The sequence below is a fragment of the Camelus bactrianus genome, chromosome 34 (genome assembly GCF_048773025.1).
Source record: "Camelus bactrianus isolate YW-2024 breed Bactrian camel chromosome 34, ASM4877302v1, whole genome shotgun sequence".
Lineage (NCBI taxonomy): Eukaryota > Metazoa > Chordata > Mammalia > Artiodactyla > Camelidae > Camelus > Camelus bactrianus.
This window is the reverse complement of record NC_133572.1, coordinates 6,482,612-6,552,924: the sequence shown is the minus strand read 5'-3', so window position 1 is coordinate 6,552,924 and position 70,313 is coordinate 6,482,612. Positions and strand designations below refer to the sequence as shown.

The 70,313-nt window shown below is 40.3% G+C and overlaps 4 protein-coding genes across 13 annotated transcripts; 3 read left to right on the top strand and 1 right to left on the bottom strand.

Annotated features, from left to right (window-relative positions):
- Window positions 1-5,040: 5,040 nt before the first annotated feature.
- On the bottom strand, window positions 5,041-12,821 carry TMEM52B (transmembrane protein 52B). 4 transcript variants are annotated; one of them, XM_010946406.3, is made up of 6 exons: window positions 12,669-12,821; window positions 12,206-12,329; window positions 10,163-10,206; window positions 8,249-8,287; window positions 7,538-7,704; window positions 5,041-6,590 (listed from the first exon to the last, which is right to left on the bottom strand). In XM_010946406.3, the coding sequence occupies exons 2-6, from the start codon at window positions 12,257-12,259 to the stop codon at window positions 6,346-6,348; spliced, it is 549 nt and encodes a 182-aa protein (XP_010944708.1). In that variant the 5' UTR covers window positions 12,260-12,329; window positions 12,669-12,821; the 3' UTR covers window positions 5,041-6,345. The 4 variants fall into 4 exon arrangements, with proteins under 4 accessions (XP_010944708.1, XP_045366188.1, XP_074213572.1 ...); XM_045510232.2 differs by having other exon boundaries at window positions 12,636-12,809; XM_074357471.1 differs by having other exon boundaries at window positions 12,721-12,780.
- Window positions 12,822-19,286: 6,465 nt separating this feature from the next.
- Window positions 19,287-28,837, top strand: OLR1 (oxidized low density lipoprotein receptor 1). Its single transcript, XM_010946404.3, has 6 exons — window positions 19,287-19,442; window positions 21,589-21,690; window positions 23,128-23,373; window positions 26,789-26,928; window positions 27,239-27,354; window positions 27,620-28,837. Exons 1-6 carry the CDS (start codon window positions 19,367-19,369, stop codon window positions 27,762-27,764), a joined length of 825 nt encoding a protein of 274 aa, XP_010944706.1. The 5' UTR covers window positions 19,287-19,366; the 3' UTR covers window positions 27,765-28,837.
- Window positions 28,838-38,830: 9,993 nt separating this feature from the next.
- Window positions 38,831-48,874, top strand: CLEC7A (C-type lectin domain containing 7A). 4 transcript variants are annotated; one of them, XM_010946400.3, is made up of 6 exons: window positions 38,831-39,031; window positions 40,720-40,836; window positions 42,667-42,798; window positions 43,913-44,064; window positions 44,806-44,924; window positions 47,643-48,874. In XM_010946400.3, exons 1-6 carry the CDS (start codon window positions 38,926-38,928, stop codon window positions 47,773-47,775), a joined length of 759 nt encoding a protein of 252 aa, XP_010944702.2. In that variant the 5' UTR covers window positions 38,831-38,925; the 3' UTR covers window positions 47,776-48,874. The 4 variants fall into 4 exon arrangements, with proteins under 4 accessions (XP_010944702.2, XP_010944703.2, XP_074213627.1 ...); XM_010946401.3 differs by lacking the exon at window positions 42,667-42,798; XM_074357526.1 differs by lacking the exons at window positions 40,720-40,836; window positions 42,667-42,798.
- Window positions 48,875-52,032: 3,158 nt separating this feature from the next.
- Window positions 52,033-69,639, top strand: CLEC1A (C-type lectin domain family 1 member A). Of its 4 annotated transcripts, none has more exons than XR_834674.3 (7): window positions 52,033-52,583; window positions 60,763-60,858; window positions 61,821-61,997; window positions 65,407-65,558; window positions 67,596-67,714; window positions 68,664-69,014; window positions 69,279-69,639. XR_834674.3 is itself a non-coding variant. In XM_045510228.2 (7 exons), the coding sequence occupies exons 2-7, from the start codon at window positions 56,309-56,311 to the stop codon at window positions 68,821-68,823; spliced, it is 717 nt and encodes a 238-aa protein (XP_045366184.2). In that variant the 5' UTR covers window positions 54,844-54,982; window positions 56,210-56,308; the 3' UTR covers window positions 68,824-69,639. The 4 variants fall into 4 exon arrangements, 3 of the variants coding, with proteins under 3 accessions (XP_010944700.2, XP_045366184.2, XP_074213948.1); XM_045510228.2 differs by lacking the exon at window positions 52,033-52,583 and adding exons at window positions 54,844-54,982; window positions 56,210-56,321 and having other exon boundaries at window positions 68,664-69,639; XM_010946398.3 differs by having other exon boundaries at window positions 68,664-69,639.
- Window positions 69,640-70,313: the final 674 nt, after the last annotated feature.

Genomic DNA, 70,313 nt, shown 5'->3' with positions numbered 1-70,313 from the left:
AATAAAATTGACACAAGATGGATTAATGGGAGAAAAAGAAACAAATTTTAATTTGTGGGCACAGAGGTCTCAGAGATCTAAAAATGGCCAAAGCAGTCAGCTTTTATACTTTTTAGACAAAGAAACAGTACATTTGTGAGAAACTGACAAGTCAAAGAAACTTAGGTTTGGGGTATGCAATTAATGAAGAATCTAAACAGAGCTTGGGCTTGGGGTAGTGAATTAAAGAGGCGGCCAGGTTTGCTCACACAGGCTGCTTGTGCCTGAGTCTCCTGTCTCGGGGGAGGAGCGCCCTTCTTCCTCCTGATGCAGGGGGTGCACCTTTCACGTGGGAGATTCCTTTCCTCGCTCAGGCAGACGAGGATGAGGCTCATGGTGTCTCTCTTGCATCAGCTGTTTCTTAAGTTAACTTTAACTCAAAATAATATGTCATCGAGGCGTATTTTGGAGCTGCCTGTCCTGGCCCAACAACAGATAAAGAAGATAATCGTCAGAGAGGCAAGATAGATAGATGGGGATGAAGACAGATGTATAAAGAATTAGAGGCAATTATAATGGCATTTAAGCCCCTAGTTTGAGGCAGTCTCTCACATTAACTGTGGGATCTGGCACTATCTCTGCTTTCAGGAAGCAGCACCTAAATGAGGAGGTAAACCAAGAAAGGAAAAGGCATGGCGTGTAGAAAACAAGATTCAACACCGAAGGGATGAAGGTAAGCCACAACGTAGTAAAAGTGATTGATAGTTATTAACGTACTAATATACATGCTTTATATAGACTATGAGTATTTTTATTAACCTCCACAATCCTCACATAATAATGTAAGGCATGTGTCCTCATTTGATGATCATTTTACAGCTTAAGAAATTGAAGCATAAAACAGTCAAGTCACTGTACCGGGGCTGGACAAGGAGTAAGGAAAAGGACCAGGATTTAAACCCATACAGCCTGCTTTCACGATTGTAACCATTTAATAGGCTTTTCCCTGCCTCCCATTATACTCATCCAATCAAAATTCTGATACAAGTATATTTAGAAAATACGGGGCACAAGGAATGTTCGGATGTGTCGCAGTCACAAAGGTAAGGACGGTTGTGAAAAGGGCTACGTTTTTATCTTCCGTGATGACAAGTCCATAGATAGTGCTCCGACCTGAAAGTAAAAATCAAGAACAGCAGCACATGCACAGCATTTGGAGAATTACAGATTTTTAAAAAATCTGCTAAAATGTAGGGATTATGTGTGCGTGTGCATACATAAAAGATGCCACTTTTCTTCAGGAGCCTTGGAGAGCGATTTGACTTTTTCAGGTATGAATGTATGCATTTGATTTAAAGGAATACAGATTAAATTAAAAAAAATAAGAGCAGAAGATTTTTCAGTTTGGTGTTTGAAGTCTGAAGCTCAGTCACTCCACTCTCTGCTAATTACATCACTTCTCTGCAATTCGGCCTCCGGAGCTGACAAAAGGGAGCGCGTGGTTTGGAGAATTAAACAGTGCACTGTTGCGCTGCAGGCATCCACACGGCTATGATTGCTTACCGATTATTTGACGTCTGATGAGCTTTTGTCCCCTTTGAACTGGATTTGCATTTATTGACTTTGGGACTTACTGAGTTTCGATTTACAACCCTTGAGGGGAGGAGGGGCAGATAGCAATCAACTTCACCACCCTTGGTAATCAGTATTAACATTGGAGGGGAGAGCAGGTCCTAAATCCAGTGCCAGAGGGTGTGCCAGAGAGACTCAGCATAGGCAAGTTTGATATGCAAACTGGGGCTCAGGAAAGGTCCGGACACTCAGAACATCAATGTCATTTGTGAAACAAGGACACTGAGAGCCAAAGGGCAAATGAACAGTTGAAGGATGAGTGCTCTCCAGAGGCAGACACACAGGGAAGAGGCCTTACATTTAGTCTGCCGTATTTCCTAACTTTCCTATCACCATGCTGTTATGAAAGAAATTGGAATTTTGTCTTTGCGGTAGTAGTTAACAGCCTGCCTTCTACACCTCACTTCCTTATTCATCCTCCAGTGGCATCCAAGGCCTCTCACAAGTGATGTGGTCTCTCTTCCCGCTTCAAAAACTTTCAGTAGCTTTCACACAGTGCCGGAGAAAGACCAAACCACTCAAGCTCATGGGTAACGCTTTCCGTAAAAAGATGCAAACCTGTCTTTTCAAATTCACTTATTTTCTATCACTCTTGGAATTTTTAACATCCTCCACGATTCACATTCTCATCTCTCCTTTCTTTGCTCATAGACAGAAAACGCACTTACAATGTGCATTCGATGTTTAAAATGTTATGTCCCTTCAGACTTCAACTCAGACTCGACCCCTTTCAAGACACCCTTTACAAACTCTAAAGTTATGGGGAATTTGGAGGTGGGAAATACTGCAATTCTGGCTTCACCGAGGTGGAGGGGCCAACAGGACACCAGCCAACATTATTCAGACACAGCGTGTAAGATATTTTCCACAGTTGAAGGCTCGATGTATCTTGTGCAATCCATAAATCACTGAAATTGTTTTCCCAGTCAGCCTGTCTAAGGGCAGACTTCCCATCCTGGCGGGAACTGCCTTCCAGCCAATCTGCTCACCCAAAGAAAAGAAAACAAAACTTGCTGCTTCCAAGACTTTGCAGTTTTTCTCCCTTGGCTCATAAATGTGTTGTATAGATACCATCTTTGCTTTATTTCCAGGCTCTCATACACACATAAACTCCTCATGTGTTAACTGATCAGACCCACTGATAAAGCTCTGACCAGCCACCCCTACAAGGCCGGGTCAGCAAGGTTCTGTGCTCCAGCTCCTGACCTAGCCTTGGACCAGAAACAAGGCTCTACAAGGTATCCCATACTGTTCTCTTTGCCTCCAAATCAGAGACAGAAAGTCATCAGAGCCCAGTCTACCTTCTCTCAGACCCACTGTCCCCCAGAAAGGAGGGCCCGTATCATCCTTGTGTAAATTGGTAGATGCCCACCTCTCAGGACCAGGAGCTCTGTGCTGTCAGAGTCATGGCCTCCCGCTCTGGAGACATGGACACGTCCTTTCAGATGCTGACACCGCACTGGACACAGCCCTGATGGTAGGTTTCAGTTTGGGCAAGTAAAAAGTGATTTAAAAAAATGTGTCCCCCGGCAAGTACAATCACCCCAGGAAACCAAATGAAAGTGTAGCGAATGGATAGTGTGTACGTGACCTCCGGGCTGCAGGAGGTTTATATACACTTGTGTCATTTGGACTGAGAAGGAGGTGGGAGAGAGTCTTCACTGCTTAAAATAGACCTTCAAAGTCTAGAACAATGGTGCAAAAGTCGTATTTCCTTACCATTTGGTTATTTTTTTTCAGTTTGCGCCCAGCTTAGAGTTCTGCCGAAAAGAAGAAATAATTGTCGTCAAGTTCATTCCCATCACCCTCCACCTGGCCCCTGGTTCATTTTCAAGCTCTCATCACTTTTCACTAGGATTTTTACAATAGGCTCCTGGCTGCCAGGAAGACCCACCATCTTCATATTTCAGCTCACACCTCAGACTTTTCACCGGTGTCTTTATAAAATTTGGATCACGTTATGGAACTCTTCCGCTAAGAAGCTTGCATCACTTTGGTCTTCAATTCAGTGTCCGAATTACTCAGCACAAGGCTCAACAATGTGATACTTGTCTCGTTCAGCTTACACAATCCCTTCTTTTTTTTTGCAATACATAATTCATCCTAAACTACTGTATACTAAAGGGAAGAAACTAGTAGAAAGTGAACAATTAGGGAATAAGCAGGAGGAAGGAGGATGCAGAGTTGATGATCTCGTTTGTACCCATATATATAAATATACATTTTTACTTGATGGCTTCCAAACTCTTATCCTCCTGTCCAGACCCCGGAGTCCCAGATCGGCAAGTCCAACAATCTCTGTGCCATTTCCAGTGGCTTATTTTATAACCACTGCCAAGTACAAAGGTCCCATATGGATTTTTTCCCCCACACATTGAGACTTTTCTTCTTCAGTCTCAGGGACGATGATTTTCCTCCTCGGCACATCTGAACTTTGCTCGCTGTTTCCGTGTAGTAGACCTTGATCTCAGAGGAACTTGGTTTCTATTTTGCCACCAAATGCCTTTCCTCCATTTTAGAAATCGCTGAATTTAATTTCCCCCTAAATCGGGTCTCTGCAAGTCTTTCCCATCCTAAGAAACAGCTCCACCTTCCACAGATTGGCTCAGGTCACTTACTTAGGAATCATTTCTCACTCCCTTCCCTTCCTACAGCTCCCCACCCAGTACATCCACGGGTCCTGACCATCCCATCCCCCACGTTTCTTTCAGTCTGCAGCTCTGCTCCGGAGTGTAGACTTTGGAGTGCAATCAGTTAGCTTCACTGAACCAATGTTTAAAGTTTGAAGGGTCAATATGAGGAAAGTTAAAAGGGGTTTAAAAATTGGAGAAGAGTGGTGCGAGTGATCGAGCTGATGAACAGATGCCTTGGAGTAAAGAAGTCAAGCCAAGTGGCTGCCAATCATGACAAAATGGGAGGGTGACGGGAAGGGAAAGCTGGGTGGGACTGAGGAGAGGGCCAGGGTGGGAGAAAGTGTGGCAGAGAGAGCTCTTTAGAATAAGATCCTCACAGGCAGGATTCCTTGTAAGATCTTGTTATACCTGAGGACATTTTAACTTCTTACAAGACTGTAGTATCTTGAAAGATGAAAGGGCCTAGAATATTTTATGGAATATGTGATCACAGATTCACTTGGTAGTGGCAAAACCAAGCCCCCCTAGGGTGCTGTCAAAAATCCACGTATTTAACAATTTCCAGAGGCAGTTTCTTAAATGACGCAGGATAAATTCAGATCACCGGCAGGTTAGACTTAGAATGTGTTCCCTCTGGGCTGAGTGAGCATCCAAGAAGGAATGTACCGAGGTGGGGCCCTCACCAGCCATCCCCTGGGATGCACTGCTCCCCGAGTCTTGGAGCTGACTCCCTAACCAACGAATTTTCGCAAATATTCTTTACCTCCACAAAGAACATAGTAAGAGGAATCACGCCTTCAACTGTTTACCGCCATCAACACATATTTATTGATGAGATAAAGCTATGTTAGGTGTGACTTGGCAACAATGTAGCAGGCTGCCTGGCAAAAGGACAAATCAGACCGTGATTCTCAGCAGAATCACGGCAGGCAGGTGAGAATTAGTTGTCAGTGCTAAGAGTAACGAACACACGTGCATAATAATTTACAAATCGTGTCGTATACAGATAGAGTATTTGATGTGCACCACGGTCCTTGGCAGTGTTCGTTATCCTCTATTTTACAGGTGAGAAAACTGTGCTTGAAAGATTTCAGGGACTTTTCTAAGGTCACTGGTAAGTAGTCTTTCCCTAGATACGCTTCACTTCCTAAAGTTGCCAATAACAGTGCATTATGGAGGTGGGATGTTATGTGGACACCATGGTTCCTGCCATTTTCAGTTAGTGCTGGAAGAACTGGAGAGGGACCCGGATTCCAACAGGAGGGTGCACTTCTACCACGGCTCCACCAGGTGGCAGTGGAGGCTACCACTAGAGATGAGTGTCTGTCCCTGTAGACACGTGGCTTTAAGTGGCCAAAGCAGGAAAGAGGGAAGAGGCAAAGCAAAGCTGTCTGTGTGTGTGTGTATGCGTGCGTGCCTCTGTGTGTTTGCAGGGAAGAGGAACTAAAACCGGAATAGAACTGTGACTGCGCTCTGTGCCATCTCTCGTGCTGCGGGTGAGGAGAACCAGACTGAAAGAAAGACCTTGCTGTTTGATGCGTCCAGACCCTACCGTGTTCTCTTGGCCCCTGCCTGCAGCCCCACCCCTGGATTCTGGATGGTCAGTGAGGTATTATTACATGACGTCCAAAAATATCACTGCCACTCAGTGTAAGAGTGAATGTCCTCTCGAGAGGGAGGATGCATGAATTCAGGGCACCCCTGTCTCTGGCTGTGCCTACATGCTTGTCCTCCTCCGCCAGTGGACACCATCTATTCACGGAGCAAGCAGCAGGCAGTATCCCGTGGGCCAAGGAGCTCAGTAACGGGGGGAATCCGAGATACCTTTGATGCTTTCCTGCTCGGTACTAACAGCATTGCTGCAGGTGAATTGCAAATGTTTGCCACTGGGTAAAGAATGAGTGTCCCCGACTAAAGCATTCCATGTCAGGAAATATACATGTCTGGAAATGAGGAGCTGGAATCCATCTTTTCCACTGAATGATGTTTAGATGCTATCCTACTCTTTCTGAAAGTTAGGGGGGAAAAGTGTCCTATTTGTCTGTGAATCTCTACCAACTCTGGGGATACCCCCACCCCATTTATAAAACCAGAGCTCCCATCAGTTGGGAGAGTGTTGTGTTTGAGGAGATGCCTTCTCCAGTGGAGGCAGCTGCCCTTCTTCTGGTACTGGGGGTCGGTCAGTTGCTTTCTGCGCACTCCTTGAAACGGTGAAGCGACTCATGCGAAGAGCTTCTTCGTACCCCGGGAGGGTGTCCAGGCAGGAGGGCAGCTGGCCCAGGGAGCTGTGCGAGTGAGCCACAGCCAGGATTCGTCGAGCTGCAGGGCCAAACACTGACTGCAGGGCTGGCGAGGGAAGGAGGAACGGAGCCCAAGTAAGAGTGGCATCTTCCGAAACCAGAGACTTACGACACACTTCATTCCCCTTCATTCTTAACCCATGTCCAAACTCATTGTCACCCTTGGCCACGGATGTTATGAAAATCCCGTGAAACTGGTTTCTAAACCAGCTTCACTCTTTGCCAGCAGATCCCGGCTTCTCTGGCTCCCTCAAGTCATCTAGAGCGTGTTCCCCTGGCTCACAACCCCGTCCGCTCTCCTTTATGGGCTTAGAACCCTTTACGCCACCTGCTGAAGCTGCAGACTCCTTAGAAAGGGTCCTTTCTCCCCTACCGATCTTTTCTCCAAAATGACAGTGAGGAAGAACAGCAGGAGAGGTGAGCAGTGACATGCTGTAGCGGTGTCCTTTCAAAATACACATCACGGTGTCTTGCCACCTGCTCTTCTGCCTGGTACTTACCCTCTGATTTGAGGAAAGACTATAATCCAAAGACAAGAACCGAGGGAAATAAAGGAAAGTCATCAAGTGTCGTGGCTAATATTTAGTATATTAGGATTGAAAATGCACACGATGAATTTTTCTCTAAGAAAAAAATAGTCTAGATAATAGAAAATGTAGGTTTCCACAAAATCTAAGACATTTTTGAAAAAGGGATATGTTCAGAGCTTAAAAGAGGTTTATGAAAATATTTATAAGTTTGGTAATTCTTCCTCTACGACATTTCCAATATTGTCCCCAACATTTTGCGTCTTTCTTCACTCTGACATCAGACCAAAAACTGAGACTACAGCAGCCGTGAGAGGCCAGGTCACCGCACCCTCAGGCTTCTGGGAGTGAAGGCGACCCTGAGATTCAGAACCTTTATCCGACCGGTGTTTGCACACCGTTGTACCATGCGGATGGTTCTTTTAAACTTGGGTTCACCCCCTGTGTTCTGGGTCAGTGTACTCACAGGTGATGGTGCTCTGGAGTGTGCTGTCATGATCAAAGGCGATGACCGTGACTTCGTAAGGGGGCCGGCCCGCCTCCTCCCCGGTCTGCGGGTGAGCCAGGCAGCAGCGGAAGCACGCGGAAGTCAGGCCACACAGCAGGAGCAGCGCCCCGATGACCACCAGCAACCTGCGTGGGGTCCACGCAGCAGTGAGAGCTCTGGGTGCTGGTCTGTTTCCCAGCTCTGCCTCATCGGTCTCCAATGCCTGCATCTCGATTCTTGTTTGGATAGTCTACAGAATGGCTGTAAGATTTTAATTCCCAGGACTTCACTACACATATATATTTCCTTTATTTTGTCAGTAAGACCAAGTCAGCTCCCTGGAACAATTCCTGACAGATTGAATGTGGTTTGGGGGCTGCTTTTGACTGAAGTAATCTCTTTGTGGTTATTTCTAGAGCTGACCCTGAGAAAGTACACAATAATCCGTTGATGTTGGCCCAGGAGATGGTATTGAAATAGGAAATCCTGGCATATTGTCACATAGGTTGGTGATGAGGTAAAGAAACTTTACTCCATGAGATGCTAGGTAAGTAGGCTGGCTGGCTCAGACTTTTTCTCCCCCCTGCTGTCAATCGATCTAAACACTAAAAAAACTTAAGAAAAAAAATATCCCTGAGAAAAATAAAGTCCTTTCTAAATGTCTTTTTGGGTAATGTAGCTGAAACTTACCATATATACCAGAGATGCACCCAATCTGTGGTCAGGCAACTATGGAGAAAGAATAAGGTTTTTTGACAATAAAAATATAGTCAATGCCTATTGTAATTCCAGAATCAGAAACATGAGCTACGATACAATGATACTGTGTTATAATAAAAGAAACGCAGTGTATCCGAATCACTGTGCTGTACACCAGAAACGAGTACATTGTGAATTTAAAGAAAAAATCTAACATAAATAAATAAATAAAGTCACAAAATCCTGAAAAAAAAAAAAAAAAGCTTCGCAGATTACAGTAACTTCAGTGTAACCAGCTGAATCTGTTTGAAAATGGGATGATTTATACCACGGATTAAACTACTGATCATGAAAATAACGCCAATAGAAAGTGTAACCATGACCAAAACCGACCAGTTTTGATGACAATTACCAAGAAAGAACTTGCAATGCAACTTTACACAGAGTGAAAATGAATGTGAAAGTTAGGGTCTGGATATATTCGAGGTCACCCAAATGTAAATATAAAGAAAATTTCAGTTACAATCATGAAAGCAGTACAATGAAGCTTGTCGTTAACGTTTTGCAAGTTGTTGCATAAAGGACCACCGTAAAACCATAAAACCTCCCACCTTAAAAAAGAGCTTTAAATTTTCACATCCAGGATCGACACTGACAGGCTTATCCACTGAGGCCAAACGAGAAGGGGGACAAAGTGGAGAAACCAACTTCATCACGAGGAAAGCTAATCGAATATTCCGAATGAACCAGGGCAATGATCAATTTTCTCTATAGGATTAAAACGTATGGATTTTATGGGAGAAGGAGTGTGTGATGGTTCAGGAGTGTGAAGGGGAGAAGGGAAATATTTGTCTTTGAAGATGAGTACTTTTTTTAAACAATTCATCTTTTGAAAAATATTTATTTTTTAACAGAAGTCCTGGGGATTGAACCCAGGACCTCGTACATGCTAAGCACGCATTCTACCACTGAGCTACACCTTCCCTCTGAAGATGAGTGCATTGAATAATCCTTTCTGATATAATAATCTGGTGAAATCTACTGAAATCTTTGTTTGGACAGTTGTAGGCCGTGGAGTTAGCTTTTTGACTGAACAATGTCTTCTCTAGGTTTTCTCACATTCCCCGTTTGTTCAAGGCCCTTTCTAGTTCTCCAATGTTACGATTCTGACTCTATTAAAAATAACTCTTCCTGTGGTGGTAGGTGTCTAAAGCCTCAGAGAGCAGGTGACAGGTCACCCGGGCCATCACCGTTTCCCCTGGGTTTAGCAGACCTGCCTGCTGGGAAACTCCTCCCAGATGTGTTTTCCTCCACCCTAAACAAGTCTTTTTCTCCAACTGTCCCTGCTTTTTAAAAATAGCTTACCTCCAAGAGGAATGGGTCTCTTCTCTTTTTACCTTTATGTCTTCTGTGTCTACATAGGACCTAGTTGTGATAGCATTAGATTAAGGGGTAACCACTTCCAAGTGATAACTAAAAGCTAAATGAAGTCTGCAATAAATATTAACAGGCCCCCCAAATAGGAAGCACTTTTCAGATTTGAAGCAGTGGTGCCACCTTGGCAACCACCCAAATACATCTGCCTGTGGTGAGTGAATCCAATCTGTCTCGGTGAGTCACTGAGAAGCATGGGGAAGGAAATCTGCGAACCTCCTTGACCATATAAGCAGATGAAGCCTGCTGCTTTGATAGGAAGATTGGCTTTGGGGGGAAAATGCCGTCAGCGGTGTTATTTTGAGTACTCAGGGTGACACAGACGCATGTCTGTGAGGTGATGGGTTGATGCCCATTTCAGTAGAAAGAAGGGAAGTCACAGACCTCTGATGACATTTTGACCCTGTCTTGGGTGTTGATATTTTTTTGCCTGTCTGGCCTTTCCCCCCGTGTGGACTCCCAGATACTTACTGTTCAGGATTGACACAGTTCTCCTCACATGTTGCCCGAGGAAGCTGTGGGAAGGGAAACAGAATCAGACAGGGAAATCGGCTCAGCTGCTCTGCTCAGCAGCCTCTGAGTCGTCCCGCGTGACCGTGCTGTTAGGTTGGGGGTGACAGCAGGGCAAGGACACGGTCATGGGGTCAGTCGTGTTTAGGACGGTTTTCATCTCCCCCAAGCCTGTTCTTTGTTCTGTGTGAAGTGGGAGCACCTGGGAGAGCAAATATCTCACCTGGTTTTTGTTTTTTGTTTTGGTGGTGGGTGGGCGTCCCCGCCTTTGTGAGTGAGAGGCAATGTTTGTATCAAGGTGTTTGTCCTAGAAGTTTTCTGATCTATCCCTTAGGATATCGCTGTTGCCTTCCTAACCCTCCACCAGTTACAGACTGAATTCTACCCTCAGGACGTCAGTAACTCACTGTGCAAGAGAAGAAGGGGGAAAAGGGTGGGGAAAACTTATTTATTGAATAGCAACTCTGTGCCAGTCAGACTGCTAAGAGTTTTTAAGATTTCATAACATTTCATCATAATAACCTTGTAGGTAGGTATAGGTAACTTTATTTTGAGACGTTAAGGGACTAAGGCATAGAAGTTTAAATAACATGACCAACTGCCCACACCCATTGATTTGGGCAGAATTCAAATCACACTCTATTATATGTATATATACACACACACACACACACACACACATATGTATGTGAATGAATTAGCAGAACCAGGAATAAATCTGTTCTAACAACTCCTTGACATTCCTATCAAGTCCTTTCTACTCCTAGTAAAGGAAACTCTCACTGACTCTACTTTATATTTCAGTTGACTTTCTCCTTCAAAACCCACTCTAGGTAAACTTGTGTTCTAGAAACTGTTTCTCTCTCCTAATAACTTGAATGACTTGCTACTTCAGGAAATCAACAAAAAAGGCCACAAAGTTCCTCTAAAAAGAGACAGAGATGTGAATTTATTGGGAATGAGGGGTGGGGGGCAGGGGACACACCTACGCGCATGATACAGGCTGTGAAAAGACGCGTAAAAGGGCTAACGGGTGATCTCTGCAGGTGACATTTGCGAAACTCCTGGGTTTGGTTTTAATTTAACATCGTTGGCCACTAAGGATGACAAAGTGTGTGTTTCCTCAACCCGCCCCCTGGTACTTTGTTTTGCTTTCTTGACTAAAGATTTAAAAAAATAAAATAAAATAAAAAAAGGCCTAAAGGGCTCAGCAGATACAATGCCTCTTTTCAGGCCTGTTGTGAAAAGAGAAGAGATGAGAAAGGAAGGGAAGGGAAAGACAAGGAAGAGAAGAGGAAGCAAAAGGAAATTACAAGAAGAAGATATGTTTTCAGACACTCATGGAACTGGTTTACAGGAAGCCAAACAACACACTCCCTGGCAGGCGCTGTGCACGAATCTGAAACCAGCTCATTTCTTCATTTGCTTTCCTTCTTAGCAGATTTCAGAACTGTGTACATTTCTGCTGAAAATGATCCAGAGCCCCTCAGTCCCAGGACCGCTTCTCAGTTGATGAGTTACTCAGGATCTTCTGATCTTTAGTGGGGAGAAATAAAAGGCCCAACGTAGTTTTCAAGAGTTTTCTCTCTTAAGTTATCTCTGATCCAGAGGCACTGAAACCTCCAGAGCAGTATTAGGGCTGATGTGGGAAAAGCACTATGGAGGGGAATTATGCAGTCAGCTTTCCTAATACACTTGGGATTGGCAGGGGTAGGTGATAACGATGCTAAAAGACAGAAATGTACACGAGACATTTCTGAACTGCCATCGCTGCTCTGTTTGTGCATCTATCCCTGCTTCACTGATGTCACTGGTCACATATGCAGTGGGTAACCCTGGAACACTAAGGAGACATTCAAGCTACTCATTGCCCCACCACCCCTCCGGTTTTACATATATCTTTTCCCTTCATTCGTTTCCCCTCAGATTCTTCGAGAATTGATTTATGTGACAAACAAAGGAACAAACAAACAAAAGCCTTCTTCCTGCGTCTTCACGACTCACCTGGACGAGATACACCAGGGCAGAGGCCACCAGGCTGTGGGCTTGCCCTCCCATCGGGCTGGGCTCCTTCTGCTCCAGGTCACGCACGGGGCGTCCGTCGCCTCCTCTCCATGCTCTTCTTGACCTGGAGGATTGACGGAGAGAAGCGTTTCTCAGCAATAAATCAGTTTTTCTTTCTCTCTCCTTCTCACCTCTTACTGCCTTGGGCTTTTCTTTTCTGTGGTTTTTCCCTCCTCTGTCATCCTAGCTTCTTTCTCTCTCTCTATTTTTGGTTTTCAGGTCTCTTTGCCTTCTTTTTTTCCCCTCCTCCTTTTAATCCTTTCTACGAGCCCTTAACTCTCTTCCACTGCCCCCAAAAGGAGGATATTTAGAGAGGACACGTTAGTCCTGGGAACCAGGTATTTTTCTAGGTAAGGGTGAGAAACTTGACTTGAAGGAGGATCAAAGGCACATAGAGGGAGACCGAATAGGTTCTCTTCTCCATCAGAAAAGTGGTACTATTCTTGGTCCTTCACCAAAGCACTCCAGGGCGACTGCTGAAGTTTGAAAGTGACCCTGCCAATCTCCAGTTACTCCCCTCTCCATGTGATTAGCCTTCCTTTCTTGCTCTTTGAAACCCTCCCCTTCACCGTGTTGATAATCAACTCTCCTGGTTCTGGGTCATTTATTCCTAGACATTGGAGTAGGACTGAGAGGTTGCCAAATGAACTGGAAAGCTCTCCCATCTTTGGAGAGAGCAGATTTGAAGATTAGAATTTCTGGGTGCTGTCCATGAAATCCCCCTCCACCCTGACTTCAATTTCCATTGAAACAGTTAAATTAAACAGACATTTTTAAAAACTGAGTTTCAAGATCTATATGCCTCTCCCTCTGTCTTATAAAATCTAAAGTCAGAGCCAAAGTAAGCATACATGGAAAGGACATAGAATATTTGGAAAGGAACATCTCTCCAGGAGCAAATGAATGCTACAGAAAGGATCTATGCTTAAGCCAATACTCTTTGACTGAATACAAAGTATTAAAACATTTTTTAAAGTACAAAGTATTTCATAAGAAAATAAGACATTTGTTTACAGGGTGTATCTATCTCATAAGAATTCAATAAAACCACCTTTGAGGTCCTTTCTAACTCTGAAAGTCTCATTTTACTGAGTGTTCTTGAGGGGCAACTTGTTGAGTGGAGTTGATTCAAAAAGCCCTCACGTGGCATGGCATGCCTATGTGATATGAGAATGGAGAACATAAACTTAATTTTTTTTTTTAGCTCAGAAAATCAAATCGTGAGCGAACAGCCTGATATGATACTGCTGATTCAAAATCATTCAATTCCAAAGCTAAAGGGCCACCTCGTTACTCTTTTAGAAGTGAGTGTACTTTCCAAATTTCAGCAGAGAGCTTGGCCAGTTGGGAGGTATTTTGCTGGACCAGGGAGCAGAACTCTCATCTCGGCCCTCCACCACGCGCTTATGTAGCTTCCCTGCCCTCAGTTTACCATTTATGAAGGAGGAGTGGAATGCCCATTTGACCTGCCTGAGATGTTGTTCACAGAGGAAATGCAATCGGAGATGTGGAGGCATTTTGATGAGAACGTCTCTATTCAGCCAGTCTTTCCCACGGAGTCATTGACCTCGCCCTTCTCTGTCTCTTGTCAGCGAGGCACAAGGGCCTCACGGCTAAGAATCCAGCTGGGCTGTCGGTGACTAAACACTTACTTTGTCACTTACCAGTTGTGGGGTCTTGGGAGAGTTATTACATCTCTCTGTTGGTTCCGTTTCATCCTATATAAATTGGGGGAATAATAATAAGACTGTTTCTTCGTACCCTTACAGACGTTAAACATGTTAATGTGTATGAGTGCATTGGATAGTCCTGATATATTTGTGAGTGTTAACTAAGATTGTCTTGATTTCCACTCAATTTTTTTCCACTTTTTTTTTGTTTTTGGAGTGGGGAGGTAATTAGGTTTACTTACTTTTTAAACAGAGCTACTGGGGATGGAACCCATGACCTCACGCATGCTAAGTATGCGCCCTACCACTGAGCCATACCTTCCCCGCCTTCCACTCAGCTTTACCGATGACTTTTATCTTCAATATGCTGGGTGACTGATGTCCTCCCGCCTCTCATGTCTACTGTTACCATGACTGTGTTTCAGCAATCCTAGAATTCCAGGTCTTGAATATCCCCCTCATTGCTCTCCTGACCTCTCTTCCCCAAAGCACGCCAGCCTTCACCTGCATGAACAGGTTTGCCTGTGAACATGACTTTTTCTCCCCGGTGCACTTTCCTGCCATGTGATTACCATCTTTTTTGCCCTCTGGCTTCTTAGCAGGTTTGAACAAAATAGGATTCTGTTAATGACCTTCTTGTTACTTTTTCTTTCTTAGAATGACTACCGCCACTTCCCCTCCCCCCACCCCTGTCCCCACCGGATTATTCCCTGGAGAAACAGAACGTCTGGTTGATCCTAATGGAAGTGATTCTATGCCTTCTGGCAATTTTAACTCCGAGCTCAGTCCCTATCGAAGCCTCCGTGTGGAGATGGGTGTGAGCGGAAAGAGGATTCAGGTGGGAAGACGGAAGGAGGTGCACACTGGAAGGGCGGGGGGCCAAGGGAAAGGGGAATGATCTTGTTACAGCCCCGCGCGGTCCTGTTGGGGTTCCCGACGCTCGTGAATCATTAGCTTACACCAGGCTGTTCAGGCCGTGGAGCGGAACCAATGGAGGGTGCTGTACACAGGCCTTTCACCTGTGCTGCGGGGAAGTGTTGTACAGAGGCTGCAGCGAGCGCGGCTAAACAATTACTCATTGCTGGCTCCTGTGGTTGTTCTCCTTTTGACCTTGTCTAGCCAGGTGACCTCTGTGGGTTCCCTGCCTCCCTTGCCCCAGTGAGACGGGCTCTAGGACTAGTATTAGCCCGAGTCATCAAGAGTGAGCTATAAAGAGCTGAGCAGTGAGTTTGGCCACAGCCGTGTCTTCAGAAATAGATAATATGGGGAGGGGGGTATAGCTCAGTGGTAGAGTGTGTGCTTAGCATGCACAAGGTCCTGGGTTCAATCCCCAGCACCTCCATTTAAAAAAAAAAGCAAAAAAACCCCCAAAAAACAAAAAACATAAAAAACAAACCCCAACCAGAAATAAATAATGTGGCAGGAGAAACCAGTTCTCTCTTGCAACTAGTGGGAGCTCCACCCGGAAGACGTCAACTATAGCGTTGATATATTATGAACCAAGGCAACAGACTAAGGGTCCAATGTCAACCTCAGAGTCACTGAAAGTCAGTAAAAGGATTAGATTTAAGAAAGTTTAACAAAACGAGAGGGTTAAGATTATCACAGGATCATCTGTTTTATATACCATGCAACACACTGCCATAAATTAAGCAGTAATGTAAAACAACACACATTTATTATCTCACAGTATCTATGGGTCAGAAGTGTGTGTCCTCTGTTTAGGGTCTCACAAGACTACAGTCAAGGTGTCTACTGGATTGTGTTCTCATCTGAAGGCTTAACTAGGGAAGGAATCACTTGTAAACTCCCTTAGGCAGAATCCATTTTTCTGTGACTATAGGAGTCATGCTTGCTTGTTTAAGTTCAGGCAGAGAGAGAGGAGAACAGAGAGAAACCTTAATGACGTAGGCACTATACCTTCTGTAACCCATATACATGACATTACCTTCGCTGCACTCCACGCCACAGGTCCCGCCCACACTCAGGGGGTGGAGAACACACAAGGGCATGAACATCAGGAGGCAGGGATAATGAGAACCACTTAAGGTCTGTCAAGTCTGTCCATCTCTCTGCCCCATAAAGATTATGGAAATTATCCCCACGGACCTTTCAAAAGCAGGAAAAACCCAAATGTTCACCAATGAAGAAATAGATAAACAAAATGTGGCATACACATACAGTAGAATATTATTCAGCTTTGAAAGGAAAGGAAATTATGATTCATGCTACCATGTGGATGGACCTTAAAGACATTATGCTAAATGAAACAAGTCAGACACAAAAGGACAAATACTGTAGGCTTCCTAGAGGAGTCAAATTCATCAAGACAGAAAGTAGGATAGTTGCTTCCAGGAACTGGAAGAGGGAAGGAATTGGGAGTTGTATTAATCAGGTTTTCCAGAGAAATGAAACCAGTAGAATTTGTATATGTAGAGGAAGAGATTTATTATAAGAAACTGACTTATATAATTATGGAGGTTGACAAGTCCAAATCTCTAGGCTTAAGGTGTAGGAGAGTCAATGGTGCAGTTCTGGTCCAAAGGTTGTCTGCTGGAGAATTTTTTTTTTTGGAGGAAATCAGTCTTTTTGTCTACACAGGTCTTCAACTGATTGGACGAGGCCCACTCCCATTGTGGAGAGAAATCTGCCTTACTCTACTGATTAAGATGTGAATCTCATACGAAAACCCCCTTGCAGAAACACTGGAAGAATGTTTCACCAAACATCCAGGCCCGCTGTGAGCCACTCAAGATGACACATAAAATCAACCATCACAGTAGTCACAGGGGTTATTGTTTAATGGATACAGAGTTTCAGTTGAAGAAGATGAAAAAGTTATGGAAATGGATAGTGGTGCCAGTTGCACAACAAGGTGAATGTGCTTAATGCCACTAAACTGTGCACTTAAAAATGGCTAAAATGGTAAAAAAAATAATTTATGTTACATAAGTTTTACTACAATAAAAAAAAAAAAAAAAGAGGAACCTACTTGTTTCTAACAGGCTTGAAAAGGGAAAGCAAAAAAATGGCCACACTGAGGGGCTAAATCACCCAGAAGACAGTGACAGGTCTCATTTGACATTCTCCATGCTGTGGCTCCTCCATGTGAACTTCTGGTTGGAAGGATGTCAGGAAAAGATTTGAGGATGACGCTGGTGTGGCTGTGCTTTACTCCACACTATGTTTAACGTCTCCTACAAACTGAGTATCCTCTGCCTTGGTGATCTGAAAAGTCTGTCTCTGAATCCTTTGAGAGAGAGTCATATTGCATTTATAATAGCAGCAAGAAGAAGTCACCTATGTCTTTTATCATCTGGTATAATTGAAAGACCAGGGAGCTGAGTTCTTGTCTAGCATCAGATAGAAAAGAGATATTCAGTAAACCACTTAAATCTTGGTGGAAGGGGACTTTAGTTCCACTTTCTCAAAATAAAAGAACTGAGATAGATTTTCCTTAAATGTCTTTGTAGTTTAAAAATCCAGTTGGTGATGTTGTCCTAGTTAAGAATCTCAAGCGTTAACTGTCAGGAGAAATTAGTTTGCAGACTATTGCACAATATCTGGTATGCTAGGGTGGTAGAAAAGAATGGGAATCTCTTAATAGAAGGAGCTTACTTTTAAAGGGCATATAATTTAGTTGGCGAGATGGAAAAATGTTGATGGAAAAATGTTAATTGAATTGAACATCAATGCAGTGCACTGTTAGAGTATACAAAATTAAAAAAAATGATGATGGCAATCCAACTTATAGATTTTGAGAGGATTTTTTAAAGAAAAAAAGGAATTGTTTTTGAAGGGAGTGCAGAATTTGTAGAGCACGCCGCCCCTCCCCCTCCCCCTCCCCAGGCCCTGGACTCCTCCGTGAGCTTCCTGTGAGTGTTGACCCCAAGGACAATGGGTGATCATGCTTTCCTGGGCCTCGTGGGTGAAGGGTGGAGGTGAAGAGCAGAAATCTGAGACATCTAGCTGCATCTTGGGACTTCCCTAAAGAATATAGCTCTTTCTTTCTGATCCTGTGTTTCTTTGGGTATTTTAACTGTAAACTCACACATATCCACCGGAGACACAGGACAACCCATAAAAGGTTACTAGGATGTGATGAGCTCACAAGAAACATGTGTCATGCCCATTTCATGAGTGAGTGTACCTGTATGTCTCGTCGTAATCCACTAGAATACTGATGGCATCCAAAATCGCTGTGTCACTGTGGAAAATGATACGGTGTCCTCTTCCCTGTGGTAGCATTTTAGTATCTATTAATTCATCATTCAAATAATTTCCTGAGATTCTATTTATGGGAAAGTCACCATGGTGAATGCTGTAATGTTTCTAGTCTTTCTTCCTCACAATCAAGGGAGGTGAGATGGGGCTTGAGTGATAAAAGTAAGTAACATTGATTCATTACAAGTTGATTTGACTAGAGTGTATTTGCTATGTGCTGAGCTTTCTTCTGTGAACTGTCATAGAATAAACCTTTAAGTGATAGATAAACTTTCTTCAGTTTGGTCTCAGATACTCTGCACAGGAAAAGAGAATAAAAAAAATTTAGCCTGTCAGTATTGGTGATTTTTCCTAATAGTTTCCTAGATATTTTATTTATTTATATTTTTCTCCAATCTTCTTTTATGTATCCCCTTCCTTTTAGTTTTCCCTGTTGTAGTTTGAAACAAATATCAGATATCATGTGATTTTGCCCATAACTACTATAGAAGATACCTTTAAAAATAAGGATTTTTTTAAAAGTATAAACAGCAATGAGACATTTCTTATCTGGTTAGGAGGTTGTGAGAGACAAATAGGTGAGAATTCTACCAATGCATATGTAAAGGATCTTTACTGGGATCCCACCGAAGAGTCTTCGTGCCTCAAGTCAATCATGTATAAAACATATTCTTTGATGGGCAATTCAGCTGTGCTGAGTATTACTACTATTGCTGATGAAAAAAGTCCAAATTAAAAAGGAAAATGTGAGACTTATGAAAGACACAGTATAGAGCTAGTCCGCTACAGTGAAATAAACAAATATGGATATGGACTCAAATAATCTGGGCTAAATGCACACTCTTCCACAAATTTAGCGTGACTTACACTTTTGAATTTCAATTTCCTTATCTGAAGCCTAGGTACAAATTCCTCTCCTCTAATGCTTATGGAAAATACAGTTTTCCCTTTCATAAATTACTTAGTGAAATATCCTGAAACGCTATCCAAATCACCACTTTCCTCCCTCCTGCAATAGACATAACTCAAGAATTTGCGTCAGCCAACTTCCCAGTATGAAGCAAAGCCTCTCCTTCCTCCTACCAATGATTGGGTCATTCTGTTGGACAGCAGGAGCTATTTAAACACTCCAGCAGGAACTCACGCATTTTTACTTTGTAGAAGTCCTTGACCGCTTCACTCGCTCATTCTTGGAATAGATTTGGTAATGACTTTTGAAGACCTCAAGAGCAAGACCATGAAGGATCAACCTGATCAGAAGCCAAATGGAGAAAAAGCTAAAGGTACCAGGGGTGGATAAATGTGTACAAGGGCAGGATTAGCTTAAAAATGTAAACTAATTGGATACAGGATTAGAGGACTAAAACATCCAAGTATAGGAAGACATTAAAGAGCTAATCACATTTACTTAAAAGGAAAACAAGTCAGATATGATGGTGATAACAGAGGTGATGTGATGAATAAACGAACTTGATCTGAATGAGGATGTTGTGGAGAATGATGACTAACTTCTACTGAACGCTGGCAACAGGCTTGCTCTATGATATTCATTTTACATGCATTACATCTCTAAATCTTCACACCTTGAGATTAGGGCTACTGTTACCTCCCTTTCATAGAGGACTGTCTGGGGATCATGAGGATTAACTAAATTATTCAGTTTTATGCAGCTAGTAAGTTGCAGAGCGAGGACTGCTCTCTTAGAATATGGAATAAATATTGACCAGAGGGAAATGTTGATTGAAAGATGTGCTCAGATATTTTCCCCTAAGGCAAGGATTGGGCAATTATTTGCAAGACACAAAACTATCTTCAACTTCTTTTCTGCCAACTTGCCACACACATTCTAGAAGCTTAGTAACTTTCCAATCAGAGGATGAACCATATTCCTTCCTGTCAAAAATTTCTATTTTGTTTGTATCATCTGTTGAGTCCAATAGAAGTGCGTTTGATACATGAGAGCTCTGTGACTATATTTGAGCTTTGATTGATTTGGATCATGACACACTCACACCGGAACTTTTGTGAGTGTGATGTTCCAAATCATGTAGCTACTGATTGGATTCAAGACCTATGTTTGGAGCTTAACATCTGTGTGATCTCAGGCAAGTCACTCAATGTTCAGTTTCCTTATTTGCACATAAAGGATAACATTAGCAGTGCCTTACTTGCTTATCTTACAAGGTGAGGAGTCCAAATCCATTACATGAATGTTTTCCTCTGGAACCAGTAATATCTGTGCTTTTTAAGTGGTGGGACACGTAATCAGATATCCATACATCTGTGAGCTACATTATTTATTCATTTTTGTAATAATGGGGAATTTGTCTCTTGTAACAAGAGGGCTACAGCCGGTATGAGTGTAGGACATGATGTTAATATGAATCAAATGAATACTGAGGTTTCATTCCTGTTTTTCCTTGGTCACTGACTCCAACTTCAAGGTAACTTTAGTGGAATAAAAATTGAACAGAACAAAACTGTGTCTTAGTTCTTTGAGGCTATCTCAGGCGATTAACTGACCAGAGGTTTTATTTGCTTGGTGTCTGACATCAATTTGTGGTACATTACTTATAACTGTGTGTGTTGCTGAACGCGAGTTCATGTGCCCTGTGCACAGTGAGGCCAAATAAACCGAAACATTGGAGTGTGGAGCACAGAAAGGTTTATTGCAGGGCTGAGCGAGGGGGACAGGTGGCTCACGCCCAAGAAAACCTGAACTCCTCTAAGGATTTCAGCAAAGCATATTTAAAGGCCAGGTGAGGGAGGGGGTGGCAGATACATGATCAGCTTGTGCACAATTCTCTGATTGGTTGATGCTGAGGGAACAGGGTGGTCAACATCAGCAATCCCAAGATGCCAGAAGGTCTGGGGGCCATGTGCTCACAATCTTCAAGTAGTTAATTTCTTCCCTTTGGTGGTGGTTTTTAGCATCTGAAAAACTCGGGAAATATGCATGAGATGCTATTTTCTGGGTCCTTCAGAGAGGAGCTACAGCAGAGGATATGGGGGAGGGGTCTGTCCCAGGAAGGCCCCCCAGGGTCCTGCTATGGTTGTGTGTCTGTGTTAAAAAACATCAGCCTCTCTGTCCTGTAGAGGAAGTTAATCCAACCAAGCTGGACTGAGGAGACTCATTGTGGGGAGAGAGGACAAAGCAGAAGCTTTAGAATCAGAAATTTAGAATCAAATATATGGTATGGAATCCTGGCTCCTGAATTTCGTCAGTTGTGTGACCACGGGTAAATTGCTTGACTTCTTTAACCATCCATATGTCTCATCTGTAAATGTGGGTAATGAATTACTTGCAGAGCCATTGGGAGGACTAGAGGCAACTACTGCAAAACGCCAGGTACAGACAGGGTCCAAAGAATTGTTTGATCGCTTGCCCCCATCATTTTTGTCTTTCTGATTCTATCCCTGTCACTCTAGGTATTCATTATCTTTCCTCTCGGAGGTGGCGCCCTGTGGCTTTGACTCTGGGGACCCTGTGCCTGGGGTTACTGGTGACCGTTATAATGCTGATAATACAACGTAAGTGCTGAAGCAGGGAAAAGACGGAGGAACAAATGAGAGCGTGTACACGTTTTATAAGCTTGTTGCATAGCAACTGTAAACAGTCCTGATTTCGATACATTGTAGGCAAACTGTTTTTAGAGTGAGTGGAAGATGAATGGGTGTATTTTGCTCTTCCCTCAGAGAGATTGAGACGTGCATGGGGTGAAGATTATGAATAGTAGGTTTTTGTTTGGTTTTGTTTTCATAACTTCCAGGAGAGAGCCTGTTTGCCTTCCAGAATAATGAGGAAGAAAATAATTTGAAGTTACTAGTCCCTAAGATCATCTGAGGGACCCCAAAGTAAAAGAAACTTCATTTAATGTTGAGTGTTAATAGAGATGATTAAGTCCCAATTTAAAGTTAAGAAGCCAGAAGCGCAGCCTTCATAAATAAAAGAAAACATTCTTTAAACTTATAATATGGCCAATTTAGGAAGGAGGAGATGTTAAGAGGATAAGAAATGGAAAGAAAATGGTGCCAGTCATCCATCTAACCCACCTATGTATTTAGGTGGTAGATCTGAGTTATGTAGGCTTCTAGAGTCCAGGTTATTAAGGTCTTTGATTTGTTTCTCAATTTAGGGTCGCAAACTACATACTTTTTTCAATCTATGAACACTTTCAATCTGTAAAGCCCTTTCTAATGATTGGGAGGAGAGCCCTTGACTCAGTGGTGGTGATTTAGAAGACTCTTCTGAGGCTCTGACCCCTTTGCAACAGGGTCAAATCTGGCTTTCATGTCAGGGGATCTACTATGCACTGAACCATTAAACTTCCAGAACCGAGACACTGGACCCTTACCATTTGTTGCCTGCTTGATTTCACAACCTTCCTTCCATGTCCACACTTCCTAAAAATAAATCCAAAAATAACAAACTAAAACTCAAAAAATGTTTTCAGACTCTTGTGACACAGTAGCTTAAAATATTCCGGTGGGAGGGTTTCTCAAAAATGGGGTAAGTGTCACAGTTTTTGAGTAAAATTAGGAAGTCTGGAAGTATAGAGAGATGAAAGCAGAATTAAGGCACAAATAAGGTAAATCATTAGTGACAACGCCTACGAATAGTCACTGAGTCTGGCTGGGGTCTCCCTTAGATTGTCTGTATTGTATTTACGCTACTGGATATAAAATTTTTCTTGTGACTCCTTTTAACTTGTGTGTGACCATCAATAGCAAGGAAAATCCTTTTTTCCCCTAAATCACAAGTATCTGTGATTGTTTCCAATGTTAAAAAAATATTTCAGGAATATCAAAGAACTTCCAAATCCTTAATTTCTAAGCCAATTTGGGTCATTTTGCAGTAGTTTATTGCCAAAGCAGATGGTTTGATTTGATTCTTTGATTTCCTCAAACTCCAGTGGAGGCACTTTTGTTGGGGATTGGAAATGGAGTCTTAATTCAGTTATGGCTTAGTATCCCAGGTGTCTGATCTCCTAAAGCAACAGCAAGCAAACCTTACTCACCAGGAAGATATCCTGGAGGGACAGATTTCAGCCCAGCGCCAGGCAGAAAAATTCTCCGAGGAGTCACAGAAGGAGCTCAGAGAAATGGTAGAAATCCTTGCCCATAAGCTGGATGAAAAATCCAAGAAACTAACGGAACTTCAACAACGGAAAATGAATCTCCAAGAAGCTCTAAAACAGGCAGCAAACTTTTCAGGTATGAGGGAGGGAGGGGTAGAGAGAGGTGGTGGAAGCTTCTTGGTAAATCTTAACCTTTTTTTGGAAATGTCTCTAAACACAAAATTGGCAGAATCATACATGTACCATTGTCCATTCATCATATTTTACACTGAAATCCTTTTTTCGTCATCCTCACCCTACCCTATGCCAAATTCTTGAGATAATCTGATTCAATTAACCGCACGTATTGGTGGATTTAAATGTTCCTTCCTCACAAGAGCCTCCTCTTTTTAATATTCTAGCTTTGAGATTTTTTTTCTGGAAGAACCCTCCCATCCTTACCCTTTGCACAGATTCTCATCTTTTTCCATTCCAGTGTGTCTTAATCATTGATTTCTTTTCCTAAGGGGTCTCCCGTGTTCCAGGGACCCCTTTCCTCTTCATTGGCTTTATTCTGTGGCACTGTTTCTTAAAGCGTACTGCATCAATTTAACTTGAATGAATAAAAGTAGGCTAAGCTTGTAAGTGTTGAGTAGATGCTTCAAATCAGACGAAAATCTGAGGGGCCCAGGAAGTTAGTGTCTATGAGTTGATTTTAGGTGATGAAATGAACTCAGACTCTAGGAGGCAGGTAGAAATCGTCACAGCTGTAACAAGTAAACGATGATGTGAACTCTGATATTATTACAGAAGTAATTTGTATTATTTAGTTCTCTACAGTCCATAATTACAGCAGATATGTGCTTTCAGTCATGGGGAGAGTTAAATGTATGAGATGGAGTTACGTTCAAAGGTACAGGTACATTGCAAGAGCGCCGTATTCTTGGCATTGGAACTGACCGCCAATCATAAACAGAGATTTCTCCAGCTTCCTGCTTGCACAATTCACTTGATCTCAACCATGTGGTTTCTTTAAATAAAGATTATATAATAATCGTTTCTAGATAGCCACCTTTTATTTACTAGGTGAAAAAATTGAAACCCAGATAAGTTAAATGGTAATAAAGCAATAAATAGTTTTGTATAGTTTTGCCTTTATAAATCCCTCTAATGGGTACAAGGTTATTTAAATTTCCAAAGTTAGCTGAAATTTTTAGGCAAATTAATTTTTAGCAAGCGTCAACTATGTATTGAATCTCTTGAAGGCAAGAGCTACTGAGGAAATAAAATAATACATCGCCTCAAAGAAGGCTTAAAAGAAGGAGGCTAACATATCAAGGCTAGGAGTGTTTATATAAGCAGACATAGGTACATACCAGCCATTGGCTTATTTCACAGGTGCGGCTGTAAAATGATTTTGTTTTTATCAGGCACATGGGATTAAATCTACATCATGGCTGTTTCAGAACCATCTCCCAGAGATGCCAAGTATGAACAACTAATCAAAAATAATAGGCAATATGTCTTGCTGGCAGATATGCCAAGTAACGTGTTCCATTCCTGGACAGTGTCAGATCAAGGCTAGTTAGTAGAGATGCCAAAAAAAAGTACCCCCTTTTATCAAGCATTTTCTCAAAAATCATTAATAATAAAATATCATATGAAAACATATGCCAGTTTTCTCAACTTTGAGACGAGTTTTATCTTTCTCTCTAACTAGTCCGTGGTCCTCAGTGTAAACATAAAGAAGGAGAGATGCTGAGAAATCACCATACATGGTTTGCTTGAGGTCGTCCAGCTGGAAAGATGCGAGATCTTCACAGTAACAGGCTTGACATTTGAACACTGGAATTAGTGGTGGTTCTCAACATTCCACGTACAAAATTATCATCCACGTAGCTTGTTAAAAGTGGCGAGTTCCACATTTACCCTCAAACCCTGTATCAGAATGTCTTGAGGGGCACCGAGAAATATTTCCTCAATTAATTCAAACTCCATCAGGAGTTTGAGAGGTAGAGTGATACAGTGATTAAACACACAGATGCTCCAGTTAGACTGCCCGTGTTCAAATTCCCATTTTCTCCATTTTTGAAATGAAGAAAATGAATGAAGCCTATCTCCTACAGACTATTGTTGTGAGGATTAAATAAGCTAATACACAAAAATTACTGTTAACCATTTTGGGCACGTAGCGGTTTTTGTGCTTGGTTACATTAAAAAAAAAAATTAAAAGAAACAGAGGTGGTCTGAATACCACATTTTGAGATTTGTCTTTTTTGCTTTTTATGGCTTGGAAAAACTGCACAGACTTTTCTTTCCTTATACATTCTTAACCAATACATTCTTTCCTTTGACGTAATAGGACGGCACTTGGCAAATGAAGAAGTAAGAAGCTTGTGTTCATTGCTTTCAAGCTGGCCTCGTGTATGCCTTTCCTCATTTACTTTCTCCTTTCAGAGTTCAGTGCCCTTCTACTCTGTCCTCTCTGATAAACCCATTCTTAGGAAATTATCTAATGCCTTTATGCCACAATGAAAATTGAAATTAAAACATTGCCTTTCTCAAGGATTTGGATTTTTCATTTTTGGTCGCAGCATAGAACCAAAGAGCTTTGTTCCCCACAAAAGAGATTCCACGTGCTAGTAACACACGGAAGACATGACGATGAGAGCGAGGAGGAGGAGGACGATTTCGGGGCTGTTTAAAATACCTGTAAACACACAGACTTTGCCATATTTTGCCTATCGACTAAGCCCTGAGTTGAGATTTTTGGGCTCCCCGAGAATTTTTCTGCTGAAAACGTCTCCCTATTCTCTGAAATCCTATTGAAATTGAGGTGCTCTCTTTGCATCAATATACTGTTCTCCCTAGAACAGCTCTGTCCAAAAGAAATACAGTGTGTGTTTCACATGCACCATTAAATTTTCTAGTAACTACATTAAAAAATGAAAAAGAAACATGAAATTATGTTTAGTGACGTATTTTCTTTAACCCAATATCTTGAAACATTATTTCAACACTAATCAATATAAATGTTATTAATGGCATATTTTATATTCTTTTTTCATACTAAGTTTTCAAAATCAGGTGTGTATTTTACACTTAATAGCACATCTTAATGGAGACTAGCCACAATTTAAGTACTCAAGAGTCACACATGGGTACATGTCCAGAATCAGGAGACACAGTATTTAAGCCTAAATCCATCATTTAAAGATCTGAAGTTCTGAAATATATAAGCATATCTTTGGTAGCAGAATAGCTATTAAATATTACCCCCCAACTCTCACTTCCATAATTCCAAATATAACTTAAAAAAAATAGATCGGATTCTAAAATTGTATCCCAGCTCAAGCCCTGCTTTTTAACAGCTTTGCTTTTTCATTTAGTTTTCTAAAATCAGAATGCTTCATTTGTTTTTTCTTCAAAAAAAAAAAAGTGTTTTTTTTGGGTCTAATGCTAATTAAGAGGTGGTGTGCAGGTGAGCGTCCTGAGAGATGGACTGATTTAAGAATTGTAGAAATATTTTTACTCCGGCATAACTCACTGATTAGGTATACTACACTTCGTAGGTCCTTGTCCCCAGCACTGGCTCTGGCACGAAGAAAACTGTTACCGATTTTCCTCTGGCCCATTTAATTGGGAAAAAAGTCAGGAGAACTGCTTGTCTTTGGATGCCCGGTTGCTGAAGATTAATAACACAGGTGATCTGGTGAGTTTTTATGGATGTGTGTTGGGCTGGAATATTGGCTGACAGGGAAATAAATCAGGTTTAGGCCCTAGGTGAAGGAGCACTTCTTTGAGAATCAGAATACGTACCTGGTTTCAGGCCTAGTCTGGCCACTGGTTACAGCATGACCTTGGATGGAGAAGCTATGGGCTATCTCTAGGCTCCAGTGGACATTTCTATAAAAACCATCAAGAGAATGTCAAAGATCTCTTCAGGTCCTTCCGTTTTGTGAATCTAATCTAGAAAGTCCACGTCGACGCTGTCATCAACTCAGAAACGTTACTCCCTACAGGAATTCATCCAGCAAGCAACCGCCCATTCCAGTTTCCCGTTCTGGATAGGGCTGTCACTGAGGAAACCCAGCAACTCGTGGTTCTGGGAGGACGGCTCTCCTCTGATGCCCCACTTGTAAGTTTCCTATTCTCTGTTGAACCCACGAGTGAAGTCGCTGCCGCATTCCACACACTGTCCTCTTCCTGTTGGAGAGAAGCTCAGGGAATTTCTGAGTCTCCTTCTCCAGTTCTCTCACACAGGGACTTGCCCATTTACCCATCCAGGCCTTCTGAGTTCTCCTGCTCACTTTTATTACTAATTAGAAGCTTTAAGACAAGGCTAAGTGCCTGACACAAGGTGGAAGGAAATCTAATTTTTTTTTTTTTCTCCTCGCCTGCAGGTTTAGAATCCAGGGAGCTTTTTCCCAGATGTATCCTTCAGGCACCTGTGCATATATACAAAGGGGAACTGTTTTTGCTGAAAACTGCATATTAACTGCATTCAGCATATGTCAGAAGAAGGCGAATCTATTGAGAGCACAGTGAGTTTGAAGGCTCTGGAAGAAAAGGAGAAGAAGAACTTTGAATTTCCTTCTGGAATTTAAGCTACACTTCGTCACTTAAGTGCAAACCAGGGGAGCCCTGAGAACTGTTGTTACTAGCTGAGGAACTGCTTAGCAGAGACTGGGGATCCGGCTGCTTGACACCTTGATGTAAAAAGTTTTCTTTCTATTTCTTTCTATGTTAGTTCACGTATCTCGTCCCGAGGCTCCCTGCCAGCCTACACTGAAGTCCATTTTCATGTTTCTGTTGTTGTTTCTAAGAACTTGTTGCTTCACTCAAGGTCACAAAAATTTTCTCCTATGTTTTCCCCTAGACATTTTGTAGTTTCAGATTTTATAGAGAAATCTATAATTTATTTTGGGTTATTTTGTAAGTCATGTATGGGTGTATGGAAGTTTTTATTTTTTATTTTTTCTGCCTATGGACGTTTAATTGTTTCCACAACATTTACTGAAAAGTCTATTCTTTTTTCACTACATTGTCTTTGCACTTTCGTCAACAATTGTCCATACATGGGTGGTTCCGTCTCTGGACCCTCTATTCAGTTTTCCTTTGATCTATTCGTGTATATGTGTTGTTAAAACACCATCATGCTATTTTTGGGTTCTGTCGTTTTATAATAGATCTTGAAATCACATAGTGGTAGTTCTTCAATGTTGTTCTTTTTCAGAGTTATTTTACTTAATCTATGTCTTTGTATTTCCATCTTGATTTTTGAATTTGCTTGTCAATTTCTAAAAAAAAAACCTTTTGAAACTTTGAATGTGATTGCACTGAATCTATAGATAAACTGGGGGAAAACTGAATTCCTAAAAATACCGATTTGTTCAACTTACGAACAAGGTATACATCTCCATTACTTTGATGTTTCTTATTTTCTTTAAACAATGTTTCATAATTTTCACTGCAGAGATGTTTCACATGTTTTGTTAGATTATCATCATATATTTCATATTTTCATGCTACTGTAGACAAATGTAAACATTTGTAATTTTTATTTCCAAAGTCATTTGCTAGTTTATACAATTATAATAAATTTTTTTATATCAACCTTACATCCTGAAACCTTGATAAACTCACTTATTTCTTCTAGTAATTTTTATTTTGTGTGTGTGTGGATTTCACTGGACTTTCTACATACTTAACCGTGTCGTCTACAAATAAAATTTTTTTTCCTTCCTGGACGTTTAAATTTCTTTTCCTTGCCTGACTTCATAGACTAGAACCTCCAGTACAACGTTGAATAAAAGTGGTGCAGGTGCATATCCTTACTTTGTTCTTGCTGGGAAATAAGCCATTCAGTGTTACACCATCAAGTATGGTGTAAACTGTATCTTTTTCATGGACGATCTTTATCAGTGTGAGAAATTCCCCTTTTATTCCTAGAATACTGAGAGGTCTTATCAGGAACAGGTATTGATTTGTCTAAAAGTTTCTATACCTATTGAGATGGTCATTTAGTTTTTCTCTTTTTGTGTGTTTTTAACATGGTGAATTACATTGAATAATTACAGAAGGCTAAGCCAACTTTGGGTTCTTGGGACGTATTATCATTTAATATATGATTAAATCCAGTGCACTTAGACCTGCTAAATTTAGCTTAGGGTTTTTGCAACTATGTTTAGGAAGGATACTGGGAGGCAGTTTGCTATTCATGTAATAGCTTTCTCTGGGTTAGTTTTCAGAGCAGTATTCCTTTATGGCAACCTTCTGGGCAACCTTCTGGAAGATTTTGGGTAGAACTGGTACTGTTTGTTCATTAAATGTTTGAAACAATTTGCCACTGATGTCGTCAGGGCATGGGATTTTTCTTTGTTTTACAAGATTTTTAATGATTTTTACTGTTAAAGAGTCAGTGTCTTAACAGATGCAGTGCCAGTCAGATGACTTATTCTTGAATGAGATTTGGTAGTTGGTGTCTTTTGAGGAATTTGTCCATTTCATCTACGTTGTTTAACTTTTTTGCCCTAACATTTTTCTTCATATTTTCTTATTCTCTTAATATCTCCGGAGTCTGTAGTGATGCTGTTTCTCTCATTCCTGACGTTGTTACTTGGTGTCTTCTCCTTTTTTAAAAAAATCAGTTTGGCTATAAGTTTAAAAGAACAATTTCATTTTTCTTCTGAGGAAGGTTTTTGCTTCATTGAATGCACTTTTTTTTGTAAAAAGTCAAGTCTATTACTTTTTTATTTTCTGTTATTAATCTCCCTTGCAATTGATACTGTTTCTTTCCTCTACTTATGTTTTAATTTGCTCTTTTTTTCTAGTTTCTATAGATAGAAGCTAGTTTGTTGAGTTTTTTTTTTTCAAATATAGCCATATAGTGCTATGAATTTCCCTTTAAGCACTTCTTTAGTGATTTGGAACGAATTCTAATATGCTGTGTTTTTTTATTCACTCAGTTCAAAACACTTTCTAATTTTCTTTTTAATTTCGTTTTTTGATCCATTGGTTATTGAGAAGTGTGTTATTTGGTTTCCAAATCTTTGGGGATTTCCCAGAGATCACTATGCTATAGGTTTCCAATTTAATTCCACTGTGGGTAGAAAACACACTTTTATGACTTGAGTCTCTTAAATTTATTGAGACCCGTTGGTGATATTTTTATTTTTCTGAAGGACTTCCTTTATCATTTTCTGCAGTGAAGAGCTGCTTGTAAGGAAATTTCTCTGCTTTTGCATCTAGTTTGGAAATTTTAAGTTACTGAGCTATTAATCTGTTTTTTCCCCTCCTCGCCAGAATATCCCCCCCACCCCCAAACACACACACACACAACACACACTGCTCAGGGACTCCAACTGCATGTATACTGGGCTGCCAGAAGTTACCCCACAGCGCCTTAACGCTTCTTCCTTTCCTGTTTTCTTCCATTCTTACCTCCCTCCCTTTCCTGGTCCCTTCCTTTTCTTTTAAAATGATCTTGTCTGAGTGTTTCATTTTTGATAGTTCCCGTTGTTATATCGCCAAGTCCATTCATCTCTTCCACCGAGTGTCTGCCATTAATATCATATGGTATATGTTTCATCTCACACTTTGTGGTTCTCACCTCTAGGAGTATGCCTAAAAAAACACTTCCATGTCTCCATGGAGCTTTTTACACAGATGAAAATATGAAGAAGGTAGTAACTGTGTTAGTGTCTCTGCCTCCTGATTCTATTGTCTGAGTTGTTTTCTGTGATTTTATTTCTGATTAGAGTAGAGTTGAGCCTTGAGCAAGGCGGGGGTTAGGGGCACAAGCCCCCCAGGCAGGCGAACATCCGTGTATAACTTTCTATCAGCCCTCTGTATCCTTGGCTCCAACCATGGATGGCGTGGTACTATAGTACAGATATAGTGGAAAAAATCCGTGTATGAGTGGATTTAGGCATTTCAAACTCATGCTGTTCAGGGATCTACTGTATAATTGACTGACGATATTATATTAAGTCAATGCTAGATAATTTATGTTCCTATAAATATTCCAGAGTTTGATTGTGAGAGATATTTAAGTTACAAGGAAACCACGTGATGTTCCTGGGTATTGCATTTATGATTATCCGGCAGTACCAAAGAAGTTCTCAGTCTGGGGTTAGCTAGTCTCCATTATGAAGGAAATATTTTCTGAGTATTCTGCCCAAAATACTCCATAATAAACGATGATTTTTTTCCCCCAGTCTTGCTGTTGGGAAAAGGCACTGTTCCCTGCCGTGTGATCTTGGGTGGTACTTCCTGTATTCATTTTTGGTGGCTCTGTCTCCAGTCCCTCTGGTGATGACCCCACGCACACGCTCTGATCTGTAGCTGGTCCTCTGCGGATCTCTGGCTTCTCTCTCTGTGAAGCTCTCCTCCCTCTTGTCCTTTCCTCTGAGCTCTTGCTGCCTTTGTCTTTCTCATTTCGGGAGTTTCCCACTTACGTCCTCAGTTCCCCTTATGCATGTGTGGCCCGTGAACTCTGTAAACACGGCGAGCTGGGGCAACCATGGCGCTCACCTTGTCTGTTTCCATCTCTTGGGCATCCTTGTCCTCTGTTGTTTGTTACCCAGTGTTTTGAAAACTGCTTTATGTATATCGTCTGTTTCTGTTTGTTGGTTTGTATCAGGTAGGAAGGTAAACCCAGTCCTTGCTCCTCCCTCCTGGCTTTAAGCAAACGTCCAAGAGAAGGATTCTGTAATTAGGTACTTTAGTTTCTCTTTCTGTTGGAGCTCCTGATTCCTCAGAACAGAAACACGCTGAGCTGAAAGGATGCCTGGGGGGGAAAAAATTCTAGTCAAGACTGGAAGATGTATTTCTTGCCTCTGTGTCTGGTACAGAAATTTCAAAGTTGATGACAAAGCTATCTTCCTTCGCCAAGCTGCCAGTGGCTCTGAGTCATTCATTGCTCAGTCACTTTTACTATTTCTGACTCCAGTTCGTCCAGACATTGGCAACTTCTGTTCCTAAACCTTAGATTTGGAGGCAATTGCCGCAATCTGATCTATCCTGGGGACTATCTCTCTGTTTATATACTGCTTCTGGATCCCAAACAAGTAAATATTCTTATGCTTGTTATTGTGTCCATGAGGGCTACCACCACAGCCTCGGCCAGGAGCTTATTTATGTGCCCCCTGAAAGCTAAGACTGGGTTTTACATTTTGAAAGCGTTATTAAAACAAACATGCAGCAAAGACTGTAAGTGATCCCCAGAGTCTAAAATATTTATTCTCTCATCCTTGGCTGAAAAAGTCTGTTAGCCCCTGATGTAAATAACTTACTGTGTGAGGCGTGTTCATTTCTCTGAATTGGAACTTAGTTCAAATCCCAGTATCTTCTTATCTCTGTGGTCTGAGGAAACTTACTTAACATCTTATTAGCTTGCTTCCTTTAACTGAACGTTAGAAGAACACTAGTAACTCAGAGACCCTCCTGTCATATCTAGTAGCTCATGGACACTTCAGAATTTAATGGAATAATATTTATATAATAATTCACGTAGCGCCTAGGATTTGGTAAGAGTTCAGAAATGTTAGCTATACTGTTAGCTCATTTTTTCCCTGTCTTTATAGGGTCCTACAAGGGTTTCTGTTTTTGATAGGAGGTTCTTAATCCCTTACAGCAAATTGACCAAATAACTTAAAGGTCTTCTTAACTTAGGTTTAATTGGGTTTGTAAGCATTGCTTAGCATTCTTGTTTATTGTTGTTGAAATACTGTATTGAGGAATGTTCCCTGACTTGGCACTTGTTTCCTGAATCATAAAATTATTGTTTAGCATTACTTCCATTTCCTCTTTGTAGAGATTTTCTGAGTTTATTAGGGCCTGCAGGACATCTGGGTCAGCAAGGGAATAGATGATGTCGACTGAAGTAAATGCGCAGCCTAAAAGTTGAGAGTTAGGTTTTATTTGGCGGGAGGGCGCGAGTCAGGATGACAGCCTCTCAGATGGCTCTGAGGGACTGCTCCGCAGAGGTAGGGGAGGAGCTAGGATATATAGGAGCTTTACAGCAAAGACCAGGTAGTTGGAACAATAAAAGGTTACTTGTTATCTAAAGAAAAACAGGCATCTCAAGATAAGAATTTAGTGCTTTTCTGTATATGGGAGAAAGCAAACATTTGGGCTCACTGAATTCATTCCTTTGGCAAGCACCTAGCTATCTAGGGCCAGTATCTTGTCCTTTCTTATTCTGAGTCCCCTTCAAGTGCCCCGTTGTGAGTGGCTGCAGAGGCTGGTCTGTGGGCTGGTCTTCACTGGGGGGTGGTGGCAGCCGCTGATGACTGGATGGCTTCAGCATTCTTTGTTTACTGATATGGTTTGCAGTATTTTTCTTTCACAATGGTATTTAAGTGAATATTATTTCAAATATTGAATTACCTTAGAGTATTTTGCAGACTTAGACTGTGCTGGTTTGGAAATAGGAGTAGAATGTATATGCTTTCTGAATCTATTGTTTGAGTTTTTAAATCTTAACAAGTAAAATGAACAAATTTTTAAAAATCTCATCTTTATGTCTTATTGGCTCCAAATGTATCTTCTCTGCAGCTACATTTACTTCCAAAATCCTCTCCACCTCTCCCTCTCCACAATCAGTCACCTTCAGCCTGGTGACGTGTGAGGTACTATCCTGTAAAAGATGCCGTGGACCAGACAATTGATGGGCCACCCATTTCCTGGGGGTAAATCTTAAAATGAGAGAGAAGTATGTGGTTCTGCACATTTGTACAGTTGGGAACCTCAGCATTCTTAGTAGGGCTGTTAGCCATTTGACTTGTACCTGGACCATAAGAAAATCTCAGTGGCTTTGAAAATGATTAAATTGGCCTTTGGTAGAAGCCATTTAAACTTAATGGTCCATGTTCTACTGCAGTGAGCAGTCACAGGCCTCAGCTCTGTTTTGGTTCTTTTACTCCATTAAGAGCACAGCTAGGTGGGGCGCTCAGTGGGAGAGCACGTGCTTAGCAGGCACAAGGCCCTGGGTTCAATCTCCAGCACTTCCGTTACAAAATAAATGAACAAACCCAATTATCTCCCCCTGAGAAAACAAAACAAAAATACTAAAAAAAATAAAATAAAATAAAAGCACAGCTGACAGATAATTTATAATTCCACTCTTACAGAATAAGCAATCCAGTAGTAATATAAATAATTCAAGTTTAGTAAAGCATCCTACATGCCTGCCAGCAGGAATCTACCTAAATACATTCATAAACATCAAATCATCTGTGTTTGCTAAGTTCTTTTCTGGTATACGCTTATATAGTACTAAGTCTTTTACTTAATTGCAATAAATCCCAAATATTAAAAAAAATTAAATAAACAGCTTTTTATAAATATTATGCCCATCCTATTAAGCATTTGTGTTATGTATGGGAAATGATGTAGGGTGCATGACATATAACTTGAAAATACTTGTTCATATACATCAGTAACTTAAATATCAAAATACTATCAGGATATTTTCCCCAAGTTGTTCTAATTTACTGTGACAAGGAGATGTGGAGTTGAGATTTTTCTCACTCTTTTTTGGGTACATTCATTCATTCATCTAACAATGCTCTCTCAAATGCCTCCTTCCTTAGTGCTAACAGAGTAGACAGTAATGAATATATGGAGATTCTATTTTCAGGGTACTTACAGTCTACTGTGTTGGAAGAAAACAATTAAATTAAAGATAGCTACATATATACAATTTTATTTATTCTCTTAACACGTGAAGTGGTACTCTAGATGCTGGGAGTTTGTAATGAACAAGACAAGTTTCCTGCCCTCCAAGAACGGATCATACACTGGCAGATACTAAAAATTAAAAGTACAGTAAACATCAGCAGTAATTATTGAAGGAATCCGAGTCTGAGCACGACAAAGTAACCCCTCGAAACTACAATTTTTTAGGAATGAGGAAATATAGATAGCAGAGCAAAAGTCACGGTTTTATTATGAGTCAGGTCCAGCCTGCAGAAATTTTCAGTTTTGCTCATTAAGTGCTTAAAATAGATGAACTTCCTCTAACTTGCCTTGAAGTTTGCAGCACAAAGCAGCAGGTGGCACCATCACCTCATTCACTCCTGCCTGATTTTGCTAAATCTTTTTTTTTTTTTTTTTTTTTAAGTGAAGGCAAGTTTATTTAGGGAGATAGGTACTCCATAGACAAAATGTGGTCCAATCTCACTCAGAAGGGAGAGTAGCTTAGAAGATACACATTACACAGGCAGAATGCAGACGTCTCAAAAGTCGAGAGGGAGAGAAGACATGAGGTGTGGGAATGTTTCGTTTAAAGCAGATGCACACACCATAGACAGGGTGCAGGCCATCTCAGAGGGCAACAGAGAGAGCGACCACGAGGTGTGGGGTTAGTTTTTATGGGCTTGGTAATTTCATACGCTAACAAGTAGGAGGATTATTCCAACTATGTTGGGGAAGGGGTGGGGATTTCCAGGAATTGGGCCCCATCCACTTTTTGGCCTTTTATGATCAGCCTGGGAACTTTCATGGCAACTGTGGGTGTGTCATTTAGCATGCTAATGTACACAATGAGCGTATAATGAGGCTTGAGGTCTACTGGAAGTCAACTCTTCTGCCATCTTGGTTCTAACCAGTTCATCTTATCCTCAACGGCTGTGTCATTCCTTCAATGGTTGTGCCCTGCCCTCTTCCCTCCTGTCTCTTTCCACCCCCTCAGATTTTACTTCCATAATCTTATGGGGAGCAGAGGGGTGATGATCGATCTTCTGTAGCTGCTTCAGGGCTGAGTAGGAGCACTGACCCTGCCTGTCAGGGAAATCTCTGGAAGTCTGGTCTAGGGGTCCCAGGAGCAGGACAGCTTCTTGTTTCTACTCAGAGGGTGGCATAGACTGGAATCCTCGAATAGCCATCATCTTGATGTGGAACCTTCCAGAGAGAGTGATACTTAAGATGAGAACAGATTATCACGAAAAATCCCACCAAGCAAAGTTCTCCAGGCAAATCACATCAGCCAGGGTATAGGTGCAAAGTCCCTGAGACGGAAACAACTTGATGCGTTTGTGTGATCAAAAAGAAGAATCTTATGTGATATCATTTATATGTTGAATCTAAATATGGTCCACTGTGTGGTCAGGCCACTCAAGATGATTTTAGGATTACAAACAAATTTTACCATGTAAGTAAATTTGCTATTCTGGACTCCTGGATAATAACTATATATTTCATATTAACAGGTCTGTGTCAATTTTCCTTTAGTAAATATTGTATTCTGCATGGAAGTTGATTCACAGAGCTCCCAGTTACACTGACATCTGGTTTTGGGAACAAGTTGGAATGGTTTGGAATTGCCCATAGATTTTAAATAAACGTTATAAAGTCAAAGAAACAGAAGTTGAGTTATTTCAATTACCATTCTATGCAACTATTTGTAATTATTATCTGTACTTACACAAGTTTCAATTTGTAGAGACATTTGAAATCTTCTAAAATTGACCCTGAAGAAACAAAGACACGAACACTATTGCAATTTCTAGAATAACTGTGAAACAGGAATTTTCTAAATCTTTGCCACACATATTCTATGTATAAATCTTTTCCTTATTTTTATGTTAGTTGTTTCAATGGAAGAAACTTTTCAAAATCAAACAAAAAGTGGTTTTAAATCAATTGATGTGTCAGGGTACACGGTCTAGTCAACATGAACATGTGAAAAAGATTAATCTTGATGAAATTATTGACCAATTTGGAGAAGGTATGGGTCCAAAACAGAAATTGTAATATTGTTATTTATTACTGTGACACACTTTCATATAGGTATAAATTTCTTCTCCCTTTTCCAAAAACAGTATTAATATAATCAAAAAGATTTTTATCCATATAATTAAAAGTAGTTTGTACAATATTTATTTTAGTGTACATATTTATATGTACATTTTAATTTTTACTGGCATGATTTTATATATAAAATTCAATTAAAAATTCACTGCTTCCATTTGTTTTCTGATTATTATTATTATCATTCATTCCATTTCATGATTATTACTAAAAATCTGTCATTTAGAGAAGGAGGCAAAAAAAAGGAATAAATGAGCTGTTGAAAATATGCTAGGTGCACCACTGCTCAAGGTACTCAAGGATTAGTGAGGGAAACAGTTATAAGTACCCACTAGTAAGAAAATGACATATAAATATCATTTCTTCCTTGGAGAGACTGGAAAGTTTCAAACACAAATGCCATGTGAGAGTGATGTTTATATACGCTGTGTACACTTCCCCCCAGTCCAATGGAAGGGAAAGGGCTCAAGTTAGATGGACAGCAAGGTCATATGTGAAATGTGAGTGGTGTAACCAGCTGAAACCACTAGACCATGAACAGAACAGAAAAGGGAAGATGGACTGGGGAAAAAATGGTGAAGAACAGTTTCACTCTGAAGGATTTATCCATTATAAAGAGAGCCTTTGGCTTAATTAAAAAAATTTCAAGGACTCCATGAGAAGATTCCATGTCATTTGTAGTAAGCATGACTAACACTGGAAAGAATGTTGTGAATGACGCTGAGCCATTTTGGGGGTCTGCCCAGCCCAGGGCACACTTAAACAATTTAAGTAATTTATTTCGTCTTGATCCTGAGAATATAGTTAATGTTCAGTTGAGATTTAATTGCTTAATGGATGGATGGAGGGAAGGAGGGAAGCAGGAGACCCAAGTTAGCATTCACATCTGAGGTGGAATTTGAGGATTTTTTTGGTGAAATTTGTGAACGTAAATAGAGAAGTTATTTGAAATGCTGCTGTCTTCCAAAGACTTACAATTTCTTTCTCTACAAAGGTTCTTAAGGGAATGATTAGTTTGTCAATAATCTTGCCGCCTATTTAATTCATTTATTTCTACATATTCATATAATTTGTTCCCTTTATTCATTTATTTATATCAAATTTCCAAAAAGTCACATTGGACCTGTGCCTCAGGATCTCCTGTGTTTCCTTTTCCTGGTGTGACGCTCATTCTAGTAAACTTACCCAAATAGATACTTTTTGGGGAAGGATATTATTTTTGAGATTTCATTCTGGGAACAAACGCTACTGCTGACAACAGTTCAACATATGAAAAGGTAGACTTTGGTTTGATTCCTTGCTTCAAAATTTTTATTAGCTTCTTAAAACTGAGCAAGGGGGTCAAATTTCTCTGTGTCATTTTTGTCATTTGAAAATTAGGCCAATAATAGCCACCTCAAAGACGTGTTGGAAAACTGAGATTGTGTGAGAAAACACGTGCAGTGGACAATACTTAGTTCATAGCAGTTGTTGAACAAAAAGTTTACTTCTTTGTGTTCTTGACCTCTAACAAATCTCAGAGATTTGTTTCCTCTGTTGTTACAACAATGTACCTCAGGCATCCTTCATACACCTACCTGCGGGTTTCCACCTGTTAGTCAATGAGCTTCTTCACAGGTATCTAGCCATCTCTTGTGCTATCTTATAATTCTCTTAAGACTCCTCAGTCTCAGAAACAGGATCTAAAGGTACCAATGGGAAATTACCACAGCATAGTTTTCATTTCCTGCTTTTGGGTATCTGGTTGGACTACTTAAGCTCAACTTCTTAACGCTTAGTGAACGCCTCTGCCACATGATTTGACTCATAGATCCTCTTTTGTCCACAGGCAGTTGTCTTAGGAGAAGAGAAGAAAGAGCTCTCAAATGCTGTGCCAATTCTGGAACTCAGTAGAATGATGGAATACCGTTCGTCACTGGAAAATTTGGATGAGGATGGATACACTCAATTAGACTTCAGCTCTCGCCACATCACCAGGAGATCCGTGGACTCAAAGAAAGGTATACTTTTCTTCCTGACTTCAACATTCTCATTCTCAACGACTAAAACTGGAAGTGGAAAAAGAATTTTGAGAGACTAGTGATTTGTTGGGGCTTTACTAATATATTTTTAAAGGTTTTCAGAAGCCCCTGAAGATAGTTTGACTGTGCGCTAAGCCTTTTTTTTATGGCAACCATTCAGTGACCAATCTTTAGTACAGTTGACCCGTGAACAATGCGGGTTTGAACTGCACAGGTCTACTCATACACAGACGTTTTTCAGTAGTAAATACGACAGTGCTCCACAATCTGCGGTTGGTTGAATCTGCGGATCCTGATCTACAGACGGGAGGAATCGCAGATATAAAGGGCCGACTACAAGTTATAGGGAGATTTTTGACTAGAGGGGGTCGGCCCCTTAACCCTTGGGTCATTCAAGGGTCAACTGTATTTAATTATGATGATAGAAAATACAATTTCTCTGTTCTGTAGAAATAAACTCTTCAAACGTGAGGAGTTGGTAATAAGTGTGATGAAATGCAATGATGATAGAATTCAAAGGGAGTAACTTGTGGCTTATTTGTTAGAAACGAGTAAGTTGTAGAATGGAGGTCAAGGACACTTAAAGAAAGAAGTGTATATGACCCTCATCAGGATGCTGGAGAGAAGAAAGAAAAGACGGAAAAAACCACTTGTGATTTTGCAGAAAAGGCCAAAGGGAAGTCAGAAGTCATAAGATTTAGAATCCCAAATCTGATCTTTTTTTCTTATTTGGAATTTTTTAAGGCAAAAGGGAGTTCTTTGTATATCAGTGAAGAAAAAATCTTATGTGTTAGTTAAAAAATCCCATCATCAGGACATGTGACTTAGAATGTAAAAGAACTGAAATTTAGAGAAGGGCGTTAAGAGATCTCTGTCTTCATTAAATGAGCAATTAAATCTCCTCTGTGATTCTTCCTATTTGTCAATTCTCTGAAATGCTCTCACTGCTTAGTCTCAGTCTTGGTGTAGTGATATTAACATCAAGTGAGCTGCTTGTTATCAAAAGAGAGATTATTTACAGGTTTTGAGGCAGAATTTGCTCTCTTCTGCTTTCTGGTCGTCCACATTGCACAATTATTTATCTCTTGTCACTTAAGCAATTCTTTTCTTGGGCAACCTGTCAGGGAAGAGTGGAAAACTGGATGATGCAATGGGCAGGGAGGCACATGTGTGTTTATACATATTTGTGGACAAACAGAGTTGCCTATCATGCACGGTAGGTGCTTTTACACGTGTCAACTTATTTAATTCCCACAGTAATCCTTTGATGTATTATTACCCTGATTTTTCACAAAGAGCATTGAAAAAAAGCAGAGGAAGTAATTTGCCCAAGGACATGCAACAAATAAGTAAAAGGGGAAGATTACTCTTGGCAACCAGTGCTATTTCTGCTACATTAAGCTGTCTCTTCGAAGCCTGAGTAGGATTTCAGGAATCCTGGCAGCGTCAAGACCTACAGACATCAATGTGGAACTGAAATTAGGAGTGGGCAGATCCCACGGCATGGGGCTCAGATGACAGTTTCAGAACCTGAAGAAATGCGTTAAAGGTGGAGCAAAATTCAGACTAATCCAAGATGAGTCGGTTTTCTGGGGGTCAGATTTTGATGAACTGCAGGACTGAAGTGCTCCATGACCCAGAGGCTCACCTTCTGTCTTCACTTTCAGCTTCCTTTTGTTCCTTACGACCTTGTGCTCCGTCCCCTCGTTGGTGTCCCATTGCTGTGGCTGTGGGGATTTTGTGCTTGGTAACGCTGGTGACAGCTGTGGTCCTAGGTACCGTGGGTGAGTATTGGTTGGGGAGATGCACAACAATGGAGATTCAATAAACATTTATGATGTCCCAGGCACTCTTTTAAGAGCGTAACATAATTTAATTTAAACTGTATATTGACTCTACTGAATTGGTGGTGTTAGTTCTCATTTTATTTCTAGGGTCATAAACTGGTTAAGGTAGGGTTGTGATTAAGAATTTAGGTAGTCTGTCTAAAAAACTCACACTCCTAACTGCATTTCTCTGCTACCCCCTTGAATAGCTGGTTTCAAAGCTGTGGAATTCCTAGGATAAATTAATGAAAGGAAACCAGTGGAGGTGAAGAAGGAAGTACAACTGGTGTTTATCTTCCTAATGAAATAAATTCTCTAAAGAGACTCTAAGCTCATTTTATGTCTCAAGATTCAAGGAAATTGTTTTATATCTGATCTTTAATATGGATCCTTTTGGTAATACCAGGAAATACCGAAGGCTCATTCCAAGTACGAAGTAGGTATTTGGTAATGGATGAACACATTTCCTTAGATTTTATATCTCATGCATTCTATTGTCAATAAAGTATTACTGTGTCTTCACAGAGTCTTTATGAAAGATTCCGTAATTAGTCAACTGTTTATTGAGTACATTCTGTGTTGTAGGCACCAAGCAGGTCCTCAAGGATTCTCATTCTCAAAAGACAGAAAATAGAAAATTTATTACTATTTCAAATCTATCATGGCTCCAATTGACAGTATTTTATTTGCCTCTTGCTTTCTCTCTAACCCCTTCTTCTCTATCTGCTTCATTTTTCTCTTATGCATTATACCTTCTTTATGGAAGTTATTTCTTTTTTCCATCTATTTAATCTATCATCTATTCTATCCATATCTGTCTATCTATCTTTACCTCTCCATCAGCAACATATTATGCATTTATCATTACTCAAGAGTGTATCCCTTTGACCCCCCCTACACTGTTGGTGAGAATGTAGTTTGGTGTAGCCATTACAGAAAACAGTATGGAGATTCCTTAAAACACTAAAAATAGACTTACCATATGATCCAGCAATCCCTCCTGGGCATCTATCTGGAAGAAACTCTAATTTGAAAAGATACATGCACCCCAATGTTCATAGCAGCACTAGTTATAATAGCCAAGACACGGAAACAACCTAAATGTCCATTGACAGAAGAATGGATAAAGAAGTTGTAGTGTGTGTATATATATATACACACACACACATATATATACACACATACACACACAATGGAATACTACTCAACCATGAAAATAATAAAATAATGCCATTTGCAGCAACATGATGGACCTGGAGATTGCCATATTAAGTGAAGTGAGCCACAAAGAGAAAGAAAAATACCATGTGGTATCACTTAATGGAGAATCTTAAAAAAAAAAGGACACAAATGATCTTTTTTATAGAACAGAAACAGACTCACAGACATAGAAAACAAACTTATGGTTACCAGAGGGTAAAGGGGGTGGGGAGGGATAAATTGGGAGTTCAGAATTTGCAGATACTAATTACTACACATAAAATAGATAAACAACAAGTGTACTACATAGCACAGGGAACTATATTCAATACCTTGTAATGTCCTATAATGAAAGAGATATGAAAGGGAATATATATATATGTATAGATGAATCACTACACTGTATAGCAGAAACTAACACAACGTTGTAGATAGACTAAACTTCAATTAAAAAAATAAAAATCACACACAAGAAGAATGTATCCCTTAATAGTCCAACAAAAATATGGTTTTGGGGGTTTTAATTTTCAAACATAATAACATGACCTTTTTCTCTGTCATTATTATTATTATTGTTCTTATATGAAGCTATGTGGAGATCCAGTTCAGGGAACAACCCATTGAAGAATGACAACTTTCCATCAAGAAATAAGGAGAACCGCAGTCAACCCACACAGTCATCTTTAGAAGAGAGTATGGCTCCGACCAAGGCTCTCACAGGCAAGGGCAGAGTTAAAGGATGGATAGCAACCTTGACTCAGAAGGGTTCACTGTTGGCGCTAAGGCTTAGAGCAGGGGGTGAAGAAAGGGCTTTTACATGCAGTGATCGCGCATTCAGGGAAAGAACACGGCAGTGTTATCTCAGTAAAATACACCCCCGTCATAGATACAGCAAAGTGACATAAATGCCTTATAAACTTGGTTGAACAGTTGTAAATTGAATTTTCCCCTCAAATCAGTATCTAATTGATCACAGACTATGTCTTTAGGCTTATCAGAGATTGTACAACTTGACATGAAGGAACAAGCTGTGTTCTCCTACTTTAGGAAACTGACATTTCAAAGTGATATAATTAAAATAGGGAATACGATATCAGAACAGAAAAAGGAAAGAAGGGAAATTGTTGCTAAGAATCAAGAGGCTATGTTAAACATGTACAGAAGAGATTTTCCTGATAGATATGTTCCTAAAAACTGGTTAAATTTGTTTTTCTTTAATCATACAATTTTATTGATCTAATTACAATTTTTTTATATACTAAACTTCAATTTCTAAATGCATCATGATTGACTATGACAGTATTTTGACTTCAATTTTCCATCTCTGGACACATACCTCCTCCTATTTGTATAAAGTAGCTAATAAATCAAAACCAAGAGACTCTACAGTGTGAATTATAGCTCTTAGACTTTTCTTCTCACTGGGAAAATTGCATTCTGAAATGGACCTCACACCTGTAAAATAAGTTAACATGAACTTACTCTATAGCTCAATGATTGATTTTGGGTTGATTTATTTTAAGTGTTTTCCTGGAGAAAGGGAATTCTGGGCTGAATTTGAAGAAAATGGAAGACAAGTCAAGAAGGAAAGGCAGGTTGACTGTCTAAAACATTCCTTATCGTTACTCAATGCGTTTTTAAATTTAAAATGAGTAGGAGGATCTTAACGTGGCTTCTTCTGTAGTGCCATATGCCTACAGTTTGAGTTGAAAATAAAATATATTAATGGCACTTCATTGATCATTTATGGAGTGTCCTCAGGGTGAATGGTACTTGCACTAAAGGAGGGGATTGGTATAGTATGAACCTCATTGTATTTACCTTTTATTTCCAGGAATTCTTCCTAGCTCGTGTCCCCCTCACTGGATCACACATGAGACTAGCTGCTACCTATTTAGGACATCATTAGATTCCTGGAACGGAAGTAAAAGACAGTGCTCTCAGCTGGGCTCTCAGCTCCTGAAGATAGACAGTGCAAAAGAGTTGGTAAGTGTAGATGTCAGTCATAATTATCTGTGGTCTATACTGAGCAGAAATACACAGGTAGATTCCTGCTAATGATGATTTTCCTTAGAAGAACGTCATTTTACATATTCTCCATAATTTTAATAATAGCATGCTATACGTGAGTAAAGTTCACAATACATGCTTCTATTTTTCATGAGTTAATTAAAAAATAAGCACATTTTACTTTAAAAACAAATCCTTTCAAACACACTCCAAGTCTGCATGACTAAAACAATCAGGTCACTAGTCATCTTTGTGGGTTTGGATTTCAGTTGTCAAACTGGTGGAGTGAAATAGAAAATTGTCCCCCTTGTCATCATCATTATCAAGAAAAATCGCAGCTGTGACGATACACATTTATAAATCATTTACTCCTTGGGAGATATTGGGAAAGGCAAAGAGGTGTAAAAAGTAAGCTTGCTATTGAAATGCTCATATAATTTGTAAGAAAATAGAAGCAATTCAACAGCTGTGAAAAGTTAAGCATTGGGTATTGGCCACAAATACTATAGAATTTCAGAGAGAGATCCCCTTCAACATAAAATGTTGTTGCCGCAGTCTGCCTGCATCCCCCACCAAGGTGACTCAATCTGTTGCCTCTCAAAACCTTTGAGAGTGTCTCTCTGTATCTTCTGTCTTTGTCTCTCCATCTCTAGGCTCTCTCTTTATCTCTGTCTCTTTTGCTCCTTGACATGTGTTTGTATTTACGTTTCCTTACAGGAATTTATATCATGGCAAGTGTCTTCCCAGCCTGATCATTCATTTTGGATAGGGCTTGCTCGCCGTCAGACTGAAGGACCGTGGCTCTGGGAGGATGGTTCAATGTTCTTGCCTGACGTGTAAGTGTCTGGAGAACCAAAGCGTCATACCCTTTCCCAGGGAGGTGAGAGCTTGTCAGTTAATCTGATCTGTTGGCCACAATAAGAAAGAGAGAGAAAAAGATACATAGTGGTGAGGAGAGAAAGAGTGAGCCAGGAAAGAAACAAAACAAAACAGGAGGGTAGCAGGGCCTTTTGAGTCAAAAAGAGCTGAGTAGCCACGTAGGGCTACCTACACAAGTACTCCCTCCAACGATTGATAGCATCTTGGAATCAATGAAAATATAACCCTAGAAAACAATAGATGTATATATTTATGCAGTTTATTAGATTTTCCCACATACTTATGATTTTCATTGCTTCTTATTCCTTTCTACCTCTCCTACCTTCGATTTTGAACTTTTTTTTAAATCTGAAGAATACACTTTAGTATTTCCTTCAGAGTTGAAATTTTAAAGTTGAATTCTCTGTGTTTGTCTAGAACTGTCTTTAACTTTTCTAAAAAAAATTTTAGTATAAAATTAGAAACGTGTAGTTTTTTTCTCTCAGGCATTCAAAGATATTATAATGCTTTCTATTTTTTTATTGTTGTTTTGGAAAGGTCAGCTATTTGAAAGTAATACATGTTTAAATCTGATGTCTTTTTTTCAACTTTGAAGCGTTGTAAGCCATATTTGTGTCAAATATTGCTTCCTTCCTTCCGAACTTGAAGTTATATGTATTCACAGTATCTTATGTGTTTCCTTTGCTTTTCCCCATGTTTTCATCCTTTCTCCTTTAATCTATATATTTACGTCTCACATATCTTCCAGTTCATTTTTTTCTCATCTGTAGCTCATCTGCTGTTAAAAGCCTCAATTAAAATTTTAATTTTTTTTGGATTTGTTCTTTTTTTTTAATAACAGCTTTATTGAGATGTAATTTACATGCCATAAAATTCATCCTTTAAAAGTGCACAATTCGGTGGTGTTAGTGTATTCATAGAGTTGTATATCCATCATCACTATCTCATTCCAGAACATTTTCATCACCCCGAAGAGAAGTCTTGTACCCATTAGCAATCCTTCCCCATTATCTCCTCTTCACCCTGTCCCTGGCAACCACTTACCTACTTTCTATGTGTATAGATTTGCCTTTTCTGGACATTTCGTGTAAATGGAGTCACGTGATATGTGGCTTTTTGTGTCTGGCTTCTTTCACTTAGCATAATTGGTCCATCTATATATTAGTACTAACATGTATTCATACATTGTGTTTATCCAGTCATCTGTCGATGAACATTTGAGTTGTTGCTACTTTGTGGTTGTTCTGCAAAGTGCTGTCATGAACATTGTTTAGTGAATTTATCAGTTTTATAATTTCTCAGATCTACTCAGTCACTGTTTATATTTCCTAGCTTTCTTTCAACAGTCTCGATGTTGTCTTTTGACTCCTGGAATACACTGTATAGTTATTTTAACGTTTATGTTGGATAAGGCCAGTGTTCTATACTCATGTGTACCTGCTTCCATCATCTTTTTCTTGTATTTTTATTCATCTTGATTTGTTTTCTTATAGGCCTGATTATTTTTGCTAGTGTGCTTAATGTTGTATCTTAAATATTTGTAGAATTAATTTGAAGTGTACAGAGTGGCTTTTCATTTGCTTCTGGCAGGCACCCCTGGGTGTGACTAGTACTAACTCCTGAGTATGATCGCACTTGGATTTTAATACCACTTAACTATTTCACTTCAAATAGCCCAAGCACACTGAATTTATTAACAATCTTAACAAAATATATCTCTTACTTTTCTATAGCATTTGTTTGTCCTGAGTTTTCTTTTGCTATTTTAAAACATGACTAGTGGACTCTCTGAAGTCCTAAGTAGAAGTTTGATGTGTAAGTACTCATTGGTGGCAGTGATTTAATCTGGCTTGTACCTACCCTCCAAATCTCTTAGATGTCAAGAAAATATCTGGGTCAGAATTTTCCCTGAGACTGGGCCTTAACCCAGTCATTTCTGCAGAAGCATTCTCTCAGTCCTTCAACTCCAGGGCCGAGGAAAGATAGATGTGCAAGATGAAGAGCCCCAGACCACAGCTTGTACACTGAGGCTCACTGATGCCCGTTGCGTTTTGCTAAATAACACGGCTTCTTTAGGAAATTAAAGAGCAAATAGGACACAGCCCTGCCTCTATCTACCCATGGCCATTCTCGCAGTGGTCTACATTATACTGCAGTACAGCAGCTCAACCTTCAGGATGCACTCAATATATAGAGTTGTTTGAACTGCCTCTAAATGGCCTTGATACCTGTGATTCTTCACTCACTTCTTGATTACTTTCAGCAGGATCTCTTCCACTCACTAAATACACTCAATAATAATTTCAGTAAACTGTTGCTTTATTTGATAAATATACTTCTAGGTAAAAGGTTGAAAGATAAGTAAAAAAAAAAAACTGCCTCTACAATATTAAATGGTTTTTCTTTTTTGTCAGAAGTTTTATTTAGTTGTATGCAACTAGTTGTATTTCTTTAAACATTTCTGAGTCATTTTTATGACTTAATAATGAAGACGATTTTGTTACCATTTGGAAACAAATAGAATCTAAATCTAAGTTTCCTTTTCCAATAATATATACACTTCAGAAACTCTTTTTGCCAGTATCCTTACCAATTTATTTCAGCTCTGTGTAGACAGTAGACAGTAGAATTTCTTACGTTTGTTCCCATTACCTCCCTATATTTTATTTTAACAGGTTTCAAATCAGAAGCACAGTTACCCAAGAAGACTCATCTCACAACTGTGTGTGGATTCATGTGTCAGACACTTATGACCAACGTTGCAGTGTGCTTTCATACAGTATTTGCGAGAAGAAGCTGTCAATATAATGGTGGGGGTGTCACCAGGGAAACGCAAAGAGAAGTATGTAGGATAGTAAGAAAGGCAGAAAACAAAACAGAAAAGAGAGATGATTGAGGTCAAAACAAATGCTGAAAATAGCAAGAGAGCGCAGTCATCTTAGCTGAGAAACAGGACGGGGAGGCTGGGATTTCTATACTTGCCAACTCCACCGGGCAACCCGAATTATTGTCTAGTTATTAGAGCCCTAGAAATGGAGTCAAGGCAGCTGAACTTGAATTTTCATTCTGCCGCTGACTCTGTATTTACCAGGGATTCGCCACAAAGGTGTTTCAAGATCTTAATTTCTGACTAAAGCAGAGGTTTTTTGTTTTGTTTTGTTTTTTGTTTGTTTGTTTTTGTCCTTAAAAAGGGCCGCTGGAGTCCCTCTGGTTTGTTTCCATGATTTGCTCCTGCACTTTCAGCAGTGTATCAGACACAAGAGGAATTTTGTTTTTATTACCACAGTTTAATGATTTTTTAAAATGTAGAAGCACAGGCAAGTTTGGCGGGGTGGGGGGGGGCTAGAAAGAATTATCGGGGGTAAAGGGAGCTCTCCAGGGGTCTGTCCATTTCCACCAGGCAGCTCTCAAGATGGGTGGTACTGAGTGTGGGCTGGAGCGGCATGGTCACCTCCCCTCCGTGTCCTCAGACCGCCTGCTGGAAATCTTTTTTGAATAGCTAAATGAAGAAAAGAAAAAAGAAACTTCGCTAAATCAGAGCCATTTTATTATTTTATTCATCAATGTGGTCATGATTATGCTCAAAAGCATCATAAAAAAAATCAGCAATTCTGTCTTTTTTCCCTCAATTAAATAGCTGAGAGAATATGCCTGCCGTATCTCTAACTAGTAGAATCTTGTGTAACGTGAAATTATAGGAATTTGCACTTACAAAAAAGCTTTCCCCTTTTTAAATACTGTCAATCAAAAAAAGATCTGATAATAAATATAAAAAGTAACCTGTCTTATTGACGGAGTATTACCATTTTGTAATGCAAATTATGTTTTATTGCTTTTTATGATTACTCTTTTGCAGTTGTCAGCAATTCCTTAGTAACTACTATAAAAAGGTACTTTTGAAACATCACTATTTTGTCTCTTTCCTGTTTTCTTTTAAACTTTTCCACTGGTGCTATTTATATTTCCAGGGGGACGTTTCCAAATCACTGGGGAGCCATTTACACCCTTCCCGTGTTTATTAATATGTGAACAGAAATCGTGTCAGATTCACTGGATTTTTCACTTTAAAATGATTACTGTTATATAAATTTCACTTTAATCAAAAAATGTTAAAGAACCTCTGGCCTTTAAGTTATGTTCCGTGTGTGATTAACCCTATCACTATTTGCCCTCTCCCCCCAAAATGGTGACGAATTTGGCACTGGGGAGGAGGTAGCACAGTAGGTAGTTTTGTGATGAAGCATAAATTTTGGATCTTAAATATTTAAAAATCTGACAGAGGAAAATAGAAGGTTTTGATGAGGTTAACTATTTTCTTTAAACGCACTAACTTGTGCTGTCGCTCTCTGAAAAGAAATGTGGAAAGGCAAAGATAATTCGGGGTGAAAGCTCAATTAAGGCACAAAGTGAGGTTTTGAAGAGATGCCATGTATTTTCATTTTGTTTTTGGTTTGGTGGGTTCCTCCTGTGTCCTCCTGCTGGAGTGGTGAGTTGAAGAAATCATGATAATCAAGGGAAATAATTCTGTATGCCGAATGTCCAGCGGTCCTTCTCTAGAACAGCCAGGCTAGCAACAATAACCTCTAACTTAGAGATAAAAGCCTGACTTTAACAAAAGTGATGGCAGACAGTAAGAGTGCTCTAGGTTGGCCAAGGCATACCGTAGCCCACTCGTTAATACACATTTACGCCACAGCCTACGTGGAAATGTGCGTGGGAATCAATACAAAATACACACACTTTTCCAAGAGATGGAAAGGGAAGACAGTTGCTAGCTGGACTTACGTCTGAATTCAAGATGAGTAGTGATCATACTGGAAGAAACACTTACCCATTCCAGGGCCCCTGTCTTCTCCTGCCTGAGTTACTGCAGTAATTTTCAAAGAGGTCTCCCAGCATCTGCACTCATCTTTCTTTCGTTCATTTTCAAACATAGCAGAGTGATTCCATTAAATTTAAACCAAATCATGCCAGCCCTCTACTGAAACTCTCCTCGACTTCCCACATACCAGGGTTAAAAAAAAAAAAATCAAAACAGAAAACAAAACAAAAGACCTTTACAATTGTATGCAAGGCAATTGCTGTGGCCCGCTTTACTCCTTTGAGCTAAGCTACTTTTCTTGTCTTCACTTACCCTGTTCAAGACGCTGGTTTCTGTATTATTTCTCAACCACAGCTAACATCCTTCCATCTCAGGGCCTTTGACCTTTTTGTTCCCTTTGTGTGAACAATTCTTACCCCCAGTATCTGCAGGACCTTCTCTTTTACCTCTTTCAAATTGCTATACAAATATCACATCTTTTTTTTTTTCAAATATCACATCTTAATGAGGCTGACTGTGACTACCTTATTTAAAATTACCAGCCCACCTTCCTGTAAATTCTTAATTTCCCTCACCTCCATATATTTCCATATTTCTTATCATATTCTAATATATTCCACTGTTTACCTACTTGTTATCTTTTTTGTATATCATCTGCCTTCCTCCCTACAGTGCAGGCTCTAACAGTCCAGAGTGCTTTGTTTTATGCTGGTGTATCTCGGAACCCGAGACTAGCACCTGGAATAAAGTAGGTGCTCAAAAAATATTTTGAAAAAAATAAGTATTTAAGGACAAGTAGTAAAAATGTTCATGTAGATTGTTTGGCAAAAATTATCAGGGCTCTACTTGAATGACCAAAGTGTGAGAAATAATTCCTAGTTGCTATTTCTTTAGGATCATAATTATCAGCACCTCCTAAATGCATGTTTTCAGGCCCCCGCTGCTGCAGTTTCTAATATTCCATCCTTCTGCCTCATTCTCCTATGTGCTTCACTTTCCTCCCCCAATTTTTTTTACTGCCTTCTCTCCAGTGACAATTTCTACTACATCAATCTGATGCAAACGACCCAATAATTTTTGGTCTCCTACTTTTTTGCACGACCTTATGCAAGAGAAAGTTCCTTTAGGTTTGTGTTATTTAGAATAACCTGATGAGCAATATACAGCTTGAGACACAATGAATTCACAGCATGTGGGTCTTGCAGGGCGGGTGTAGCCCAGTGGTAGAACACGTGTTTAGCATGCACAGGGTGCAGGAGGTCCTGGGTTCAATCCCTAGCACCTCCACTGAAAAACAAATAAGGGAATAAACATAATCACTCCCCAACCCCCCAAAAATAAATAAAAATATGAACCAAAAAAACCCAACAAACAGCATAGGCGTCCTGACCCATCTCTCTGGCGCCTGGCTGCCCCAACCCCAACACCTCCCACACTATTTTGTGTCTAGTATGTTTGATTTAGCCAAGCTGTCTCCCAAAATACAGAAAAGCATTGGTAGAATAATGTAATTCTACTGTACTGATCCAGGGAAAAAATCCTTGGATAAAGCAATCTTCTTATTTCCTTCTCAGCTGACTAAATTTACGCAAAATTTGTTACCTGGCTTCCTAAAATCACAGGTAGTAAGAATTCTAAAATTCTGGACTTCCACTAAAATCTGGGATTGCTCATAATCATCACGTACCGAATGTGTTATGTATAAAATTTTCAATTAAGTCCACCGACTGTATTGAATTGACAACAGGAGAGCATTTTTAATTTAAAAACAATTTTTCCTTCCAGTTTTATTGAGATAGAATTGACATACAGCACTGTATACTTTTTTTTTGGTGGGGGGGTTAGATTGTCTGTCTGTCTGTCTGTCTGTCTATCTATCTATCTATCTATCTATCCATCATCTATCATCTATCTATCTATTTAAATGGAGGCACTGGGGATTGAACCCAGGACCTCTAGCACACTATCACTGAGTTACTCCTCCCCTTCAAGGAGAGCATTTTTTAAAGCTAATTCTGTCACTGATCAGTTTTGTGACTTCAGAGCACTTAGCTGGGCTTTCATCTCCTTTTTTTTTTTTTTTTTGTAAAATGAAAAGGTAGAACCAATTCTCTGTCCCGCGAAGGGCTCTTTCATGCTGACATCCCGTGTGCGTGCCGCTGCACACTAGGCCCGTGGAGAAAGGAAGAGGCCGGCCCTGCGCTCCTTCCTCTTTGTGAAGGCAGAGGCACAGGGGTTACACTGACCCTGAGCGCCTGTGCGTAGGTGATGGGTGAGGTCTGGGTGACGTCCCTCTGACTGATTATTGCTCTGTAAGGTCAGAAGGAAACTTGGGGATTGTAAATTCTTGCTTTTTTTTTTTTTTTTTTTTTTTAACTCTGTAGTTTCACAGGAAGCACTAGCAAACAAACAAAAGAGAGCGGAGAAGGGCATCCCCTTCAGGGACTGTTCTGACGGAGCCCGCCCGGATAGGAAGCGCACGCTGCCTGCCCTGCGCCGCCCGCCCACCCGCCCGCCCGGCCGGCTCGGCGTCCGGAGGCCGCGTTCTCAGGAGAGGGGCCGGGCCCCTCCCGGCGGGAACCGGATCCCAGGCTTCCCCGACGGCTCGCCCGGGATGCCCCGCAGTGCCTGGGCTTCGGCGCCGTCTCACAGCCGCCGGGCGGCCCTGCAGGAATCCGGATGCAGGCCAAGGGCAGCAGCGCGCGGGACATGCTGGACGCTGATGCGGACACCACCACGAGCCTGCGTTCCGGAGCCTCTTCCGCAACCCAGCGGCCGGAGCCCGGGCGCACAGGTACCCTGCCTCCCGCCGTGCAGACTAGCCAGGGCCCTGGCGGGGGCGTGAGATGAGCTGCCTCCCTGGGAACGAACAAACGAAGGGAAGAGAAAACGTGTCTGTGATTTCCAAGAACGCGTAACCAGGCACTTTCTACACTTGTGTGCCACATATATGGTCATCTGAGAAAATGAAACCCTGTATGCGCACGGATTTTTTTTTTTCCGTTAAGATTTTGTGGCTGGCCGTTGAGGGTGTATTGCCCACAGACGGGAGACGGTCTGTGCAATTAGAGCAGTGTCCCCTCCCCTCCCCGCGTTCCCATGGAAGCCAGATCCAGGGCTGTTTCACTTGCCACCTGCGATTGATCTGGAAACTTAAGATTTATAAAAGCTACCTTTTTGCTAGTTTTGAACTCCTGGCTTTAGAGGAGGATTTCCAAGCAGACACATGAACCCTAATATTTTGTTATAATAATTCTGCATCCCGAAGTTGTGAAGCCTGGGGAGAGCCATGCCAACATCAAGGGTTTGGTTTTATCATCTGTGAAATGGAGGGGATTAAAGCAAATGCTCTCTCAGGTCCTTTCAGCTCTGAAATTCCATGATTCGAGGATGTAAATAGTGGCCCCAGAATCAGTTACTTTCCCTCCCATCCCCTTTTGTTTTGTTGACTCTTAGGATATTATTGAGATGATTGAGTTAAATTGTGAAAGGACTTAATTTTAGTTACATTCAGCTTCCATCTGATGCTTTTGTTTACAGTAATTCACCCTTTGACATGGTAATAAAATACATATACTTTTTCAGTCCATAGAAGAGATGATTCACATACATAGAGAAGAATCTTACTTCCTAAGGAACTCAGCGAATCTAAGGCAGAAATGTGACTCGAGTTCTAACGAAAATACCCCAAACTGTAAAAGAGACAGGACGGGGTTCTAATTCCAGGGGTGCCACTTACTGTGTGATACTGGACAAGTTCATTACAAATTCTGGGGCCTCAGCTGCTTTATTTATATGACGCTAATGATGGTAACCATGCATATAGCGCTTGTTACGTGCCTGACCCTGTTTTAAGCATTTGACACATATTAATTTATATTAGCTTGAACTAATGTTAAATAGAAGTAACAAAACCGCTCTTACAAGATGCCAAGGGCTTTCTAGAGCTGTTAAGGTTGACAGCTATAGAAAGTCCTTGATATGTTGCAGACATATCAAAAAAGTTTCTTTGCAATATTCCATTCCTTGAGAATTCCTAAAGTGTTCTGTTTAAAATTTTTCTGTGGGTCTGCATCAGGGAGAGGTTCATTTAGTGCCTCCATCTTAGTTATGTCCTTTCTTTTTGACCATGTCCGGATTTTCTTCACTTTTTAAAATCTGGACGCACACTGTTCACTGTTCTCTTCCTCTTCTCCTTTATCAGCTAACTTTTTTCTTCCTTTCCCTTAATAAATATTCCCATTCACTTTTCTCTTCTTTTTTTGAATTATCGGTTTGTTTTGAAATAATTACAGATTCACAGTAAGTTTAAAAAGAAGTACAGAGAGGTCCCGGGTACACTTGACCCAGTTTCCCCCAACGATAAGTTCTTAAAAAATGTTAACAAAAGCAGGAAATTGACAATGGTACAATCCACCAGTCTTACCCAGATTTTGCCAGTTTTGCATGCACTTGTGTGTGTCTAAAGTTCTATGCAATTTTATCACATGCAGATTTGTGTACTAACTCCATAATCAAGATACAGACCTGCTCCGTCACCACCGGCATCCCCCTTGCTTCTCCCTTCCAGTTACATCCATCTCCTTCTCTTTCCACATCCTCCCATTCACCCAGTTCCTCCCATTCACCTCCAATTCATTGAAGGACCCTCGACCTGAGATCTACTGATGTGGCAGTTTTTAACTTATTTACTTACTTATTTGTTTGTTTGTTTATTTATTTATTTATTTATTTATTTTTACTAAACTATCTAGTAAGTTATGAGGTGACCCTGGGGATTTCCAGCCTCCTTGATGTGAAACAAAGTGATGATTTTGGAGTGTCAGTTTCTGTAGCCACCGGGTATGTATCATAGGATATGGTCCCTTTTCCTCCAGCAGATCCTATGAAGAGTCAGCTCTTAGGGCTGTGGCTTCAAGTGGCTTGTGTACAACTTCATTTTCACCTTAGACTAGAGCCAGGAACTCTCAGGAGGATCAGCCATCAGCATAATCCGGAACAGGGTGTACAGATAAGTTTTGCTGGGGATGGAGGGTGGAGAGGTGGGGTGGAGAGGCAGGGTGGAGCGGGATAAAACACAAACTGAAACATCTGGCAACCGTTTTGTAAGGATGGAAATGGAAAACTGTAGAAGAGGTTACAAAAGAAGTGTCTTAGAGGCGAACATCTGAAACCACTTATCTGACCCTACAGGTAGGATGTTTTGTTTTCATCTGGTGATAATGCAAATATTTAGAGGAATGTCACCATAAAAGTCAAGTTATTTATTAGAAAAATAGATCTGATATCATTTGACTGCTAAAAATAACAGGCACAAAGGTATTTTGATTCTTCAGTAGGTGAAATGAGGTCACTGATGTATTTAAACAGGGATAACAGTTTTCTGGTTTTAAAAGGCCATCTAAGTGGCAGTGAAGGGGATGGGTTGAAGGATTGTGAAACTGGATGAGCTTAGGTCCAGATTGTGCACTAGTCTAAACGTGAGGTTGGAAAAACCTGTACTGAAGGGGTGTACAAATGAGGAGGAGGGGCCGGAAGTGGAAGATACCGATTAGGTAGGAATTAAAGTTTGTGAGAATGAGGGAGATCACTGAGGAAGACAGTGTAAAATGAAAAGGCAAAAAAAAAAAAAAAAATACCCCCCAAACCAACCCAACCCCCAGGAGAAGAGTGCCAAGGAGAGAATTTTAGAGGATACAACTCAGGAACAGGCTGAGAAAGAGATTCCAACAGGAGCTACTGAGAATGGCCAGTAGAGAGTGATGGATGTGGACTGGGAGGGAGAGGCATCTAGGAAGTCGAGAGGCAGTAACGTCGAGAGAAATGGACAAGTCAAGAGTAAATAGTGCATTTAAAAAATAATACACAGTTAACACGGCAGAGAGTTCAAGAAAGAAGAAAGCTAGAAACAATGTGTTATCTTAGAAATCAGAAGGAAAATAGATTATTGGTAATTTTTCTTAGCAAGGGGTTTGAAAGGAACTAATAGTTACGCAGCCAAATAAATAATTTAAGTAAACTTCTTTTCTTTTCTTTTCTTTTTCTTTCTATCTTTGTTTTTGAGGAGCCTGGTTGTAAAGAAAAAAGGCCAAGTGCTAGGAGCTGAGGAGTTGTGGGGTTGTGTGAGTGCTTATAAAAATTCTTTTTTAAGGTGCGGGAGATTCTAACTCAACCTTAGCTGGAAAAGAAAGGGAACTACAGATCTTCACAGTAGTAATATGCCGGAGAGAGGGGGGGGGGAGAATAAATTAGCTGATGGACCACATTTCCTGCTGAAGACTAAATGTAATCCTACCAAAAAATATTAAAACCTGTCTGTATGTAAGGAAAACAAAAAAACCCTTTAATGATAAATTCAAGTTGCACTTTTCCCCTACTCATCTTAATTACAATATTCTTGAATTTTCCTTGGAATTTTAGCTTCATTTCCTCAACTACAGAATAAACTCTTCCTCAAGATGTCATGGCATAAATCACATCTACGTGATTCAACAAATCTTTCATTCAGATCTACCAAGTATGAAGCATTATGGTAGGCACTGGGGAGCCTCTGTTTTTAGGTGCTTGGGGAAGTGGAAGGAATAATCTGATTTAATAATTAGAAGAACGTGTCATGTAGTACTACTGAATGTGCCTGGGAGGCCACAGAAGCAAGTCGGGGTGAATAAATTACTGGCTGTGTTTATTCATGCGTGTATTTTTGAACGAGGTGACATTTGAGCCCATCTGCAAGTCTGAGTCCAGGTTTTCCAGGAAGAACAAGATGGGCATGGGGTGACCTCTCCATAGTGAGATCATGTGTGCAAAGGTAAAAGCAGAGAGGTCAGAACTAGTTGGGTGCAGTGTATTAATGGGTAAAAGGAAGGAAGACAAGACGACAGAGGGGAAAGATGAGGGGTGAATTTTGGACTGGAATTTAGATCAGGCTGAGATAATTTGGGGGATCATCCGCAGAGTCAAATAGGAGGGCAGGGTAGAGTGTTGGGCTCAGGAAAGGGTAGTCCTCGAAGGGAGGGGTGGATGGGGGAGGTTTGGGGCAACTGAGGCTAAAAAGGAGGATGGAATGCTACTATGCACGGCCTCTTATAGCATGCTGAGAAACATTCTTCCCTTAAGGAAGAGATTAAATGTAGGCGGTTCACCTTGCGGATAGCAACGGAAAATGTATGATTAAAGGTGGCTATGACTGAGATAATTCACAATCTGGAAATGAAAAGTTGCAAGCAGGAAAATGCTAGTCTTTCTGCAATTCCATGTGGAACTGCCATATGAAGGCAAATATGACTGTGGGATTTGTGGGGACGGCTGGGACGTGATTTAAACTGTTCAGCTCCGGAATGAGAGCGCTTAGGGAGCCCTTCCGCCCCATCATTTACTAGCTGCTCAACGCAAAGCAAATTCAGCAGCTCCTGGGCACAGCCGTTTTCTTACCCAAATAAAGGTGAATAGCCTACACTTGGTAGCGTCAGGACTTGGGAGTGGGGCGTACCAAGTGTTCCCTCGGATGCCTGAGCAAGTGTGACAAGTCTCCTCATCCACAAAGTTTCTTATACTCACAAAGGAATTTGTACTTAAAACTTGACCTTAGCACTGTAACATTTTACAGTATAGTTATAGTAAGAGGATACAGGAAAGGGGTGTTTTTTTTTCATATATATTTCTTATTATTCCTAGGGATGTTTATATCATTCCTTGGCCTCTCCACACCTTTTTCTGAACACGCCCCAGGAGACAGCATAGGGGCTCTCTTCCAAAAAATAAAACCATAATAAAACCAAGCCAAACTGAAGCATCTCCCAGGCAGCTTATTTTTCTTATTTTAGGTGGGAGTGGTCCCTAGAGAGAGACCTTGTTATGATCAGGGCACTTGGAATAAAACTCAGGAACATGAAACTCACAGTTAGGAGAAAAAAAAAATCTAGAGGGAAAAATATCATTAAGAAGGAAAAATAGCATTAAGAAAGAAAAAGTAAAATTTTCAACAGCGTTGTCTTCCCATCCTGGAAGTTGCTTTCCTAGGAAATGATTATACCTGCTGTAGAAACTCCCAAGGGCTGTGTTTCTCTGGGTCTTTGGTTAAAACAGGAAGGGACTGTGAGTTCAAACAGGGAGGAGAGACGGAGGGAGGAGAGGGAAAGATCAGAGAGTCGGAGCAGAAAAATTTCCAAATGATCAGGGAAAGATAATTCCTTAGAAGGGAACTTTTTAAACTTTGTTTCCTTGGCTGGAGCTGTGCTATGCTTTTTTCTTATTCTGCCCTAGAGTCAACCGTTAAGAAGGCTCATGTATTTATTCTTTGCACGGATGTAATTAGTATTACATAATGTTCTAATCCCTAAATTCCATCCCCTCATTTCACCGTCAAGATTTCAGTTCACTCTTTTTGATCCTTTGGGCAGAAAAATCAACACCTCCCTTGCCTTCAATATTATATAAGGAAAAGTAGCTTTCTGGAGGCATAAAGAATTTGATTTCCATAGTTCTACTGATTTCTAATTTTGGCCATGGAAATATTAATCATAAAAAGGGACAGGACTTTTTAAAATGTATGCCTTTGAGATGTGTATTAATATAAATAGGTTTGAGCAGGGGTAGACAAGCTTATGAATCAGACTCTCACATAAATCTGTGCATGGAAACCAGACAGGCTAGGAGGTGACTTTAGCTGAGTCTGCCCTCTGCTGACAGAAATACTGCTGAAAAGCAAATAGATTAAAAAAAAAAAAAATCAAGCTGTAAAGTTTAACTTTAGATAAGGCTCTGTGCCTTTAAATAATGCTAAAAATTGCATAGTTTAGGTAGTATTACATTTTCATAATTTCATTCTTCCTTCCTTTGCTCATTCAAGTATGAATTCAGCCCTTAAGTGCCGAGCGCTATTTTCAGTCCTGCAGGCACACTGGTGAACAAGATAGACAAGATCATAGTTTTAATGGAATGTACCTTCCAGGGGAAAGAGATAGACAAAAACAAAAAAAGTCATGAAAATATGACTTAGTAATCTTATTTAAAAAAAAATAAACGATGGGGTGATGTGCAGGAGATGGACTCCCAAGGACATCTTCCAAGGACATGCCATGTAGATGGAAAGCTGGATAACGGGGAGGAGGCTGCCAGTAACCCGTCTGGGGACTGATCAGTGCAGACGCACAGGCAGAGCTGACGCAGAGGTGCTACTACGGGGCCACGCTTGTTTGGCTCGGGGTAAACGGAAAGCCCCTGAGAGCAGAGCGTTTGGCAGAGAATAGTTCAGAAATGCGTGAAAGTGCGAGGTAGGGTCCAATTGAAAAAGAGTCTGGTAGAATTTTATTCTAAGTGCAACAAAACCATGGGCAGTTTTCAAGTCTCGAAGTACCGTAATAACACCTCCACTTAAAAAGAAAGAGCAATCTGGGTCTTTAAGAAAAGTGGTGTGGATTTTATTTTAAAAGTAATGCATGCCATTGACAGTTTTTAATGAAGGAGACGATTATGAAGAGAAAATGAAATTCACATTTTTTTAGGAAACAAACTTATGGTTACCAAAGGGGAAAGGGCAGGGGAGGGATAAATTAGGAGTTTGAGATTAGCGGATGTACACTACTATATACAAAATAGAGAAACAACAAGGATCTACTGTACAGCACTGGGAACTATATTCAGTAACTTGTAATAACCTATAATGAAAAAGAGTGTGGAAAAGAATATGTATGTATGACCGAATCAATATATGTACACCAGAAACTAACACAACATTGTAAATCAACTATTCGTCAATTAAAAAAAAATTCATTATAAAGCCCAAAAAATTCACATTTTAAAATATATCAATGTCTGCTTCCTGATTTTTACTTATATTCCCTGTTAGGTTGCAAGTCCCAAAAAGATACTGATCCTATGTTCTATTTCTATACTATGTTTACCAGTTATCATTCTCCATGTGGAAATAATGTTTGGCACAAACCTCTGTACCTAAAATATATGATGTAGAGGACTTTGCTAAAGAGGGAATGGATTTATGTGTCTTTAATTTTTCTGCTTTAGAATCTGACTTGAATTCCTGATGAAGCAAAACTCACAGGTCATGAAGAGACCCGAGTTGGTTGGAAGGTTTTGCTGTCCTGTTTTATTTTAATCACCGTTTTAGATACTACTGGCAGCTGACTGAAGGTCTTCCTTCTCAGATATTGCGGGTCAATCAGACTGAGAGCTGACCTTAACTCGGTGATGGGTTGACTCGTGACTCAGCAGTCTTTGCAGTTACCCCAAGGCCAACCTGTGCGGTGTGGGCAAGGGAAAGAAGCTGGCCAGAGCTTTTTTATTTTCATTTTTATTTTTGGTAAGTTACTTAGCGAGTGCAAAATTGAGATTGCTTAGATCCATCGTTGAGAAATTGATGACCATGTTTCTCTTTTGACCTATTTTGGTGCTGTCAGTCAAATGAATGAGCAAACAAAATCCTTACAAAAGAGGGACTTTCGACTGAGAGATCCCAAAGAGAAACAGTCAAACAATCGTTTCTTATTACTGATATGCAATTTGCTTTTTAGAAGAAGCATATGTGGAACTTGGGAGGGGGGCGTTTTGCAAAAGTAACAACAAATTAATTCCATCTCTTCTCTGTTGATGTGAAGACTCGTTCTTTGTTCAGGCATTTTCGTAAGGTCTTTCACAACTTGAATTTTGACAAAAAGAAGGTTATACAAACAGCCGTTTAAAGATAATAGTCATGCCACCTTGATGCTGTGCAAAGGAGGACAGGGTGGATGGGGAGGCTAGAAGTGGGTGGGGCTTGTGACAGCATCTAGCTATGATAAGTGAGGCTTGGCAGGGAGCCTTGTGACAATGTCTCCAGGACAGAGGAAATGTTATCTAGCCCCTGATTACTGTTATCCTGCAAACTTTGCTTCTTCCCAGAACCAACTCACTTGCTACTGACATAGATCCAAGAGGAAGAAACAGTGAAACCCTGTCTTTTCTTTTGCTCCCGGCAGGACACCGGCCCTCTCCTGCTTGGCGCCCAGTGGCCCTGGTCCTGCTGACTCTGTCTCTGGTGCTGCTGACGGGCCTGGCGGCTCTGGGGCTTGTGTGTAAGTCTGAGCTCTGACTTGGGGGAGGAGTCTGGTTCCAAAGTTTGTCTAGGAGGAGAAATGCTTGTTATGGATTTTTTTTTTTTTTACTTTAATTCTGGAGCCTGCGAATAGTTTCAGTGTCCCTTATTGTAATGCAACTCTGTAAATGAGGTGTACTGTGGAAGAGGCATTAAAATACAACAATCACTTACCAGCTAGGCTTTTACATTCTGTTTGAGATAAGAAGGTTTTTGTCTGTTTGCGTATATGTCAATATTTAAATTCAGCAATTTTTAATGAATGCAAACATGGGCCCTCTTCCATTCCACAAACTAAAAATAGACTTACCATATGATCCAGCAGTCCCATTCCCAGGCATATATCCGGAGGGAACTCTAATTCGAAAAGATACATGCACCCCAATGTTCATGATTCATGAAGGGTTTTTCTGCTTAGAGTTAGAAACCTGGAGTTTAAAGCTAAGTGTTGAAATTTGCTAGCCAAGTGATATTAAGAAAGTTACCTGTTCTCACTAAGCCCAATTGCAAAGCTATAAAAATACAGAAGCGATAATATGACGATTCCAGTGACTAAATGGGGTAACAATACATGGTACGTTGTCGATACTCAACAGAATGATCAATAGATAAATGGATCTATGATTTCAGGTTGAGTAAAGGTTTGACAATGTACACAAAAGGGCCTATTGAGCAGTAAATAGGGTTAAGAAATTTATCCTTGAAGTTAGGAACTGTTATTGTGACTCCACATTTTCAGATAAGGAAACAGAGAAATTAACTTGCTGAAGGCAGTGCAATTTATTTTGTACTAGCGTCCAAGCGTGAATGTGGGCAATACGAGAGCACAAAGCCTAGGCTCTTAAACGATGTACGGTTTTGTCTTCCCCAGATGTAGAAAGTAGAAATAAATATAGAAATGAAGAAATAAGCTGTCCAGTCTGACTTGGTAACTTGGGTTAGTTTTTCAGTTCTACCAGCTCTCCAACGCTCAGCAAGACAGCATTTCTCAAAAGGAGGAAAGATTGGGGAATCTCTCCCGACAGCTGCAGTCTCTCCAAACCCAGAACAGGAAGCTCGCAGAAACTCTGCATCACGTGGCTGAAAAACTCTGCCGCGAGCTCTACAACAAAACTGGAGGTGAGTCCTGATCACTGCGCCCCCCCTCTGCCCTCAGGATCTCTGTCCAGAGAGGGCTGTCTCCCCTCAGTGCACCTGGGAACCCTGTACTATTTAACTAGCCGTCTGGCAAACTTCATAAAGAGTTTGGACCTCCTGAGATCCCCCCAGTTATTGGGATCATGTAGTTCAGCTATGTCTGTGTTACTACACATGAGAGGATTCATCAAATCCAGACATTTTAAATCATAAATACAATTAACTTTGAATAACCCAAATAACACTACTAGTAAATAAAATACAGGGTTATTTCTTAATTTACTTTGGCACATAAACACCAAAGAGTAGTAAACATTTCATAACGCGTTTACAAATCTTTCCTCTTCAAGATGTTAATGAACTCATAATTACAGTTCTTGAATTTTAAGAATCATATAGGGATCGGGTTAAAAAGGCAAATTCCAGTTATTTTAACGTAGTATGACTTGTCTGGGTACCAAAAATCTGCATTTTAATAAGGACCACGTAGGACAACAAAGCCAAGGGCAGATGAAGCGTGCTGTGGTTACTGCAACTGGATAGGCTTAGGAGCACCCCCTCAGCCCTGTGCCTTCTTTTCCTTCTGTCCTTTTGGGGTTTCCTAATACCCAAGTCTAGTCAAGTCAGCCTTCTTTTCTGTTCTCCTTATCATGCACGCATAGGAAGCAACATACGTTTCCAAGTCCCCAGTTTTTAGTTTTCTTTCAGGGACTTTGCAGTAGAATGAGGTCTCCCAGTCTCCCACATACACGCTGGTTCCCACACTAACCAGACAGCCTGACTGCATGGTCACCCAGTAGGTAACGCCAGTGTGCACGCTTCCACTTCTTCGAGGGCATCCTTCCCACGGGACCCATGAGCTCACTGGTCACACTTTCTTTCTTTTCTTTACTCTTTTTTAACTTCATTGAGGATTAACTGACAAATATAATTATATCTATTTAAAGTATACTATGTGATTATTTAATATGTACCATCAAGTTCAAGATAATTAACACATCTACCACCTCATGTAGTTTTGGGATTTTTTTTTTTTTTGGTTGTTTGTTTCTTTTTTTTTTTTTTTTTTTTTTTTTTGCTTTCTATGTATCTAACAACCCAGTGCACATTCTTGCATTTTTTTCTCTATTGGGAACCATATCATCAAAAGATGATCAGGTTTCTCTGAAACCATTTTACATCTAGTTGTATAAAGACAAATATAAAGAAAATTACAGAAATAAACTATATTTGGTTTAAATATAAAATCTACATGCAGATGCATTAATGATGTTCTTGGTTTGATGTTTCTTCCCACTTTTATTTTGCTGCTGTCCATTTCTTACTTTCCTCTTTCCCAGTATCCATTCATCCACGCATCCATCCACCCATTCATCCACCCATCCATCCATCTATCCACTCAGCTAGTATTCATTAAGGGCCTTCTGATGCATACTATACAAAACACACACCGACTTCTGTCCTCATGGACCTCTCATTCTATTGGGGTGATGGTAATAAATAGATTTAAAAACATGAAATATAATCATCAGCTTCTGTGAGTTTGCTCAAAACTTTTCCAGTTTGAATACTGAAGATCTTGCATTCTGGGAAACCCTAGGTTCCAGGCACACAAGATTGATTGGTCAATATATATACATAATGTATGAGAGAGTAATCAATCCTGTGGGGAATAAAGTAGACAAAGGAAGGGAGATTACGGATTCAGGGATGGTGCGTTGCTAATTTAAAGAGGGATACCACGAGCCCTTAATAAAGATGATGATGTAAGAGCAAAGACTTGAAGAGTTGAGAGATGCAGACATAGGGAGAAAGAATAAACCAGGGCTGGGAAGTAGGAAGTTCAAGAGCCCTAAACTGTGAATGCACCTCCATATTCAAGGAATTGTGAAGAATCTGTGTGCCGTAGACTGAGAGGGTAGAAGACGAATAGGGGGTGTGGTAGAGGTTATTTGTGGCATTAGGGGACATCGTAAGGGATCTGGCTTCCATCTGGAGCAAAATGAAGATTCATTATGGGATCTTGAGCAGAGGAAATACGCATCTGACATGAGTTTTTAGAGGCTCGTTCTGCAAGTATGTTGAAAGTAGACCCGGAGAGGGAAGGATAGAAACAGAGAAATCACAGAGGAGATGGTGCCCCAGCTGGGATAATATCAGTGGATGTAAATGCATGATGGACTAGAATGGGGTGTGAGAGAAATAAAGCAGTCAAAGAAAACGCCAGAATTCTAGGGCAAAGCAACTAGAAGCAGAGATGAGATCAAGTGAAATGGGGAAGAATTCTGTGGTTACGAGGGGAAAGGTTGGCAGTCAGGAATCCTGTTTCAAACATGTTGAATTTGAAATATAACTTAGACATCAGGGTGAAGCACTGAATAGGCAGTTGGATATATAAGAAATAAGGTCTCGGCCAGAGATATAACCTGACTTTCCAAGCACATCTCCCAAATTATTTATTTATTTAAAGCCTCGTTTTACTTTATGAAATACTTCAAACAGTCAGAAAAATACAAACAACAATGTAATTTCCATTTGCGTATTGACCACTCAGATTTTAACATGTTAACATTTTGACACTGGATTGCTTTTAAAAGCAAGACCTTTTTGTGGAATGATTGAGTCTCTACCCCACCCTACATGCACAAGGGACTTGGTTACAGGTACCCAATTCTTCAAGCCCCAAGGCCATGTGCCCACATGGATGTTACACCATGGATCTCAGGACCTTGTTCTTATATTTTCAACCACTAGCCGCAGAGTCCGTTTCCCCCTTGACTTGTGCATTTATTTCTCTGACTTTGATGCCCCCTCTTAATTTCTGACACATGGGGATTTACTGTTCCAGTTCAGGCTTGGGTTAGTATTCATGTGATCTTTTTTCTAAAAATTCATTTCCTTATATTTTAACTGAGAAAAGATCCATATCCTATTGGTATACATTTCAGTAAAAAAAAAAAAACCTTTTTATTATTATATAAGAATTATATATTATTATATAAGAAGAAAATGATAGAAACTGTAATGGTTTCTCAAATACAGTGCATATATATTGAGTTTCTGAACAGATGGAAAGTTCTTTACGAATTGAATATCCTCTCTGAATGCTGAATTACACAGGGCAAGGAACACTGATGTTTCAGTCATTCATGACCAGATTCTATCGTCCATAAAAGCGGCAGTGTCTGTTCTAATTCCCAATGTATGTGCAGTACCAAAGACAATTCCTGGCGTGTAGCAGATGTTCGATGAACGTTTGTAATTTTCATTGCCTGAACAATTAAATGTCTAAGAGAAAGGGGGTCAATTATTTCTTGGGTCATCAGGTATTATTGAATTTCAAGAGAAGAAAGGGTAGAAAATAACTTACCAAATTTGGTTCCTTTTCAAGAACACAGATGCAGCCCTTGCCCAGAAATGTGGAAGTGGCATGGGGACAAATGCTACCAGTTCTATAAAGAAAGCAGGAGCTGGCAGGGCTGTGAATATTTCTGCATTGCTGAGAACTCGACCATGCTGAAGATAAACACACAAGAAGTGCTGGTAAGGTCCTGAGGCTTGGTCAGTGTTTGAAGTGTTCTCAAAAAAAGGGACTTTAAGAGAGTGTGCAGGAAGATTCTAACGAGTCAGTGTCTACAGATTTTCCCATTTGTTGCAATCGAGGGCTAAACCGTATTCCTATTGCTCTGACTGATCCCCTGAGATCATCCTTTGTGGAATGATCTCCACAAAATCCACCCCTTAGGAACATGAGAGAAAGCCCTCAAACTCCCCATCAGTCAGGAGTCAAGTGAAGAATACCTTAATTTCTTACCTCCTTTGGTTTGGGTAGAAAGGGAACAATATTGATGCAACATCAGAAAGATGAAAGTAGAACTTCTCGCTCTTCCATGTGAAACCGACAAAACTTTTGATGGAAAGATATTTAAGTAAATCATTGCCATCGTCTTCAGGTGAATATCCTGCCTTCCAGAGGTTTACAGTCTAACACAGGCTGGTCAAAGCAAATAGGAAAATAAAATGGGCACATACTGAGCTAAGTACATACAACTCAAGTGCAGTATTAAAATGGTACGAGTGTTCCCCTTTCTCTTACATTTGTCATTGCCTTTGGATTCAGTTCCTCAAGTAGTGTGACTATTATTTATTTAACACTGTGTTAGCAAAGGTCTGGGCACTGAGTAGTTTATCAACAAAGAGTTATTTAATTGAAATAAATACTCAACTAACAATGTACCATTCAATTGGGGGGGCACCATTCACTTGGAAACAATATTTTCAACTTCAGTGCTTTTGTTATGCCTGCTCTGTGACTATTGCTTAGTGATAATTTCATTTATATTTCCAGTAATCTTTTATGGAATCCGTATGTGCCATTAATTATTTGAGAGACTGAGGATGTGAAAATGAATAAAACAAAGTGGATGTCCTCAAGGAACTCATAGTATAGTGGAAAAGAAAGACATAAAAATGGATAATCAAAATAGATTTAGATAACTTCTGAGTTAAAGAGTGAGGCTAGATAGAAGGAAATAAATTACTTTAAACATCTTCAATATGGCCAGTAGAGAAGGAATTACATATATGTAAATAAACAAACATGTGTATACATATATATGAAACACTTTTCTTTCTTTCCTTCTTTGCCTGAGACATAAATCATCCTTATAAATTCTTCTCTTACCTCTTTCTGCATCAAAGTGTATTCATTATTCTTTCCTCCTTCCTGGTCAGTTCCTTTCACATGTATTTGTAAAGATTATGAATCTTTGGACCTGGAGATTGTCACAGTAAGTGAAGTAAGCCAGAAGGAGAAAGAAAAATACTATATGATATATGGAATCTAAAAAAACAAATGACACAAATGAACTTATTTATAAAACAGAAACAGACTCACAGAGCTAGAAAACAAACTTGTGGTTACTAGGGAGGAAAGGGGGGAGGTTGGAGGGATAAATTGGGAGTTGGGGATTTGCAGTTACTAACTACTATATATAAAATAGATTAACAACAAGGTCCTACTATAGAGCACAGGGAGTGATATGCAACCCCTTGTAATAGCCTAGAATGAAAAAGAATATGAAAAAGAATACGTATGTATATGTATAACTGAATCACTGTGCTGTACACCAGAAATCAACATTGTGACATTGTAAACCGACTATATTTCAATTCAAAAAAATTAGAGAATTAAATAAATAAATAAACAAACAAAGATTTCTTCCCCATTCTGGCATTTCTCCTTAGGTCTCCTTCCGTTTCCCAGAATCACTGCACATATTCTTTATGTCAGTCTTGTTTAATCCTGTGTTTAATCCTGTGACTTGAAAATAGTGGGTTATTTATAAATCCTGGTTGATATGATTGTCAGCTTCAGAACTTCAGGGTATAGTCCATGTTTATTAAGACGCAATAATTCTTCAGCTGGGACAAATTAACTGACCTCAGCATGGACACCTTTTCTCTTAAATGTACTCCGGTGTTGTTCTTGTACTAAAAGCGCTGGCCAGCCTGACCCATCTCTGTCCGCATGTAGTATGGCATCTCTAAAGCTGAAGTTTTCTTGTGTGCCTTTCACAGGACTTTGCCATGCCCCAGAGCTACTCTGAGTTTTTCTACTCTTATTGGACAGGGCTATCCCGCAACGGCAGCGGCAAGGCCTGGCTGTGGATGGACGGAGCCCCTTACTCCTCTGAACTGTAAGCCTTCAGCACGTTTCCTGGGAGAGGCACTGAATAGCGAGGTTTTGCTTGGGTGACCAGAGTCCAGCAGTTTGGTTCAACAAGCGTTATTGGAACATCTGCTTTGAGCTGGGATACTGTGTTTGTTGGAGGACGTCCAAAGATGTATAAAACATAGTGCTTAGTCCCAGAATGGCTTGTGAACCAGTGAGAGGGACAGACTGGGATTCACTGAGAGAGAGAAAGAGAGAAAGACTGAGGTCTCTTATGGATGAATAAACTGACGTCCAAGTTGCGATGGTGACGCAACCCCACAACTTGTCCACACCCAGAGATAGTGTAAGACCTCAGATTTCTTGGCTTTCTGTGCAGTGAACTGGGGAGCACATCTTTAAAAATACAGTCTCTGAGAATCGATTTACTGACAATGTAAACAAGAATATTATTAAAAATTAGTTTTACTCCTGTGAGTGTGTGTGGTAGCCTTTGAAATCGCAGATGTGTATCTGCATCAGCATATATGACAGTTTAAAGCTGTGTTTGAACACACACCTTTCTATATACCCATAAAGAGGATGTATTTTACCAGGGAATGGTACGTATTCAATGTAATTACTTTTATTTTACAGTTAAATAAACTGAGTCACAGATGAGATAGATAATTTTCTAGATGGCAGTTAATTCCATCGAATTTACAACAGTAAAGTACATCGAATTAAATTCTAATTTTAGTTAGAAATCATTTCTGTTGTTTTGGGTGATCTGAGGTGACTAAGAATGCACCTGGAAATTGAGGGACTGAGAGAAAAGAGACTGTTGACCCCGTCTTTCCAGTAAACTCATTCTGGGTATCTATTCTGTAATTTTATCAAGCTAAGGTCCATCCCTGTGTACTTTTTGGGTACTTAGCATTTCATTTTAGAAATAAACTGTGAAACAATTAACTCCCCCCCCCCTTTTTTTTAAGGTTTGAGATTACAATAGATTTCAGCAGCCTAAGAAGCAGGGACTGCGTGACCATCCTCAACGGAAAGGCTTTCTCAAAGGACTGCCGTGAGCTGAGGCGGTGCGCCTGTGAGAGAAGGGCGGCCAGGGTGGAGCTGCAGGGGCTCCAGCCGCCTCTCTGAGGTTGGGGCCACGTGTTGCTGGGGTCACGTGGAGGTGAATGGTTCTCCAGCGACAACTGCGACTTCTGACCCTCTGCAGAGAAACTGAAGACTCTGTTTTGCAGAACAAGGCAGTCTCGCTGTGTGTTCCTGGCATAGCTGGGGTTTCAGTTCCCATTTTCTCCCATTGAATCCCTGTTTATACCTTTCAGGTACTGAAGAACTGATAATAATAAATGTAAATAATGTAAAATGTGATTCTAGCATGGACTTGTGATGGAGGGAAAAGTCGGCATAAAGGTGCCCTTCAAAAGATGCTACCAGCCAGTGTTGTGGTTGTGTGCGCCTCATTGAGAGCTTGTAGAGAGTCTCAAGAGTGCTGAGTATTTCATTATTCCAGGAACACAGGAAGTCTTTGAGATGCGTGCTGTCTTCAAGAGGGCGGTTTTAACATTTTAAATGTTACATCTTTCCAGGCACGCTTATGTCACCAACACGTGGCTAAAGATGAGTGGTCCAGACTGCAGTGAGTTATCCAATCAGGTCACGGCAAGTGAAGGGTAACCGACATCTGCACCCAGGATGCACAGCTGGCTTCTTGCGCAGGGCTCCTTCCTCAGGGTGGCCACACACACAAGTATAACGGGAATGATCGCAAGTGACACCATCACAGACACTGACTTCGCTGGCTTATGGATAAATCAATTTTAGGAAAATCTGTTCTAATTATTTTAATTATTTTCAACAGTGCAAAGTGGGATGCTTCAGTTTCATTTTCAGTAAAAATCTATCTCTTAGTGAAATGATATTAAATTAGCAAATAAATGATAAAAAGAACACTTTTGTATTTATTCTCATAGGACTGTGTCACTTATCAATTGGTAATTGTAGATTTCTTCCTTAAGAATTTTCTCCTCGATTAGTTAGGACATTTCTTTATGTTGAACACATTTTGTGTTGATTTATTGTGCTGTGCAAAAAGAAAGGTGTCTGTGGCCATAAGATGGGAGCTTTAAATCCCTTATTCTGATTCATTATCGGGCAAATCCCTTTACTTCATGAGGTTTATTTCATTAAGGAGGAAGTGGAAATATTTACAATTTCCTCATGGTGTTACTGTTGGCTGAAATGAGGTACATGTGGAATTAGTTTCATAATCTATATTGCAATATAAAATGTATGGAATATTAAAAATAAGTAAAAAAGCAGAGAAGGGATTTAGTTTTTAAAAGTAGGGTAGTAGCGGGTGGGGGCTTAGCTCAGTGGTAGAGCATATGCTTAGCATGCCCGAGGTCCTGGGTTCAATCCCCAGCACTTCCATTAAAAAAATAGGGGAGGGAGAGAGGGTACAGCTCAGTAGTAGAGCACATGCTTAGCATGCAGGAGGTCATGGGTTCGATCCCCAGTACCTCTGTTAAATAAAATAATAATAATAATAATAATAATAATAATAATAATAATAATAATAATAATAATAATAATAATAAACTTAATTACCTCCCTCCCCCTCA

Excerpts from the sequence above, each read along its gene's own strand:
- TMEM52B (XM_010946406.3), bottom strand. The coding sequence starts at position 12,259 with ATGGGAGGGCAAGCCCACAGCCTGGTGGCCTCTGCCCTGGTGTATCTC. Across the intron at positions 10,207-12,205 it reads CCCTGGTGTATCTCGTCCAG|CTTCCTCGGGCAACATGTGA; the intron begins GTGAGTCGTGAA and ends CCCTTCCCACAG. Across the intron at positions 7,705-8,248 it reads GTGCATCTCTGGTATATATG|GTTGCTGGTGGTCATCGGGG; the intron begins GTAAGTTTCAGC and ends GACCCCACGCAG.
- CLEC7A (XM_010946400.3), top strand. The coding sequence starts at position 38,926 with ATGATGGAATACCGTTCGTCACTGGAAAATTTGGATGAGGATGGATAC. Across the intron at positions 40,837-42,666 it reads TGTGGTCCTAGGTACCGTGG|CTATGTGGAGATCCAGTTCA; the intron begins GTGAGTATTGGT and ends TCTTATATGAAG. Across the intron at positions 42,799-43,912 it reads TCCGACCAAGGCTCTCACAG|GAATTCTTCCTAGCTCGTGT; the intron begins GCAAGGGCAGAG and ends TTTTATTTCCAG.
- OLR1 (XM_010946404.3), top strand. The coding sequence starts at position 19,367 with ATGACTTTTGAAGACCTCAAGAGCAAGACCATGAAGGATCAACCTGAT. Across the intron at positions 21,691-23,127 it reads TATAATGCTGATAATACAAC|TATCCCAGGTGTCTGATCTC; the intron begins GTAAGTGCTGAA and ends GTTATGGCTTAG. Across the intron at positions 26,929-27,238 it reads TTAATAACACAGGTGATCTG|GAATTCATCCAGCAAGCAAC; the intron begins GTGAGTTTTTAT and ends TACTCCCTACAG.
- CLEC1A (XM_010946398.3), top strand. The coding sequence starts at position 52,469 with ATGCAGGCCAAGGGCAGCAGCGCGCGGGACATGCTGGACGCTGATGCG. Across the intron at positions 52,584-60,762 it reads GCCGGAGCCCGGGCGCACAG|GACACCGGCCCTCTCCTGCT; the intron begins GTACCCTGCCTC and ends TGCTCCCGGCAG. Across the intron at positions 60,859-61,820 it reads GGCGGCTCTGGGGCTTGTGT|TTTTTCAGTTCTACCAGCTC; the intron begins GTAAGTCTGAGC and ends AACTTGGGTTAG.